Genomic DNA, 72,089 nt, shown 5'->3' on the forward strand with positions numbered 1-72,089 from the left:
TTGACAATGACAGCCATTGGACACACACAATGCTGTGATATAAATTCAAATACAACAAAATTAAATGATACAAAATTAATCACCCTCAGATAATTTCTCCGTCATCATTTTTGTTTCTGTTTGAATTTAGCTGAGCTGTTGATGTGTAAGTATACTCTGCTTCAATTTTAAGCTTGAGGTTTCTCCATTCCGGACTGGATAGACTCAATTTTCATATACTTTGGTGATCTTTTATCTTGTTGGCTGACACACATCCAGATAAGATAAATAAAACTCCAACCACATCAGGGAACTCATGAGATCTATGCAACTAATGCATTCACCTCAAAAATACATAATTGAATCCCGAAAATACTTAACCAGATTTAACTGATAACATACATCAGATTCTCACACTTAAGAGTAGAATCTAAGCACTTTATCAAGTTATTTCATACAATAAGCATATTCAATTCAACTATTATTAATAAATTGCAAATCAAAATATCTGTCAAATACATCAATTAAATGATTCCGTTTGACCCATTTTGACTGAAACCTTAAGCATCAAAACTTAACTTTCCGTGCAATTTCAAAGCAAGACCCAATTTGAGGTGTACTTAACACACTCAAATTCATGCCTTTTACTTTACACTTCTTCCTTGTCACAATACACATTTTTCTTTGTGTTCACCAAGAACACAATCAAGTCCCTCTGAAACCCAAAAAACCCTAATTATTGTCTCTCGTGCAATAGAACCCTTTTATTGAGCAAGAACCTTACGGAGCATAAAGTTACGAAATCAATCACAAGGACTTTTGGAACAAAGTCACTTTAACCAATCTTGTAATAGTCATGTTTAATACTGTCCCTGCGATATGCCTTACGGAGCATAAGACTTAGAAAATCAATCACAGTAAGTTTAGAATCAAAATTACTCTAATCAATCTTAGAATAGTTATGCTTAGTCCGGCATATGCAATATACCCTACTGAGCAAGAAATTTAAAAGTCAATCATAGTAGTCTTTAGGAGTAAAGGTACTCTAATCAACCTTAGAATAAACATGCTTAGTCAGATACATGAAATAGGTTCTAGAAGAAGCAATTACTACTGAAGAGATCTGATATAGCAAATAAGAAGCAATTTCTCTACAAATGAAGCAAGAAACTCTGTCAATAGTCTTCGTTCTCCTTTTTTGCATTAATCTCATGGTGAATTTGTTGCGTATCATGCATATCAAATGTATGAGAACTTGACATTTTTGATATGATCTCTTGAGACTTCAATTTAGTGGATTTTTCTGAAAAAAACTTTGATGGAGCAATAGGATCAAATTCTGATTTGGTGAGAATGGGATCTTTAGTGAACTTCTTCGATGACAGTTTTCTAGGACTAAATTTTCTGAATTCTTTATTTTGTTGCTCAAAGTCAGTGACATCAACTTCTAAAACTTTGTCAACCAGTTCTGGCTCTATACTTTCCAAGGAATACTCCTTTTCAGTGAACACTCTCTAACTTCCTTTAAGAGTAAAGTGAGTGATTGATCCCTTATCATACACGAATTTGGTTTGTTTTGACGACTCTGGCTTTTCATGTTGTCCATTGATGTTGTTTAAAGAGGTTTTCTTATCATCATCACTTACCTTAACAATAGGATCATAGATATGATTGATTGGGGGAGGTATCTCAGCATTGTAATTCCTTTTATTTGAGAGTTCTTCAAGATTATGACTTTCTCCATTCTTAATGCTTTCATAGGTATGGTTTGTCAAAACTCGAATATCTCTCATTTTATCAATTTTGGACTACAACTTGGTTATCTCTGATTGAGCTAAAAGTAGCTCCTCTTGAAGTGAAGTGTATTCATCACTTAGTTTATCATGTTTTTCCTCTCCCAGCTGCTTTCTAAGAGTGACCTCCCTTAATTCATTTCGAATGCATTCATTCTCCTTTTTGCCACGTCCAATCTTTTCTGATAAGTCTCGTTCTCTCCTGGATAAGATATTAACTTGTTGTCTTAAGAGAGAAGTTTCTTCTTGATCCTCATCCAATTTCTTTTGCAAATCAAGAAAAATCTATACGCTGCTCAGGTGCATGCAAGTCTATCATAAAGGTAATTAGATCCTTTGCACCCAAGTTTTCGGGTATCTTCACATGTTCAGCCTTTGAAATTTCTTTCTTTGAACCATCCTCAACAATCTTTACATTAGATACTTGAGTTGTTGATGAGGAACATTCAAAAGGAGTGAAAAGAGCATTTTCTTTAGTAGGATCTTCTGATTCTTGGGAAGATACTTCATCTGAATTGATTGAACTGCTTCCCGAACAACTTCAGCAACATAAGCATTATCTTCTTCATTGACCTTTAAACTCCAGTCATATGATCCGTCTTGTTGTTGGACCACTAAAGCTCTTGATAGCTTTTGATCAACTGAGCCTTCCAATCCATTAGGTTCATCATAAAATGACCTTTGTTTTGAGATATTAGAAGATGATTGTACTGCTCTACCTTGATTGAAGTTTTGACAAGTCACAATTGACTTATCATCCTTCTTCGGTCTCTGGCATTCCCTAGCAAAGTGTCCAAATCCTTCACAATTGTAACACTTTATCTTTGACTTATCAAAGGCAAGCTTGGAACCCACGACCTTCCGCCCTGTTCTTGATGAGAACCATTTTCCATTGCAGATCCATCTCTTCTAAGTCTAAAGGATCAATTTGCTCATAGTCTTCATCGATAAGACTAGGATCTTGAACCTTTCCTTGGATTAACTGTTCATATGATGTCACGAATGACGCAAGAATGGATAAGTGACTTTCCGCACGTTTGACACTTAAAGGCATGGTGGAACTATTACTGGAGGTAGGATATCCACGATTGCCTAAATTGTCGCTCTGACTCGAAACAAGACATATGTTCCCCTCAGAGTCAACTGAGATCCTTTGTAAGTCAACATCTTCACTCAGGAAAGCCTTTGTGCTTCCATCAGGGGAACTTGGACTTACATTGATCGAAGGCCTACCGTAATAAAGCTCGGGAATCTAAGCATTATTATATCCTGCTTCCCTCCTTTTTTGTTTAATTTCTTGTCCCCTAAACTTAGCAACTATTTAAGTTATAGACATACCATCGAAATCTGCTTTCTCCTGCAAAGTGGTAATATAATGATTCCACTTTTCTGGCAAAGAGCTCAAAAATTTCTCGACCTTCTCTTCCTCAGAGTACGTAACCTCGAATGCTTGCAACTCTGCTAGCAAATGATAATATCGTGTAATTAGTTGATCTAAGTTTTCATTTCTTAACCCATTAAATACATTATACTGATGCTTTAGAAGGTCTTTCCTATTCTTTTTAAGTGTTTCATCCCCTTCATAGTGATTTTTTAATGCTAACCAAAGTTCTTTTGATGTATTAAATCCGTTAAATAAATGCAATATATCTTGTGGCAATGACATTTTTAAACATGAAAGTACCTTTTTCTCTGCCTCATATAATTTTTTATCGGATTCAGTCATATCTTGATAAGCATATACTTTGGTAAAACCACTGTCCTCATATGTTGGGGCTTTATATCCTTCTGTCATACAAGTTCACATTCTAATATCGGTGAATTGCATAAAGGATTCAAATCGACCTTTCCAAGAAAAGTATTGGTCTATGATCATCAGTTTGGGTGGTGAATTACCCTTACCGGTCTCATGGTCCATAAGTATTAATTGGTTAAGATAGTTTGATGCCATTGTGTATGTGGTTCAACTTATAAACACGCAAGTGACACAAGAACACGCAAACTGGGAACACTCAAATGAAATGCGCAAGAGTGTAGGAACACGCAAAATCCAGGAACACGCAAAGTCCAGGAAACGCGCAAAATCTAAGAACACACAAATAGGAGAAACACGCAAAATTCAAGAAACACACAAAGTTCAAGAAACACACAAAATCTCAAGAACTCTCAAAGTTTCAAGAACAAGCAAAACACGGAAACACTCAAACGCCTTGGTAATATCGAAACACGCAAAAAAAGGTACTATGCAAGAACACGCATATAGTACACTTTTTCAAGAACACACAAAACACCACTTTCACACAATTTCTTAGATCCCGAGCCCGATATTGCTCAAGGATACACGTGATTATGAGAAAATGTTACTAGGATATTGATGGGTGTATGTTATTTTTAATTTATTCCTAGTCTTAAAATTTATGTTGTACAAGTAACTATCTAAACTAACACACACTTTAACGAGCAGCGAACCCGGTCAGTTGAGTATAGCCTAGTGGTAAATTACAGGATCGTTCGCAGGGATGCGTTGCGTTACCTAATCTAGTAGTACGTGTAATTCTAGTTTGTTTGGGGGTTTGTCACTAACTCCTAATAAACTAATTTTTAGCAATTAAATAAGAAAATATAACCAAATGCTTTGCAGCAAAAGGCTACTCTGAAAATAGTTTTGAAAGGACGAATATCAGTAATTAAATTAAAATACTTGTTTGACATCTTTGATCTCATGGTACGACTATCCTACTGGTTTGTTAGCCTGTTGGAAACTTAATCACGGTTCAGATTCTCGTTAGATTCACTTTACCTAAGTAGTAGTGTTGTCGCTAGACTCACACTACCCTTTAAAACAAATTCTCGCTAGATTCATTGTTTTAAGTATTATGACCTAAAGTTTGTGTTACTAATTCATCTTTTAATTATCCGGCTCTTAAGCCATGACCAGATATATTTCCTTCCGGTGACCACAGTGCTCGTTTCCAAGTCAAAGGATCGCGTCTGGTATTGTTAAGCTTCATGTTCAATTCACCCTAGTTACTATGGTTCTGGATCCCTCGGTTACAAGTGAATCACTTTTTACTTCTAGTTATAGACCGACTAGCTGTTTTCTGTCCTAGCATATTAGTCCTAGTACATGATCATAGACAATCATCAGAATTAAATTAATATGTTCAGATATAAAACCAATAGCAACATGAATTACTAATAAACATGGATCTACGATAAACAGTAAAACACACTCCAACAGAATCTAAACAAACACAGTAAAACAATAAGCGTCTACATGATCACATTGATCCAAACAAGTATTCAGCCTACTAGCCTAACATTATTAAAGGAATAACAAAGTCTGAGAATATAAAATACATAGTTCAAAGACAAAGAGTAAATAAAGATGAAAGATTTAGACCAAGAGTGAAGATCGGAAGGTGTTTAGATGCTCCAAAACCTTCTTGGAATCTGCAATTTCGATCTAGGGTTATTCCTGGGCGGCTAGGGCTGCTGAATTGGCTCTCTCTTAGGTTTTTGAGGGTTAGTTCGACTTAAATAGGTGTTTAAGTCGGTTATTGATCTGGGCCGACCAGCGACGCTGGTGATACTTCGAGCGGCCGCTGGTGAAGCTTCGAGCGGCGCTTGTGGTCTGGAGAGCGTTCGCTGGTGAGCACCAGCGGCGCTGGGTATGTGTCCAATGGCGCTGGTGGCTGCTGTCTTGCACTTGAGTCTTCGTTTGGCTCCCGAACCACTTCCTTGTGTCTTGTAACTTCATAGGCTTCCTTCTTGAGTCAGTTGATGTCATTTACCCTCTCTCGCATCTTCCGGGAACCTGCACAAACATATCATTCATTAAGTATCGATAGTTCCGGAATATTAACTCATTTAAGCATAGAAATGAAGCCTTTCTTTAGGGGTTTTTATCACAAAATGGACGCTCATCAGATATAGATTAATCAATATTTGGCAACAAGTTTGAACCTTTATTTCAAAAACATGCCCAAAGATTAATTTTCACCTTAATCACGCAAACAAAGGGATACCACAAAACCGTTGTCAATCTCTAACCAAGGTTATGAAAACCTGTGGCTCTGGATACCAGTTGAAAGTCCCTCGGTTCTTGTACTCTTATCTAACCTAGATTGACTTAAAGATATGTCGCGGTGCGGAAATTCCTCGAGATAACCCACGGTTTATCTATCAACCTTTAGATGATATATATATATCACTATATATATATATATCTTTTTGCGTGATAGTAAACACTCCGGGAACGGCTCTCCGGATTCACCTTACCAAACACGTGGTAATCTAAATCTATGAGTCATTTGGGGGGCCGGGTGTGTGTTTGTGGTTCGTGCACGAGACGAGTATTACCCACAAGATAGACCGTGCGTGTTCTTGGTTTTCTCTCTCTAGGATTTGCTCGTTTCTCTCTCTACACTCTTGTTGGAACACGCATGACACACCCACTATTTATAGGCAAGGACTAGGAACACGCAAATGGCCATTTGCGTGTTCTTAAACACGCAAGCCCATGTGGGTTTCTAAGCCCAAGGCCCACTAGGGTTTTGGCCTGTTTTGCGCGTTTCCCTGAACACACAAAACTGTTTGAGTGTTGTTGTGGTCAAGCATACTTTTGCTTGTTTCTTAGAAACTCTCAAATGACCATTTGAGTGTTCTTACTTTGAACAAGCAAATCTTCTTCTTGTTCCTAAGAACCTTCAAATAACACTTAGGATATATTGTGTAAATGTCTTTACTGCTGTCAAGATGCAGAACAGACATTATACTCTGAGTTAATGTCTTTACTGCTGTCAAGAGGTAGAAATTGCACGAATTTCTTCATCTTCACGAATTGAACATGAATTTGGCAGAAATTCCTCAATACAGATCGTAATTGAAGACTAAAAACGTCTTCCCTTCTCTGATACCACTGTTAAAACACGTCGGACCGTTTAAATCATGATCTAAACAACTACAAACGTGCGGAATCCGATTGTAATTGTCTTCGAGGATTCTAAATAAACATGAACATATAAACACGAATTGAATGATGAAAAGAGATAAGAACAGATGCAAAACTTGTGAATATCATTAATCATATGAATATTACACCAAATTAGTATACATCTGATTGGCACGGGGTATAGATCTCTACCCCGTGCGCGCTATGAACAAAATCTGTTGCAACTAAAATCGTTTAAACATAATTGTAACCTAATTCTAGTATATATAGGATATAGAAACGGACTGAGCTTCTATCTTGTTCATGGGCTTCAACTTCCTTCACAAGAACTAGATGCCTCGTGCTGATGTCATCACGAGGTGATGATGACATCATCACGACCTTGATGATGCCTTCTCTGATCATAATTAGCTCTTGGAATTGCATTGCAACGGACAATAATCTATGCACGAAACGTGCATCTACAAAACTTGTTAGGAAAATTAAGTTAAACTTCTAGCTCATCACCCCGCGCTTTAGTTTATGGTTTGAAGTTGTAGGGTTATCCGGGTTAGCCGTTAGGCTAACCCTACAACTTCAAACCCTAAACTAAAGCTTAATTTCTAATCAAAAATGATTTAAAAATCTATGCAAAATCACTTTTGATTTTATGCATACATTTTAGAAAAGTTGTATTCTAAAACCCTAAACTCTAAACCCTTGGGGGCTAAAAGCTAATCCGAGGGGGAAGTGTGATCACGGGGGCCTTTACATTGTATGCTTAAAATCATTTTTGATTTTAAATGGGTTTCTTGATATGTAACTCATTTTGTTTTGTCTCAATATGGTGGTGGTGGTGGTAACAGTCCAAGGAGGAGAAGAGAGGGAGAGAGTGTGTGTTTGTATGTGTGTGTTTGTGTGTGTTTCCATCAGGAGGAGAAAGGGGGTAAAGAAAGTTTTTTTTTATTAAGCAAATTTACATATATGCCCCTCTGTGTTTTTTTTTTTTTAATTAAGGCATAAGTTTCAATCATAGCCATTGATTGAGATAATCAAATGGCTAGGATTTGGTCCTTGGGTTTCATGAAAAATTAAGGATTCAAATAAAAATTTACCTAGATTAAAAAGTATTTTCATATCCAACAAATATATTTTAAATAAATAAGAGTAATTTGTTTTACATAATTATAAATTTAAATGATAAAAAGGAAAATAAGAAAATAGTTTTGCATAGTAGTTATCAAAATATATATGCGAAACTTTAGACATATAAGTAGTGCACGCATTTCAAATATATAAATAGTCGGTTGTATAATTGAATGGGCTCCATACAAAAATTCTTATTTTAGTGACCCACTGGACTTAATGTTTATGGATGAGGATGGTTTAAATCATTGGGATGGTTACCCCTTACATGCAACTATACATAGAGGATATCACTGGCTTAAGTTCACAAACAAAAATAGAAAAGATATCGATCTGCATCTATGGGAGAAGCTGATGAGATGAAGCTTTTGGAAAGAGTTCCTATCTCAAAACCTCCATTCGAGTTAAGTGATCTTAAGAAAGCTATACCACCACACTGTTTCAAATTATCACTTATACGCTCATTTGCCTCCCTCTTTCAAGACATATTCATTATAAGTAGCCTTTACTACATAGCATCAAACTACATTCCCCTTCTCCCTCACTCGGTTTCATACATTGTGTGGCCACTCTATTGGAGCTTCCAAGGAATTATCCTTGGTAGTATATGGACGATCGGCCACGAATGTGGTCATCGTGCTTTCAGTGGTTATCCATGGTTAGATGATATTGTTGGTTTCTTAGTTCATAGTTTTGTCCTCACTCCCTACTTTTCTTTCAAATATAGTCACCGTGCACACCATAGCCACACAAATTCCATGGAATATGACACGGTCCACGTTCCTTATAAACGTAGATCAGACACATTCAAGATTCTCGATAACCCAATTGGTGTGACTTTAATGATCATGTTTAAGATTCTTGTTGGTCTTCCATCATACTATCTCTTTAATCATTCGGGTAGGAAGTATGATCAAGGGTTGGGAAGTCACGTTTATCCAAAAAGTCCTATGTTCAAAAATAAGGAACGTGGCCAAATATATGTCTCGGACGTTGGTATTTTAATCGTGCTATACGCATATTACCACGTTGTGCAGACCAAAGGCATGATTTGGGCATTTTATGTGTATGGAGCTCCTTGGATTTTGCATTCTGGAACTGTATTTGCTATTACTTATCTAAACCACAATCATCCATCAATACCTCACTATGATTCGACTGAATGGGACTGGATTAGAGGTGCCTTATCAACCGTAGATAGAGATTTAGGATTTTTGAACATGTTAGTCCATGACGTGCCTCGAAATCACGTAGTGCATCATTTGTTTCCATCCATTCCACATTACCACAGCTATGAGGCCACCCAGGCTCTGAAGCCAATATTAGGTGACTATTACAAGTGTGATGCTACTTTTTTGTTTAAGGCCATATGGAGAGACATACACAAGTGCATTTTTGTTGAGTCTGATGATGTTGGAAAGAAATATGGTATTTACTGGTCCAAAAGCAAGACATGATATTTCTAAACATGTAGTAAATTTTACCCTTTTTTCCTGTGATATAATGATAATAATAATAATCAAATGTTTACGATTAATATATGAATAAAATAGATATGAAGTTAGTTTCTCATCTAGTTAAGTTTATCTAGTTAAGTTTAGATATAAATCTTTTACACTCAAATATTTTAATCAATTAAAAAATAAGCCCAAACCATTAATATATTAAAATATTTGAATGTGAGAGATTGCATGTACATCTAAGCCCATATGTGACACCCAATTTCACTTTCTTCGTTAAAGGGGAGGGAGCTATCTATATCCATCTTTTTCTGTCTTAACTTACCCAATTAAATTACTCCAGCTCATTTCAACTCTTTAATTTTTTGTTTCAATCCTTTTTAGTGACACAATCACTCCCAACCACTTTTTTCAAATTTTAATAATTAATCTTTAACATTATACACTTTGCATAATTAACTCATGTTTAATCTATATGCTTTATTAATAAAAAAAAACTTATTACATAATGCATAAAACAATTACATATTAAAAGTAAAAACAATACATAGTGATATTAAGCGTATATAATAAAAACACACGATGCATAACTTTAAAAAAATGGTATTTTAATATATTATTTTGGGTGTGTTTTTGAAAGATTAAATTGGTATATATATATATATATATTATTTTATAATAATTATCATTTTTTCTCTCATAAAAGTGTTAGATGGAAAATTATCATTTTATCCTTTATAAATTAATATACATCATTAATCCTTTATCTTCTAAATTATATCTACTATCACTTTACATCAATTACATTTACACAAATTACTTACAGAGTTGCACCCACCATGAACAACACCACCACGGCCACCGTCACCACCGCGTCAACACCAAACTGCCGCCGCATCACGCGGGTACAATGCTAGTATATATATAGGTTTTAGGTAAAATAGAACAAGTATTAAAGTAAAACAAATAAAACAACATATTTCTTTTCACTGAACATAACCCATGCATCATAAAATCATCGTGCATCAATTGCTTCGTGAATCTTCGTGCATCAATATGTGATTTAAGGGTCAAGATTTTGTCCTATTTGTTTTACTTTAATACTTATTTTACAATACCCAATATATATATATATATGAGGAAAAAAAAACATTCAGCAGCTTTAGACAAATGGTCTCTGTCACCTGAAAACTTACACTACGAGTCCCTGTAACGGTTACATGACCGTTTGAAATTGTGACACTTTTAGTTTGTCCCCTCCATCTCCCTCCCAACCCTCCACGAGCTCCACGCTCGCTCACCTCCATTTCTCCCCATCTCGTCGCAGTGGCGGCTGAACCATTTAGCAACGCGCAAGCTCCCTTCCAGCCTTTTCTCCATCTCGCCCCTCACTCCCTCCCTCCCCTTAGGGGGTTTGGGATTTCTTTTCCAAAATGGACGTATATGCCAACGTATTTGTAAAACAAGTTTTCGACTTTTAACATTCTTAAAACAAGTATGCCCGGCAATTCAACTGCCGGGTTCATTCCACTCCAACACGGCAATTTTAAGCCGGTTTAAGCCTACTTTTCTGTGACCAAGTCCATGCCAGATTTGTCACGTTGTGCCACGATTTATACCCGGAAATAATTGTTGGTTTCTGACAAAAGCTAAGGTACCCGGCATTTAAATTTTCGGTTGTTTTTAAACCTTAAAACATACTTCACTACGTGCCAAATATAATTAATTTTTTTTTGAATCATTGTATTAATTTTACGTGATTGCAATGGGGTAGTAATCCATGATGTAAATATAAATAGGTATGTATTGTTGTGTTTAAGGTAATAGCCTAATGACCACCATGTTAGAATGTGAGCACATAAACATACATATAATTACGAGTAAACGCAATGGAAGAATCAAAACAAATATGCAATCAAATTAATTAACAAAAAATAGAAATGAGATGTGTACCTTATGCAAAGCTCCAATAAGTTATAATAATAATGATATTATTATTAAGTATGGTTTAAAGCAAAAACTCTACGATCGCATACTAGACACCCCGTATAATGTATGCTAGTACCCCGATCACGAACCAAACAACCCTTTATAATAACCCTAAAACTTAGAACCGAAAATCCCTTTAAAAGAGGGATCGGCCGAACCAAAGAAAGAGGGAGGAAGAGGAGAGAAAACTTTGTGAAAGAATGAAAAAAACCCTTGAATTAAGCCCTCTATTTATAGGGATTAATTAGGGTTAAACAAGCTTGGAAAACAAGTTAAATTTAAGCCTTAGAAAGCCTTAATCCAAACCCCCCCCCCCCTTTAGATTTAGGGTCCAACACCAATTTTCAAATTTCACATTTTAATTCTCCTCTTTAATTAATTAAATACAATTAACCATTTAATTATGTTTAATTAATCATTTCGTGATAAAACTAATTAATATATTACTTTAATATATCAACTAATAATATAGAGTTACTGTGTCATTTCGTGTGACCCCGTAGGCTTAATTATTTCTGGACATGCGATTTATAATAAAATGATCACACTCCAACAGCTCCCACTTGAGCATGTTATTATAAAGGCAATAACATTAGTTAGCGTCTAGCAACACTCCAATGCTCCCAGAAATATTTAAGAATAGATTCTTAAATTGCCAATTTGAAATGATTTAGCCTTTAACATCCATTTGTTCAGATACCCTTATTAATTATGAATATGGATCTGTGTCATTTCATAATTTAACGATTATGTTTCTCATTTATACAATTAATTAAGATTACCAATTTAGTCAAGACAACTTCTTGAGTTCATTTGGGTGTGGCCACACAAACATCTTCAATTAATTAATGAGGGCGCCAAATGGTATCATACTTCAGTTGCAAATTGAAGGAACAAATCATGTATTGACTACAAGTGTCTGGCCATATTGTTTCTCAACATTTCTGAAAATAGCCCTTTATTACTGCCTTGTTCAGGATAGTATAAAGCTACATCTAAAAATGCAAACCACACATGCATAACTCACTTGTATCTCAAGTCAAAGGATAAATAAAGTAACCATTTCACGAATTTCATTTAATGACACCGATCCATAAAATGATAATTCGTTCTGTGGGGTAAGTCCAATATTCACTTTGAATATCATGTGAGTTTTGTACAAAATCCACCATCTTCAAAATATTCCATTAAATATTTTCACCAATTTCTAACAATTGTCTTACTTTAATCATATTCCCAAATAATTAATCGACACTAGACGTTTTAGAATATTTTAAATATTCATGGATCTAAACATGCAAATATAGGATATAATTATTATAAAATGAAATTACTTATACCGCGTATAAAAAATTCATTTATTAAAATAACAATTGTTTAACATCCCATTATCTAAATACCAACAACAGATTTACATGATATAACTAGCAATATCTAAGACCCATGCCCTCGGCATGCTTATTGAGCTTTCCTTTTCACAATGCATTTGTAAAAGGATCCGTTAAGCTATAATCTGTGTAAACTTTGAGTAATTTGATTTCATGCAGTTCGTTTTGCTTACGAACGTAGTGATATCTTCTTAGGGAATGTCTGACACCTTTTTGAACCCCAGGTTCATTGGCAATGATAATTGCTCCAGAATTATCACAGTACAGTTCCATAGGTGTGTTATTTGAGGATTATCATGTTAAAATCCAAAAAAAAACTTTCTAATCCAGACAACCTTCATGTCATCTTCTCTGAGACGACAATATACTCAGACTCTGTCATATACATTGCAACTGTGGTTTGCTTTTAGCTTAAAGCATTCCATCGTGTCTTCATTTAAAATGAAGATGTATCCCGACTGATATTCTTGAAACATCTTCATCAGTCATGAAATCCAACATCACAAATATCTATTACCATTGTATTTATGATCGGGATTTCAACCATACACCAAGAATAAATCATTAGTAGCCCGCATGTACTTAAGAATATTTTTCACAGCAGTTCACTGATCCACTCCAGGATTTTGCTGATATCGGCTAACAAAATTTTGAGCGAACACAACTTCAGGTCTAGTGCATCTTACTGCATACATGATAGATCCCACCGCCGAAGCATAAGGGATTCTTTTCATATGCTCCACCTCTTCAGGCGTAGAAGCACCATTCTTGCTAGATAAATTAAGTCCTTCTTGCATAGGCAAAATTCCGCGCTTAGAATTTTCCATCTTGAATCACTTCAAGATCTTATCTATATATGAACTTTGACTTAATCCAATCAACCGTTTACTTCTATCTCTATAGATTTTTATTCCAAGACTGAATGTCACTTTAACCCAAGTAACATTACTCCCACTAGCTTTGCGATATACACATGACACATAAGGATTTTAAGCAAAATCAAACCTCTTGATTTACTCATCAAACCTTTTATTCCAACTCTTTGATGCTTGCTTCAATCCATAAATGGACCTTTGAAGTTTGCACACTTTTTCGGGATGTTTTGGATCGTTAAAACCTTCCGGTTATCATATAGACTTCCTTGTCTATAAAACCATTCGAGAAAGCGGTTTTGACATCCATTTGCCATATCTCATAGTCATAGAACGCCGCTATGCCTAAGATAATCCTAATAGCTCTAATGTCCGCAATGGGAGAAAAGGTTTCCTCATAATCAACTCCAAAAAGTTGAGTATAACCTTTCGCCACAAGACGAGCTTTATAGGTGTGTATATTTCCATCCATGTCGGTCTTCTTCTTGAAGATCCATTTACACCCAACGGTTCTAATTTAGTGGAAGATCAACCAAGCTCCAGACTTGCTTATCTTTCATGGATTTCATTTCCACATTCGCAGTTTCAATCCATTTGTCAGATTCTGGATCTGATAATGCAGCATTGAACATAGGAGGTTCATTCAAATCTCCCACTACATGTTCTTCAGATTGAATCATAAAATTCAATCTTTCACGAGTACGTATTGTCCTTGAGGACCTACGAAGTGGAATCGCTTCATCTTCAACTTGATATTCATTTAGAGATTCATCTCTTTGAATATCCCCCCCCCCCAAGTTAAAGGTTGCTAGTATTTTCAGAAGTTGACACATCTTCTTGATTCTCAACAAGTTCAACAATCCTCCCACTGTCTTCTTGAGATATGAGTTTCTGTTCAAAAAACTCAGCAAATCGATGTACCTTGACAATGTTTTACATAGGAAAGTAGAAGTAGTAACCCATTGTTTCCTTTGGGTATCCTACAAAGATGCACTTAACATATATGGATTCAAGTTTGTCATGCGTATCTTGTTTCACGAGTGCCTCACATCCCCAGACCTTTAAGTAAGACAAGTTGGGAAGACTCCCATGCCACAATTCATGCGGTGTCTTGTCAACCTTCTTGGTTGGAACCATATTGAGAATGCATGCAACAATCTCTAGAGCATAATCCCAAAATGAAATGGCAGAGTCTTAAGATTCATCATTTATCTCACCATGTTGAACAAGGTTCGATTTCTCCTTTCACATATACCCTTATATAGGAGTAAACTCTTGGATATATCCACAAGCTTTTAGATGATCCTAAAACTTTTGCTTAAGTATTTCCCATCTTAATCTGAACGAAGAATCTTGATGGTTTTACTGAGTTGATTCTCTACTTCACTTTTAAATTCCTTGAATGTTTCGAAGACTTCATGTTTATGCTTAATCAAATAAACATAACCATAACGACTGAAATCATCCGTAAAAGTGACGAAGTAGCTCGTACCCTTCCTTGACACACGCCTAAATGGGCTACATACATACGTATGTATTAGTCCAAGTAGTTCTTTAGCCCTCTCCGGTTTTATGCGAAAAAGGTATTCTTGTCATCTTGCCGAAAACACAAGAAAAGCATTTGTCAAATGACTCATCATTTGATTTAATGATCTTTTGTCAAATGATTCATCATTTGGTTTTAAGATCCCTTCAATTTGAAGTATGCATTTCTTGCTAATGACAACGCATTTTATCAAATGATTCATCATTTGATTGTAAGATTTCTTCATACCGAGGATTTCCAATACGTTTCTTGCTGACGATAATGTCAAAAACATGCATTTATCAAATGATTGATCATTTGATTGTAAGACACCGTCCCTTTGAAGTCTTTAAATGCCATTCTTGACAAAATTAAACAAGATGAAAATGTCAAAGATTAGTTAGAGTCCAAGTTAAACTTGACTCTTTTACTATTGAATTATTATTTGTATAACAACACATATAATTCATTTTTGAAGATACCGGAAGCACTAGTCGAACCAGCTTGCTTCTTCTTCGCATTCAACTCAACTAGATACTTTAGCCGTATTCTCTTTTTACCAAAAGGGTCTTTTAAGGTTTTTGAGACTAACACAACTTGTTTTCTCTTACCAAAATTCTTGCCCTTTGCTTACGGTTGTTTTGCTTTCTGAACCTTTCCCCCTTTGATCATAAGAACTTGGGGTTTAGCAGATTTCTTTTGGAAGCTCTTTTTCATACTCAATTAACATGGCATGAAGTTTACCTATGGTTTTACTCATGCTATGCATATTATAATTGCGCACGAACTCCTAAAAAATCCCCTTTTTTTAGGTTCATGCCAATAGTAATAGGCAGATGATAAGCATAGTTCAACCTTTTCCAATAGATCATGTGTACCTCTTCAACTAGAGTACATGAGGACTAACCGACGTTCCTTGCTCGTGTCGCAAGTCATGAAGTTGATCAACTAGGTCAAACAACTCCACTCCGGGTTGCTTATGTACAAAGACTCGAGTTCGTTGAGCATATCACATGGAAATGAATGCTCAAATTGCTTTTGAAGGTTAACATTCATGCTTCCCAACATCAAACAAGCAACCTCATTGTGTCTTATCGTACCGAGCATTGTATGTACCCAACTCTTCAGTTGTAGCATTCGCTCCCGAAACAACGGTGTCTGCTCATCAATGACTTGAAGCCAGTCATTGAAGTTTGGCTTCAGAAAGTCTTTCCCTTTCTAGCATCGACCTGAAAGCCGATTGGTGTATGTTTTGAGAAGGATTTGTTGTTGCCATCTTCAAAACAGACAAAAGTTCAATTATCGGAATTTTCGATAATAATCCTTAAGAAATGTAATTTACCCTTGTTAAATTCATCTAACAAATTACTTTCACTAAGGCTAGGATCCAACTTGACATACAATCATTTCATCAGTTGATCTGCTAGAAATGACGGTATTCAAAAGGTAATCGAGAATCGATAATTGCATTCATGCAACTCCTAGAATTATGGGACTTACAACAACACTGTAAAGGGGTATTAAGTGTTTTGTAAACATGTTTTGTCCCATTTTATGCCATGGGTCAAGGATCTCACCTCTTAACTCGTTTTAAGTCACCCAATTAAAAACATGTAGATAGTCCACCGCTGTCTCACAACGAGTGGTAGTCTACCTTGAAGAGATACAATTCGCCTACGGTCTCACGTAGGAGCAAAAAGCACTTGCAAGTGTTCTTAGCAAACTGGGTGGGATTGACTTAACTTTAAATGGGTAATGCATTTGATGTGAATCAAAAGTTTATGATTTGAAGACTCATGCATAATCTTCAAAACATAATATTTATTAAAATCATTTGTATAGTCTTAACAACACAAGAGAGTTCGGTAGCTCCATTTGAACGCACAAAGAAGCGCTAGGGTAAAGGTTTGCGATGGACGCAATTAAAAACCCGCCCTTTTAGAAGGCTACCGCACTCCGGCTCATACCTCTCTTAGAGTTTGTTCAAATGGGTGAGCCGGTGTATCTCATGGTTGTAAGACTCCAATTTTATTAATGAAATCTCTATTTCGATAGTTCTTAGTCAAGTTTATTTAAAAACCAATTTTTGCATCACCTTTTATACAACTTATAAAAAGTACAAAAATTAATAAACTTGCTAATTCCGAACTACTTAATCATGTAACAAGTTAAGGTAGGCCACCTAAACATAGTCACTATGGTTCATGCATATGTTCAAACCCGGCTACCCCTTCCGAAGAAGGGGACCACATGCATCAAGTTACCTTGATTGCGTAAGCCATTAAACAATTTAATTAACAATTAAACAATTATCACATAAACACATAAACATGCTGACTGGAAATTTCCAGCAGCTTCACGACCAGTTTAAGCCTGTTTTTGCTCCGAATCAGCTTTCGACCAGAACTACAAAGTTGTAGCCCTATGAGTCTACAACCTACAGTCCGAATTTAGATTTCTAACTCATTACTGATTAAAAGATATGAATTTTTTAGTGAACTGTCGCAAACCAGAAAAATCACACGAAAAATTCACATAGTCACACAATTATTTAATAATTAACCCTAATTATTGGATTATCATGCTTTGCAAAATATATCTCTATTTATTCAGTAAATCACAATTAATTTTGCATGAATTCCTTGTCATTTTATTATTATTTAAAAACTATAAATAATTTAAGATACACGTAATCATGCAATTCATCACATAAATCATGTCAATTCACAATTAAAAATTTGCTTGAGGGTTTCAATCTCCATTTAATTAGGTTAAATTAATTAAACAAAAAAAATTTATTTATTTAAATAAAACCGAATTTTAATTAATTAAAATAAGAAAACAACTTTTAATTATTTAACATTTAATTAAAAAAAAACAACCACATAACCCCCTTCAAGTTTTGATCTTTGTAATTAATAGATCACATATGTGGCTCGTGATATCACTGTTAGAATATGAGCACATAAACATACATATAATCACGAGTAAGCACAACGGAAGAATCAAAACAAATATGCAATCAAATTAATTAACAAAGAATAGAATTGTGATGTGTACCTTATGCAAAACTCCAATAAATTATAATAATAATAATACTGATATTATTATTAAGTAGGGTTTAAAGCAAAACCCCTCTACGATCGCACACTAGACACCATGTATAATGTATGCTAGTACCCCGATCACGAACCAAACAACCCTTTGTTTAATAACCCTAAAACTTAGAACTTAAAATCCCTTTAGAAGAGGGGATCGGCCGAACCAAATAAAGAGGGAGGAAGAGGAGATAATACTTTGTGAAAGAATGAGAAAAACCCTTGAATTAAGCCCTCTATTTATAGTGATTAATTAGGGTTAAACTAGCTTGAAAAACAAGTTAGATTTAAGGCTTACAAAGCCTTAATCCAACCGCCCCCCACCTTTAGATTTAGGGTCCAACACCAATTTCCAAATTTCACATTTTAATTCTTCTCTTTAATTAATTAAATATAGTTAACCCTTTAATTATTTTTAATTAATCATTTCATGATCAAACTAATTAATATATTACTTTAATATATCAATTAATAATATAGAGTTACCGTGTCATTTCGTGTGACCCCGTAGGCTTAATTTTTTCTGAACATGCGATTTATAATAAAATAATCACACTCTAACACCCCAGCCGTCACTTTCCATGAATTATGGGTATGAGTCTTGTTATAGGCAAACTTGAGATAATCAGAGGATTATTAAGTGGTTGAGATTCACCTGAACACTAGCTTAACTGAAAAATTAGTGGATACCAAATGGTACATAAAATCAGGGGGTTTCTATCTAATTACATTTTTTATGTTTCGAATAAGTTTACTTGTTTTGAAAAAAGACATAAATAATTACTTAACAAATTAATAGATATAATAGGGAAAAAAAACATTGACAAACAATATAAAAACATTAAATAACAAGATTACACAAGAAAGAAACTAAAAGTGAAAGCAATATATATAGGAAACATAATGTGCTATTCTATAAACTCAGATTATCATATATACTAGAGTTAATTACTAAAATGATATCTAACGTTTCCGCCATATTACTGGTTTCATACCTTTCCTTTCGAAATTACGTTGATCATACCAAACGTATGCAAATCCCCAGTCGGACCATACCGGAGGCCAACGCCGTCAGGTGGCCGTTAAAACCTCCCCTACGTGACTTGCACGTGAGGGGTAAATATGTAATATCGCATTTCCTAATTACTGAAATGGTACCTAACGTTTGCACGATATTGCTGGTTTCATACCTATATGTTTCTTAATTACTTAAATGGTACATAATGTTTAGTTATTAATTTTTTTATATTTTTTTCATTTGTTTTATTTTTCTTTTATAAAAATTCTCCAAAACTTTTTATAATTTAATGAAAATAGTCAAAATGCACCTATAACCCACTAAAAAATAATACTAAATAGTTATTTCATAACAAAATATAAGTTTTAAAGTTCACGAATAACCAAAAATAGTAATAAAGTATCATAAAAATAATTTTAAAAAAAAATTTCTTTTTTAAAAATTTCGGAAATACCGCAACGGTAATACCAGAAATATCCAGGAATACCAGAAATATCAGCCGGTATTTACGGGTATTTAAAACATTGCTTTAAGCTTCGTGTCGCAGTAAATACTGACTTGTATTTCTGGTATTACCATTGTGGTATTTCCGGAAATTTTTTCAAAAAAAAAAAAATTCCCTCACAAATTTTTTAAAATTGTTTTATGATACTTTATTGCTATTTTTGGTTATTCGTGAACTTTAAAACTTATATTTTGTTATGAAATAGCTATTTGGTATAATTTTTGAGTGGATTATAAGTGTATTCTGACTATTTTCATTAAATTGTAACAAGTTTTGGAGAATTTTTATAAAAGAAAAATAAAACAAATTAAAAAAAATACAAAAAAATAAATAAATTAATAACTAAACATTAGGTACCATTTAAGTAATTAAGAAACATTAGGTATGAAACCAGCAATATCATGCAAACGTTAAGTATCATTTCAGTAATTAAGAAACACGATATTACAAATTTACCCCTCACGTGCAAGTCACGTGGGGGAGGTTTTAACGGTCAGCTGACGGTGTTAGCCTCCAGTATGGTCCGGGTGGAGATTTGCATACGTTGGGTATGATCAGCGTAATTTCAAAAGGAAATGTATGAAACCAGTAATATGGCGCAAACGTGAGGTACCATTTCAGTAATTAACTCTATATACTATGCGCAAAGAAGGTAGACAGGGTTAAAGTTGAAACCGACAACTTAAATGTCGGGTACTAATCATTTTTGTCAAAAGCCGGCAGTCAAATTGTCGGGTTTAAGTCGTGGCAAATCTGGCATCGAAAAGTAGGCTCAAACTGGCATTAGAATTGTCGGGTTGAAGTGAAAAGGATGAACCCGTCAGTCGAATTGTCGGGTATACTTGTTTTGCGAATATTAAAAGTCGAAAACTTGTTTTGCAAATCCATTGGCATATAAGTCCATTTTGGCCTGATCTTAACCTTCCTTTTAGATTTCATGTCAAACGGATCATGAATAGTTTAATCGACTTTCAACCCTAGTCTCCAATCTTCATCTGATTCATCTAATTAACCTAATTTACAATCAGGCGCCTTTGATCCAAAGATTAGATCAGACACATGTGAAATGGATCAAAAGGTAAAAAGATACTATGATTGAACTTTGTCAAAACATCAAGATCTTCATTATTTCAAGCAACCCGAATTTTGTACAGAAAACATGTAAGATTTAAATTTTTATCCCCATTTTTCTTTTAAATTATTCTTAAAATAGCCTATATGTTTATTTTTGGTTTCAACACATCTCCCATTCTGTTATAGTGAGGGATTCTGCACCTCAAGATAACTAGATCAAACTATTAAACATCCAATTCCAGGGAACGTTCACGGGCTTCGCCCTTAAAGAAATTCATAAAGGGTAGCTGGTGTGGGTGATAGGTCATAGCGTGATAGTTCATAGAAGGTGATAGGTTATAAAGGGTGATAGGTCATAAGGGGTGATCGGTAATGGGTGATATACCTAACGGGTTTCGCCCTTAGCCGCTATGGCTCCGCCATGGACTGATAGGCTCCGCCCCTGGCCACCATGGCTCCGCCATAGATTGATGGGTTCCGTCCATAACCTTCATTATTGTGTACAGATGGTCATTTAGTAATTTACATGTGAAAACAAAGATCCAACATATGTGTAAGTACACAAGTACAAGGAGAAAATAAATTAAAATTAAAAATTCGCCAAAACTATATCTAGTCGCATCTCTAATGAAAAGGGACGAAAGTTTAAGACTACCCATACTATTTTTTTCATTTAACGATTTACGGTTTGCGAGATAAAATATTTTGAATGATATGGATGAATTTTCATTTTTATTAAAGAGCATATGTTTTCTGCTAGGTGACATTTTTAGTTGTTTATTATATTATTAAGTTTATTTTTTTAAAAGTATTTATTGTATATATCATAAAAAAGATTTTATGATTTATAAATATTTATGCATCATTAGTCTTGTTTTAAGACATTTGACGTGTATCATATATTCATAACGTATAATTTTATTTTTGCATTAGTCGTAATTTAACAAATTTCTATATCATAAGTTATGAATAATAATATAACGGTCACTTATTGTATTTTTCTTTACGTTTTGAGTTAGTTCACACAACGTGTAAGTTTTGCACTTTTTGTCCTTGAACTTGGTACGTTTTGCACTTTTCGTCCTTAAAGTGAAAAAATAGCAAAAAATCTTAAACTTGGCACTTTTTTCACTTTCGTCCTCGCGATAACGGCGTTAGTTTTTCTCCGTTAAGTTTGCCTACATTCGTTAGTTTTTTTTTTATCACTTTTCGTCCTTCCCATTTTTTTCACTTTTTTTTTTTTTTTTTTTATCATTTTGATAATTTCAAAGTTGTCGAATAGTGTATAAACTGTATTTGAAAGTAAGATAAGAGAGATATTACAAAAAATTTTATATATTTATGCTTCTCCATGAATAGATAAAATGATACCTGTTACCAATGCAGCTTGGCCCACACGTAAAGTTGAGAGACGCGGGTTCAATCATTGGGGATGCCCAAAATCATGTGGGTATTAAGTGAAAGTATTTTACTGGCATCATTACCCTTACGTGGTGGGAGGAACGAGATCCAATGTGGTTCCGAAGATAGGGTGCCCTCCTTTACCCCCTTTTATACTTTATCAAAATATAAATATTGAACTTTAAATAACACAATATACTTAACAAAAGCATTATAGTATAACAGTGGGTTGGTTTGATGATTTATAAAATTCAATAATCAAATTAGATATGTTTAATTAGATATGATCGTAGTTAATATAATACGAAAAGTATGAATATTTATTGTTTAATAATGCCATTCTAAAAAATTTTAATAATTTTAATAATACTCATTCAATAGTTTCTTTTAAGATTCGTTATCTACTTTTATACGATTTATACATAGCTAGGCAGTTTTGACATTTTCAAAACAAAAAAAAAAAATAATTTTAAGTAAAAAAAAGAAAGGACGAAAAGTGAACAAAAAAACTAATGAATATTGGCAACCTTGACGAAGAAAAACTAACACTGTTATTTTTGCTAAGTTCAAGGACGAAAAATGTAATGTACCCTAATAAATATGACGTGAAATTATCTTCATTACCCAGTCAGATGTCCACGTCGCTTTTTTCAATGACGTGGCAAGCGGACGTGGCACTTAAAGCAGGTCTAACGTGAAAAACTCACGGTATTTCTATTTTATTGAGAAATTTTTAGAGGTGAAATTTTTTTGATTGAAAAAACTAATTAGGTTTAAAATTTTTTTCTTATAAACGATGCATTAAACTCGAAAAATATTTACCAAATCAATTATATTGCTCATATATTTAAATTGACTTGTTTCACACATGATACAATTATATATAATTTGATATTTAATTCTCTCAACATTATCGATGGTTAAACTTTTAGAATAAAGAAAAAATAAAATACAGCTTTAATAATTAGGGGTTCATTTGTCTCATTAGTATTATTAAGAACAAACATTACCTTGTTAAACATACAAAGGAATAAAACATATCAGAATTATGTCTTTTCATGAGATACGATCACCTTTTTAATGTTGAAAAACAAGAAAACATTAGTTTATAACACGTAACTTTGTCATATTCAAATTTATGAATAAATAAATATCACCAACTACTAATAATACATTTTTGAATCATCAACGGCTAAAATTTTATTAATAAACGGCAACCTAGCAAGGTGCTAGTCACCAAGAATACAATTACAAATACACAATCAATCTAGAAACATAACAAAAAACGACAATTTCTAGATATATCCCGTAACATTAACTTCGAAGTCTTCAAAATAAGTGAAAAAAACTCATGCCAGTTACCCAAAGTAGATATGAGAAAAACTCCTAACAACGAGGGCCGAGCCACCGATTTTCACCTCGTGTTGCTTTTGGGGAAGCCCCAACCATGTCACGAGAAGAAACCATCCAGCAAGCAGCTTCCAAATCTTGAACCACGAACCACAATTAAGACATACAGTAGCTCAACCATGATACAAACACCTTCCAACCAAGAAAACGCATCAACCATTTCTAAAAAAGACTCGATCCAATCTTTCCAATCCATATTATCCTTCTTGTCTCTATTATGAATCCACATGTGTGACAACCGTCATCTGAGCGTATTTTTCCGATGTACTTTTCCGACCGTCTTTAGGTCTTTCCGTTCATGTACGCGACTTTATAACTAGAATATGTATTCTTAGGGCGTGAAAGTCATTAGTTTGTAAGACATTATTAACGGAATGAGTGGACTTATGTTGTATTCGGGCTTTATGAGCATTTAGAATTTAGAAAATTGTACATGGACTCGAGAACAGGAAAAATACTAGTTGTCTTGTGTAAATGCCAAATTAAGTAACATACTTAAAATTTAAAAAATTAAAGATTTAATAAATAAATATAGACATGTTTATATCCGTTAGAAACCTATTGAAAAGTTACATTCACTTACGTTGACAAAATAAATTTATGAGTCATGAGTCTTCGTGAATGATCGAGTCAAATGGGTTTTTGGAAGGGTCAAAGATGGTCAAAGGTCGGTCAAGCTAGGGAATGAGGTAACAAAACCCTACTAACCCTAACCCTAACTCTCATTTCTCACACACACACTTCTCATTCGTCTCCCTCCCTTCTCCTTTCTCCTAGCCGCCCCATTCTTTCTCCTCCCCTCTCTTTGCGGCCGACCACCACACAACCACCACGAACCGCCATCAATCATCATCATCTTCTTCATTTTCTTATAGTTTTTGGTAAGATCTGTTTAGATCTAAAGTGTAAATGGTTGTTTATCATCAAAAATCTTGTTTTTCTTACATATTATATATATAATTCGGCCATGTATATGTATGTATGTGGATCCGAAAAGTTTTATAAATATATGTATAAATTGGTTTTTCATCTTCTTTCTCCTTTTAAATCCGAAATCTTTTATATTATATAGACATTTTCGTTTATATATGTATATATACATATAGATCCGAATTAAAACATATATATTTCGGTTATTATGAGTCTATGTTTATGTATATGTTCGAGATCCTTGAAATCCATGAAGCTTGAACCGAAATCTTTGTATATCCGAGTTGTTAAGCTCGAAATCGTTTGAAATTCGAGATGTTTGATCCAAGAAGTGTTAGATATGATAACCTTGAGCCGAAAACCTTTGAATTCGAAAAGTTTAGCACCGAGATCCTCTAAATCCGTGAACTTTGGGCCGAAATCTCTTTATATCCGAAATCTTTTGATGCGAAAGGCTTCATATTGTTGGAATTGTTCTTGTTCGTGTACATATAGATCCGAAATAAATTAAATCCGTGAATATCATGTAATTTTAGAGTTATTTTGTTGGTTTTTGATTAGATCTAGCTTAGATCCGGGTTGTAAAAGTGGTTTGAATTGGTAATTGTGTTTGTATCTAGTCTTGTTCTTGACATTTGGTTCGGTCAACGCCGGTCAAATGCGGTCAAAGGACAGATTTTATGTTTGACTATTTTGATCTTTTTGACAAAAGTTAGGGTTGTTGTATTTGGACATTTGGGTCAAAATTGATTTAGGATTTTTGAAAATTCAAAATTAAGTTTTTTTGGTCAAAATTCAGATTTGGGTCTTTGTTAATTAGAACCATGTTTATAATTGGATCCAAATTGACGTGAAATCGAAATAATATGAACATTATATATATAAAATTACAAACATTTGTTCTCTTTGCAGAGCTCCTTGCTCGAAAATTACAAGTATACAGAAGATAAACAAAGTGTGGAGAAATTGTTTTATTTGCAGAGTTATTAACTCGGCAAATAATTAAGTTCTTACCTCTTTGATTTCTTGGTTAAGTATTGGAACGACTTGTTCAGTTTGCAGAGATATCATCTCGACAAATAAGAGAAGTTGAATACGTTGGTTAAGTATTAGTGATCTGTGTTAGTGATTGTACTATTTGCCGAAGTAAAAGCTCGGTACTTAGTTAAAATTGACATTGATCAATATACTGGAAAGATACTTAGTCTGTATATCGAGATATTTGCTCGACATTCTTCACTAATCAAAATTTGTCAAGAACATCTTTATCTATTTGTCGAGATTTGAGCTCGGCATTCTTTAAAAGTCTAGTTTCAAAATCTTTTAATGTTTCTTTTATTTCTCAAATCTTTTACTGAGTCCCCCGATAGCTAAAGATCGCTCTCGAGATTGTCTATTGTTATGTCGTGAGTGCGGAATCCTCACGAGATAACTAGTTTGATTAGTTATCGTGTATATCGCTAATTATCAAGTAAATAGTCAACTGTATGATGCTATATTCGTTTCTATAATCTATAGAACGAACTTAGTCACCTGGTGTATGTGTATGTCGAATGTCATCCTCATTTTAGGGTATTCATTCGTATATATATGTTTCAGATCGAAACTGGGCTTGCTGGGCTTTGTTCTTACGAACTTAGCAGCCCAACCCATGTAACGAAGTTAATCTTCGTTTGTAACAAACGAGGTTTATCTTCGTTTGCCTCTAACGAAGATATTCCTTATCTTCGTTAGATGTAAGACTTGGTTATATTCCTAAATGTTTCATCAACAAGGAATCCTAACACATATTATGTTTGTACTTGTATAACACACAACAAACATCATACATAACACACATATATATAACACCAAAACATGTAATCGATCATTACCAAAACATAAAGTCCATAATCTATCAATTACATATATATAGATACGACATAAAGTAACATAATGTCTTAATCTAAAAGACAGATCAAATCTAAGTTGCTGTTGTCACATCAACGTGCATCAACAAACTCCCCCTTGACAGCAGCACCTTCGATTTCTTCAGTCTTCAAAATCTGGTCATCCATCAAATAACAATCTTCTGCTATTTGCATGGATATCTTCATGTAAGCAAAGTTGAAGAATCTTACGATAACGGCTTTCTTCATGCTTCCAAAATGGCAAGAATGAACATTCTGTATCGTATAACTTCCTTAGATCATTTCTTGAGAAGTTCACCAACTGCATCGGATCATATACTCTTCTCAACAAAATCTTCTTCTTCGAGTCTGCATACATCTTCGCTTCACCAGAGTTTCGATCAATTTCCCAATTATCCATCTTTTCCAAGACGTCTTGTGCCCATTTCTTGGCAGGGACTTTGATCATACACTTGACGTCATGTTGAACATACTCAACAGTTTTATCTGGCTTGACCACTCTTTTCTTCGGTCTTGGTTCAATCTTAAACTGCGGTTTGTCTGAATCTTTCATGTTGTAACACCCCGCTAAAGCGGAATACACGGGATGCACAGATAAGCACAAGCACGCACAGTACAACTTCAAACACAGCCAATAACATTAAAAGAGAGGAAATTTATAAGTTATTACAGAACATGGGATATACCCAGACTAGTCAAAATCAAGAAAGACAGATTAATTGTCTTTACAGAAACAAGTCTTGAACTGAATTGAGCAAAAGGAAGTCTTCACAGCTACTGATCTTGTACGCACGGACAATCGCCAAAGGAATGAGCTCAAAGGATGAAGACTCCTATGCTAAAGGATCTACTAGCCTAGCCTGAAAAGCATGTAAGTTCAAAGGGGTCAACTACGAAAGTAGTTGGTGAGATTCATATAAAGTACTTATTAGTTATACATAATAATAATATGTATAATAAGAACAAGTCATAAGATCAGTACGTTTATTAAAAGTACTCTGTAATTGTAAGAACAGTTTTAAGAACAAGTATGCACTTAATATGTATGTATATAATTACTGCTAACTCGATTGGCCAAAGATGAACAATAACGAACCAGTAAGCTCACATAATCAAGTAAGCTATATATATGATCTAGATCAGAATAAGTACAGATAATATGCATCCTCCTGAACTGTAGAGAATGAGGGTGGGCCTACCCTAACATCGCTGTCCATAATTACCTACGGTTCCTTCCCTGAACTGTGGGATATGAATTGATAGCAGTAAAGATAGAACTCATACATAGAACGATAAGTACATAATAGAGAACAGTATATCAATATAAGTATATTCAGGTCCTGCCCATTCAAGGCCTAAATACACATCAGAGAGTATGTATAACAGTATTCATGTATACGAGATCCTGCCCATTCAAGATCTAAGTACACTTTAGAAGATAATTCCGAATCATTTTATGAGTATTTCATACGATCATAAAATAGTACGTAGAACAGTTCGAGAACATATATATATATATAAGTACAAAAATAGTTTTCATGCTTTTCAGTCCCCAGTAAAGAACTTTGAACAAAATGTACGAAAAGGGCATAAGTGAACTCACAGTGATCTGGTACAGTACGGTTATTGAGCACAGCGAACAAGCACAGAGATAGATAGATTATATCTATCAAAATCCAAGCACCTTGACAGAAACCTAAGTACACGTTGTTGTACACATGATATGTACATATATTAGACTTAGTGATTAATTCATCACGAAAATGTTCTTGATGATCCGATGATTTGGTCCTTGAAGAACTTAAAACGTTTTGACTCAAAAGAGTTTTAAATGAACTTTAAGTACATGAACTGGACTCGAACTGATCGTCTTTGAACTCATACATAAGTACTTATCGTATTAATGAGTTGACCATGTCTTTAATGATGAACCTTTAGTCTTTAGAACTCAATTTAATTGATCATAGAACTCATACTTTGATAATCAAGATAGAACATGTTTTATTTGTACTTAGTTAGGGTTTGCGCTTTGTACGTCGTCTTAGATCGAACCATGATCTAGCTTAGATGTTAATGAACAGCCTTTAATGTGTTTAATCAAGTAATGGTGTTGTTACGAACTGATTAGATGATTAAGGATCACGTGTGGTGCGTTAAAGAACGAGTACAAGTTGGTAAATGATGAACACAAGATCGTCTAGGGTTTTTAGATGTCAAGATCGTTTCAAGGTGTTGATCAAAACAGATCGTTCCAAGGCTTCATCAGTTTAGGTCGTTTTGCTGCTTTATCATTTAGGTCGTTCTACTGCTTCGTCCTTTAGATCGTTCTACTGCTTTATCATTTAGGTCGTTTCACTTGCATAGCCTATTTAGATCGTTCTGGTTCAGCTCCATTTAGATCGTTTAGGGTATTCGGTTCTTCAGAACTCATAACATGACTAAAATGATTTCGTGAATATGTAACAGAGTTGTCCTTGGGTTTAAGTCGGGATGGCTATATAACAGAAGAGATCGTTTTGCCCTAGGCACCTTTGGATCGTTTTGTGTGAGCTTCAAAGGGATCGTTTCACAATTTAATCAAACAGATCGTTTTAGGAACTTGAGGGAAGTAAAACGATCTGATTAAGATCGTTTCAAAACCACATATACAGCAACTAGGTTCTGATCGATTAACACATCAGACTCAAGCCATGATTCGAATCAGAATTCCATTTGAGCTAAATCGATCACTGATCAGTTACCCCTATGTGAACCAAGACCGAACCACACTTCAATCACAACAAAAACGAGCAGCAGCAGTAGCAGGTCAAGAACGTAAATACGAGTCCAGACAACCAAGAAATCAAGTCTATATAGAGGTCTAAGTCGAGTTTGGAACGTGTTAGAACATTTTATTAGTACATATTATCATGATAACACTACTCTCTTATCACATTTTTAGATTTCAGAATCGAACTAACACGTGAACACTTGGTGTTTTCAAGAACAAGTTATGTTCATATTTGAAAAATGGGTTTGGCAATTTAATCACGTTATGACCCAAATTTGTTCACCAAAATGATGTTAAACACATTTAGACACAAACCTATTGCTTATAAACATGATTTCTTAACAAAAATCGGACCAAATTATCAAGAACAAGAACATAAAAAGTACACTTTTATTTCGATCAAATTCTCAAAAAGATGTTGTTATTACCTGTGATTTGATTCTAGAAACGTGTTTTGATCGTCACAAGGAACCCAAAAGTACAAGTGATTTTACTCAAACAACCCAAAAATCAAAATGATGATTTTTAGTGTGTGAAAATGGTGGTGGAGGTGTTCCTGACTATGTGTTTTTAGAGAGAGAGTGAGAAATGGAGGTGGTGAATGAATAGTGAATTTTTTCACACTACAACATTCTATTTATACCTTTTCCAAATGAATGCACTAGGTATTTCCAAGGGACTATTTGTGAACATTTTGCACTAGAACACTTATGGATACGAACATTTATGAACCGAACCTTCATATTTTATCGAATTAATTCATAATCCGTCACATAAATCAAGATTTAAGATCTAATTGATCTTCAAATAAGCACATATTTTGAATCTAAAGTACGTCAAGAACTTAAGTAGATTGGACTGTCTAGCCGTTCAGATGGCGAAAGTAGGATCTAAGAACTTAATTAGAATATTCGTAAGGCGGTTGTTACACATGTTCTTTCTCAACCAAAAATCATTACGAAGATACTTACCGACAACATCAGCTAAACCATCATCACTTGGATTGATAATCCAATTATTTCTAAGTTCATGTAAGTCTTCTTCACATAAACTCCTGAAATGTCTCTTACACCAAGCTAAGTACTGACAACCTTCTGGTCTTTTAAGAACAAACAGCTTCAGTTCATCATCATAAAACCAACTCCAGATGATTGTCTTGTACTTTGCAGCATCTTTGTCTGAGATATGAGTCCAATACAAATTTGGTTTCCAAGTTTCCCTATCGACTATCCATTCATTAATTCTTCTTTCGGGCACATGTCGATCAACCACATGTAATGGATCATCATCTCTGAGAGGAACTGGAAAATCATTTTGACTGAATGGTCTTGTCAAGTTAATCTCATAATCAGAAGGAATCAATGCATCACCATTCTTAGCATATACAACAAAGTGTAAAACTTTAGTTTGGCTACTGAATGGAACTTGAATCATTCTTTTCCGAACATCTGATCTCTTCAGATCTAACACCCTACTTTCTTCAATCGATGGATCTTCAGGAATTGAGTCCCAAACTTCATCAAACCCATAAGGCTTCTTGAATATGTTTAGGTTTGGTTCAGGAACAAATTCACCTTCCTCGAGTTCATCACCATCAAAGAATAAATCTGTATAATCTGGATCATCTATTAAGATTTACACAAAATGAACACCAAAATACAAAGAATAATCATGATAATTATAATAAAGATGAAATGTAATTGTATTGAAATAAGATAGATTACATTTACATGTCATAACTTATTACATACAATCGAATATACATTCTATCTAAATAATCTTTATCATAATCAAAATCAGAAACCTGAATCACGAGGAACACCAGAAGGACCAGCACCAACACCAGAATGACCAGCATGAGAAGTATCACCTCTTGTCTCCCCCTCAAGCTCTACACCCTTTCCTTTGTTTTCAACTGGCGAGAATCATTCCTTTCACCAGCATTATCAGCATCATCATCGTCATTCTGACGTCTTGGTTGAACCACTGACAATCTACAAATCTCTTCAGGAACTTCTCCCCCTTGATTCTTGACCCAGTTGATCAAAAATGTCAAGGCTGCTCGGGTATCGATGAGATCAGACTCCAAAGTACGAACCTGAGTTTCCAGAAGATCAACACGACGAACAAGCGAAGAATCTGAAGGAAGTCTGTAGGATAAGGAAGGAGCCACCAGAGGACGCAATACTTGTGCTTGAGAAACAGCAGGAACAACAGCAGCAGTTGGTCTTGGAGGATCAGGAATCGCTACTGAAGTAGCTTCAACAACACGTCTACGCTTAGTTCTGGTATAGTTAAGACCAGCACCCCCTGTCTGTTTCACCGGACTAACCGAACTGGCTCTGTTCACGGGATCATCCATATCGTCAAAAATTCCACGCAGTTCAGAATCATTCTGAGCAATAACATCAGGATCAATCTGAGCAGCACGGTCAGGATTATGGCTATCAGAAATAGCAGGAACAACATGACATGCCTTACTCCGACGCTCTCTATGTAAAGCAGCACCATCCTGAACAAAAGACTGATGTGAATGATCACTTTCGGAAGCAGCAGAGACATCATGAACCAACTTAGTTCGACGCTCATTAGCAGATTCATCTGTGTCTGTCTCGGTTGCAGTAGCAGAACTGTCTGAACTATCGGCTACACCTTCATCATTCCCATCATCAGAACTATCAGAATCATCACTTGAATCATCATCAGAATCATTAGCAGAAGCATTCTCAGAACTTTCTGAGTCATCAGAATCAGAATCTTCATCATTATCATCCACAAACATATCATTCTCAAGATGAGATCGATAGTTTGGATTAATCAAGTGACCAAAAAGTGGTGGATCATTAAGACCAGCCACATTACGTGTATTTGCTTCAAGATCAGCAAAAAGACGCGAAGGCCAAGCATTAAGAACGTAGCGAGGACCTTGGTCATACACTAAGTTAGGACAGAAATGTCTAACTATGGCCATAACAAACCGAGGATATAAGAGAAATCTCTTCCTCCCCCTGGCATTAATCTGATCAAGAAACTCCTGATAAAAGTATCTCGAGAAAGGATAAGGTCGATTATACACTAATGCAACCATCTGCGACGCAATCTGAGCAGACAGTTGATTAAAACCAGCCTTGCGATTGCTCAAACACACGAGCAATGCATACGCAAGATATCTCCATCTTCCCTGAAAACCCCATTCTCTAAAAACATCTAAGAAGAAGTTCAAACTCATACGTCAACTCTACTTCTTCCTCTGCTTCTACCTCTGGTTCTGCACCTAAATGCAAAACAGTACGAAGCGTTGCAGCGTTGAAGTCAAATGTAATCCCTCCAACAGTAGCACGTACAAAATTATGTCCTTCAACCATAACTTCATGAGCAGTTGACCAAAAGGAGTCTATATACTGCCTAACAAGTCTAGGCGAATCACAGAAAGCAAAAAATAATCTCGATCGAGCGATGTAATCGAACATCTCATGAAAATGTTCGCTGTTATGATGATCCGTATCAAGATTAAGTGCGAGATTATGTTTCTTCACAAACTGACGCGGAGCGAGAGCCATTTCTGCAAAACAAATCACAATATCAAAACAAATATAAAATAAGCACGGTAAATGAATTGCAGACTTGAAAGACCTAATCAATAATTTCGTAAAGTAAAACTGCACAAAATTATTCGTTAAGTTGAGTTCATAAATTATAAACTGTACGAAATTAATCACTAAATTCGTTAAGTATACAGGAACGAAGATGTAATCTAAGTTCGTAAGCTATAAAGGAACGAAGATAAATCCTAAATTCGTAAGAACTAAACCGAAGTTTTCACCTAACGAAGTCTAAATTCGTAAGGTCTAAACTGGGCATGCATGTTCGTAAGTTATAACTTATATTCTAAGTTCGTAACTTATAAACGAAATCTAAGTTCGTTTGGATAGAAACTAACTTCGTAAGCTTTGCTAAGAAACTAAGTTCGTTAAGCCTTGCTAAGTTCGTTCCTTATCAACTAAATTCTAAGTTCGTAAGGCATAAGTTGGTAAGGCATAATCGAAAGCTAACTTCGTTTCTACCAAAGCTAACTTCGTTCGAACTAAAATCTAAGTTCGTTTTCACAAATCTAAATTCGTTTGGGTAAACCAGTTTAATGATCACAAAAATATATATATATATATATAATCAAAACGAATCAAATCGAAGATATATATAAAACCTAGATCGTTTTTGTGGACGAAAATAAGATCAAAAACTTACTTAGATCACGATTTGCAAAACAAATCAAGGAAACGAAGTAGATAGAGAGAAAAGAAAAGATTTTGGGGTTTTTAGGGTTTTGGTCGTGGGAAAATAAGAGTAATTTTCGTTCGAAGAAAAACCCCTTTATATAGTGAAATAAAAATGGGTTATCTATGGGTCGGGCTAAAATCCATTCACGAAGTTATCCAAACGAAGATAGCCTTCGTTTGGACAAATTAATTTCTAACTATAAGAACGAAGATAACAGTTATCTTCGTAAGAACAAATCAAAGTTAGAAAATATTTCAGATTTCAACTAAGTTCATAAAAGTTTTTCAGATTTTCATCAAAGCGATCTTCCAAAACACGACCCTTCATCGCAATCTGTACATAGCAAAAACTCGTTAGAAAGCAACCTGTTCATGCCTTGTACTAAAAAGTGCTATCATCCAAATTCATCATCATAATGTAAGTATATAACCGAACATTATAATCTTGAATAAAAACCCATGGTTTAAACACTAACCATCAACAAACCTGAAAATAATCAATTTATATATGAACCTCATTACCAATGACGATTATGACACCGAGAACTTCCTTTGATCATGGATATGCGTGACGGCAAACCATCTTGAAACACTTAAGTCCCATACTAGATGCCGTCAAAACTAACAAACAATGAACAATCCAACAAAAATTCACTGAAGAACTTAGTAAAGTTTCCAAAAGTATGTCATAAATCACAGCATGAAATTCAAAGGAAACTAATATCAAATTTGATTATTTTCATTAAATACATGAATCATAAAGTAAATAACTACTCCAAAGGCAAGTTCATGTATTCATCCTTCACATGCTCAAATCTGCATCACAAATATTATCACTACACACCAAGGATCTTATCGTCATGATATCATCCGTATAAATAACAATGTATTAACAGAAATCAGCACTCCAACTTTATCTTCTTAACCTGAACACTGCACACTTACTACAAAACTCATTAACACATTAAGAACAAAACAGTATAATGCAGAAAATTCAAGCTACAAACACACTCAATTAGGGTTAACAAATATGAAATAACTAAAAATCTAACAAAAGATCAAGGGAGGTCATTTCTTGTCAAACCCTAAAATGTCACCAAGTTATTAATCAAATTCTTAACTTGTAAAAAATTAAAATTGTGAGATTTCAAATAACTTTGACATTTCACATAACACTTGAAAGATCATTTTCTAAACTTAAACAAATTAATGTCCATATTAGAAAATCTTCTTTGTAAACCTGATTAGATTAGGTTAGCATGTTACATAAGCCTGCGGGTGAGAAATAATTCTCTTATTATAAGTTCTGAATAGTGACCCAACAGCGATTATTGGTATGTTTGTCCTCTTAAACACTCGGTACTTCCAGTTTCCTTTGAATATGACACTTTCGTATTACTTGAGCCAAGGACAGTCACCTTGTAACCTAGTAAGTTACTCATGCCATACATTTAGTTTGCGAACTTATGTGACCCACAATCAGATATACTCCCATAATCGACACAAGCATTAAAATAACAAGTATTCAATATATATTTGGAAACTTCCTTGAACAAACTATGAAACATTTTTACATTTCATCACTGAAGCACTTTAGTATTTTGCGATTTACAGTTATTTTGTAACACTTTCGGTCGTACCATGGTCAAGGGCAGTCACCTTGCAACCTAAGTAGCCTAATATGTCACTTAATCACATTTACTTTCATTTGCATTAATGTTGTAACACTTTCGGTCGTACCATGGTCAAGGGCAGTCACCTTGTAACCTAAGTAGCCTAATATGTCACTTAATCACATTTAACTTAATTTACTTTCATGTGCAGGACTTGTAGAAGTTTCCAAATACAGACTGAATAAATTTTATAATAAAGCTAGATCTTTCACAGAATTTAAGGACCAGATCTTAACATTTTTGAAAAGCAAGCATTCTCAGCCATATATCTGAATATGTTTCCCACGAGAATATTGTATAATTTAAGTTCAGATTGAAGGAAACCTTGGTACTTTGTGCCTACCGATATATCCCAAATTGTAATCACTGAACTAATCAGTTATATTACGATTAAGCAGGCTTAAAAGCTAATGTATCGTCACTTCTAATCATTTAGCGCAGTAACCTTACTTTATTCATATTTTTTGGATTTTCGATTTTTCAATGTTTTTGTATTTTTCTGACACTAGATATATACAAACTTATACTAAGACAACTCTTTTTGTATTTTTATGACTCTATCTATGTACGACTTACACTACAAAGACACGAAAAATACATTTAAGTTCTTTGAGAGAAACTACTCGGCATTCTTCATACCATTGAGTTGATATAACAACTCAAGACGAGGTCCATCAAAAGCTTTAGTGTATAGATCAGCAGGATTATCATCAGTAATAACCTTTTCTAAATGAATAAGCTTTTTCTCAAAACAGTCATGTATGAAATGATACTTTATATCTATGTGCTTGGTGTCTTTAAAGTTTTTCGGATTCTTGGTAATATCTATGGCAGACTTATTATCAATACAAATAGGAGTATTGGAGATATTCATACCATAGTAGCGCAATTGTTGCTGTATCCAAAGCACCTGAGAACATCAATATCCAGCAACAATGTACTCTTCTTCACAGGAAGACTGTGCAACAGATGTCTGCTTTTTGCACTGCCACGATATAATTCTCCCCCCTAAAAGCTGACATCCACCTGACGTTGATTTCCTATCCGAATTGTCACCACCATAATCCGAATCAGTATAAGCTACGAAGTCAAAGGAACCATACATGGGATACCAAAGACCTAGACGAGGCTTGGCTTTCACATAACGAAGAATCCTTTTCGCAGCTTTCAAGTGTGACTCTTTCGGATTAGCCTGATATCTAGCACACATAGAAACAGCAAAAGTAATATCTGGACGTGAGGCTGTCAGATACATCAAGGATCCAATGATAGCCCGATATTGAGTGGCATCAACGTATGGATCATTAGGCTTATCAGGACACAACCCATGATTAGTCTTAATGGGAGTAACAACATCCTTAGCATCAGTCATTCGAAACCTAGTAAGAAGATCTTTGACATACTTGGTCTGATGTATAAAGAAGCCATCCTTCAGTTGATCCACCTGTAGTCCAAGGAAGAAGGTTAATTTCCCCATAGCACTCATCTCAAACTTAGCATTCATGCTCTGTTCAAATTCCTTGCACATATTGTCATCAGATGAACCAAAAATGATGTCATCAACGTAAACCTGTACAAGCAAGTAGTCCTTCCCTTTCCATTTAATAAACAATGTGCTGTCTATAGAACCTATGGTAAAACCATTTTCCTTCAAATGAGTTGACAATTTTTCATACCACGATCGAGGAGTCTGATGTAAACCATATAAATCCTTATCGAGACGATATACTCTATTAGGAAAGTCTGGATCCTCAAACCCGGCAGGTTGTTCTATATACACTTCTTCTTTAATTTCTCCATACAAAAAGGCACTCTTTACATCAAGCTGATACACCTTAATACCTTTATAACTAGCATATGCCAGAAATAATCAAATAGCTTCAAGTCTAGCTACAAGTACAAATGTCTCATCTTAATCAAAGCCTTCTTGTTGCTCAAATCCTCTAACCACCAATCGAGCCTTATTGCGAGTGACTACACCTCTGTCATCTCTTTTACAACGAAAAACCCAACGCGTTGTTAAAGGAGATTCACCCGGAGGTAAGTCAACTAACGTCCATACTTCAAGCTTTCGAAACTGAGCCAATTCTTCTTGCATCGCCTCAACCCATGACGGTTCCTTAAGAGCCATTCCAACATTTTTAGGCTCAACCTGAGAGATAAAGCAGTAATACAAGTACCAAGTAATTGCCCCAGTATCCTTAACTTCAGCAAACATACACGACAGTTTCTTAGATTGATTCCTCGTGCGAATAGAGGCAGAAGCATCACCAATGATTTGCTCGACTGGATGATCCTTGTTGACCCTAGTTTGAGGAACCTTATCGACTGAAGGATCATCTCCCAAGTTTGTCTGCACATGTTGCTCTGGAGTTTTATAATCTGGAGTTTTAGGCTCCTCCTGATTTTCACCTTCTGTGTCATCAGTATCATAGAAAGGAGAGTCAGGGAGAGGTATATGCAAGGGATCAGTAGGAACTATAGGAGCAGGCTCTAAGGTAGAATCTGCTACTTTTGTCCCACTAAATTCTCCAGATTCAGAAGTAGGCTCAACTATTGGTGAGGAAACAGAACAAGAACCAGAAACCGGTCCTCCATCAAGAGGATCATGGAGAGTAACTACATCCTCCACAGTCGGAACACCTGCAAAAGAAATAGGACCACGAAAAGAAGTGAAGACACCATCATAATCAAAATTATTAGCAGGACCAATGTGTACAGCAGGTTTATGACTGACAATTACGACATTTGTACCAAGATCTACTTTGCCAGTCTTCTGATTGTACACACGCCTAATCGGTGTACTTGGTACATAACCCAGAAAGAAACCCTCCTCAGATTTAGGTTCAAATTTCCCTTGAGGAAGAGTTTTAAGAAAAGTGCAAGGAACACCGAAAGGCTCAACATTCGGCAAATTGGGCTTTTTGTTGTGCAAAAGTTCATAACTGGTTTTCTTAAACCGTTTAACTGTCAAAACCCGATTCAGAATGTGACAAGCTGTATTCACTGCCTCTCCCCAGAAAGTAATAGGAAGCCCTGAATCAGCAAGCATCGTCCTGGCTGTCTCAATCAATGTCCTGTTCTTCCTTTCAGCCACGCCATTCTGTTGTGGCTCATATGGAGCACTGTAATGATGTTGAATACCTTTGGTCAAGCAAAATACAGTAATAGTATTATTCTTGAACTCAGTACCATTGTCACTCTTGATTCTCTTAACTTTGACTCCATGGACATTTTCAACTTGTTTAATAAAATCCATAAATCGTTCTGCGGTCTCATCCTTGGTCTTCAGAAAGAATACCCATGAGTACCTCGAGTAATCATCAGTGATCACCAAACAGTAAGACATCCCTCCAATGCTTCTTTTGTTCACAGGACCATAGAGATCCATATGAAGTAATTCGAATGGTTTGGATATAGTGTTGAGTACTTTTGATTTATGCGGATTCTTATGTTGCTTTCCTTTCAAACACGGTACACACTTATCTTCCATCCCAAACTTCTTAACTGGCACACCGTCAACTAACCCAAGACTAATAAGTTCATTCATCTTCCGAAAGTTGATATGTCCCATTCTACGATGCCATAGGAGAGATTCAGACTCATTTGCCTTGCTCAACAAACAAAGGGGCTCCTTTGGATTATCAACACCTAAGAGTAAGCCATAGATGTCTCTCTTCCTAGGAGCTTTGAGCATTATCCATTCTTCTGGAATAACGAAACCCGGCTTCAAGATGTATGCCTCCTTTTATGTGAAATGAACATTGTTGCCCTTATCACAGATCTGTGAGACACTCATTAGATTGTGAGTAAGTTGTTCCACATAGTTAACTCTTTCTAGAGTAAGTTGTCCATTGACGACATCTCCTTGACCGGTGATGTTGCCGCCCCTGGATCCAGCAAAACTAACATACGACCCATTTATACCAGTATAATTGGACAAGAGCTTCTTGTCACCTGTCATGTGCCTGGAGCATCCACTGTCAAGGTACCACAAATGAATTGGTTTCCTAGGAACTCCCTGCACATAAAATGAGAAAAATTAGTTTTCATTGGGTACCCAAACCTTCACAGGTTTGGGTCGTCCCTTCTCATCTTTGAGAATCAGTTCAGTCCAATATCCATTGCTAGAAGCCGTGGGTGGGACTTGATTCTCGACTTGTCTTCTCACTGGAGAAGACTTCTGACCTCTCGTCGGAGAAGTTCTTGGGGAATGAGGGCAAAAGAAGGTCTAACACTTGAGTGAATTCTGTCATAAATGAATTACGACTTGGAGGTGTTTGTGACCGACTCGAACTCCCACTGGGGGTTGTGAATCTTGGTTCCTTAGAGGATGAACCTTTTGGTGGAGATTCACGTCGGTGAGGTATAGTAAACGGGTTTGTAGAAGATTGAACTTTAGTCTCATGAACCTGTTTATCATTACCCAACCCCCTTTTTCCTTCCGAGGTGGAAACCTTTGAAGGAGAACCCGATCTCCGAGGTCGATTTGGACATACACTGTAAACATGACCTTTTTCATGACAAGCAAAGCAAGAGAGGACCTTAACCTTTTTCTTTGTATCTACCTTATTATTGGTACTTACAGATTCACTAGTGTCCACTGACTTACTTGTTTTTCTAGAATCCTCATGGTCTCGTTTGGTCGGTGATATCCTAGACTTACTTGGGGACTTCTTACGTGCAGGCATTAGTATATGCTTCAAAACCTTAGTTGCTTCTACATTAACAACTAATTCATCTTCAGATTTGCTATTCCTAGACTGCTTAGGTAAAGGAGTTTGACGCAACTGACTTAATTTCTTCATATCCTTAATATCAACATCCCAGACTTTATCAATCCTCTTAGGGTCAATAGATGCTAATGGAAATTCTAACTCAGTATAAACCCTACTACTCTTTCGAAGTGTAAAGTGAGTAATACTGTCTTTCTGACCGTAAGAAGTGGACGGATTAGGACAACACCTTTCAATTTCTCTTCCTTGGTAGGTTGAGAAGAAACTCCTTTAGACTCTGTTGTTTCCTCAGTCAAATTTGGATTAGGTGTTGAGTCTTTCGATTTACCATCATCAACACTAGGTTGAAGTAGGACTTCAGGAATATTGGGTTCTACAGGAGTATGGTTATTGTTGAAAGGAGGATGCATGCTATTATAAGAAACCTTAGAAGTGTCAGAACTCTTAGATGGAGAATCCTCAAACTTTTTCATATGCATTAAAAGCTCAGCATGTCTAGCAGAATCAACCTTAGCATTTAATTCCACTATTTCTATCCTAGCATCAGCAAGTTCTTTCTCAATTGTAGCACACTTTTTAGCTAACAATGCATAAGCTTCACCACCTACTCTTTCTACAGCCACAGCATGTTTAACTTTGTCTTTCATAGCACTAATGTCAGACTCTAAAGATCTAATCCTATCCTTTAAGAATTTTTCTCTATCAGTGACAGTTAGATCCTTTTTAATCAACTTATCTCTTTCCTCATGAGCAGCATTGACAACAGATTCTAATTGCTTAATTTGTTCATTCTTTTGTTTAATTTCATCAAACATTCGATTAACAATTTTGCAAACATGAATAATAGTATGTAGAGAGTAAGATACCTGTTGATCTGCTTCTTTGCAGTCTGCCATGTAAGCAACAAAGTCATCCACACTCATGCCTGCTGGAATTTCATACTCCTTCATCTGCTCTTCAATTGTCTTTTCAACCTTTGCTGTAGCAGAATCGTCTTTGATCTCAGCAGCTTTCACCTCTCCAGAATCTTTCATATCATCAACCTCAACCTCTTCATCAGACTTAGAATCAGTATCATATATCTCAGCAGAAGATTCCATGTTCGAGCTTTGAACATTTTCATACAAATGCTCATCATTGTGGTAAACTGTGGTGTCCAAGAAATCATCAACAGAATCCACTATCTGAGCCATATCATCAACTATTTCAGCCAAATAAGCATTATTGGTCTCATCCTGTGGAAGATTCCAAACATGAGAACCATCAGGTTGAGCAGCTACGATAGCCTTGTCATTGCCATTTCCAGTAGTATCATCAGTCAACAAGAAAGCTCTACTTGCATTCGGATTAAATGGACGATTACCACCTCTATCTTGACGTGTAGGGGTAATATTGACATCTCTCTTTGGTCGTTGACATTCTTTGGCAAAATGTCGAAAGCCATCGCAGTTATAACACTTAACCTTTGACTTGTCGAAGCCCTGAGTGCCCCCAATAAGCTGTCTACCTGTTCTTTGCATAAACCTTTGCACTCTCCTGGTGATCATCGCCAAATTCCATTTCAGATCCATTTCTTCAACATCATCTGGATCTATTTGGTCATAATCTTCATCAATAAGTGCTGGATCTGTGATCCTTCCTGCAACAAAAGCTTCATGTGCAGCACACATTGCGGCAAATACATTCATCCTTCCCTCAGCTGATTTCATATCCATGGGCATAGACTTGTAACTAGCAGAAGTAGATGAAATGTTACTAAACTTCATATTTCCAGGCTTTGCACTTTCATTAGCCTTTCTAGCCTTGAAACCAGCATCAGAAGCCATGAAACCAGCAGAATCAACTCCATCCATAACACAATCAGAACTCTCTTTCGTGCCAGAAGTACCAACCCCAGAAAAGAATGCATTAACGTCAGCTGTTGGATTTTTCATAGTGGCATGATAAAGAGATGGATGTTGTGTGAAGTTGTCTTGGAGATCCTTTGCCTTATCCTTCATTTCTCCGTTTCTTAAAGTGGATAAAACACCATCTATACGAAGAGTTGCATAATCTGCTCTTTCTTGCAATCCATGACGAAACTCTTTATAAGCTTTCGGCAAACCATCCAAGAATTTATCCACTATCTCAGTAGGAGTGTACTTAAGATCGAAATAAGCTAACTCAGCAAGAAGATGTTGAAATCTCAATATAAGATCCTCAACTTGTTCGTTCTTGGTAGCATTAAAGCAATCAAATTGTTTCTTAAGCATCTTAATTCTATTTTGCTTCAACAATGGATCACCTTCACAGTGAGCTTCAATAGCATCGAACAATTGTTTTGAAGTCTTGTACTCCTGTTTAGGAAACAGGTGCACTAATTCTTGAGGAATGCACATCCGAAGAGTAGAAAGAGCCTTAACTTCAATAGCATAAAAAGATTTTTCTTCTCCTTTTAACTCTCCTACCTTGTAATTAGTTGTAACACCGTTTACAGTAAGAGTTGGCCATTCATATCCTTCGGTGATCATTATCCACATGTTCAAATCTTCTCGTAGAATATAATCTTCAAATCAGCCTCTCCACGCCCAGAAGTCAGCCAATGAAACTAACTTCGGTGGAGAATTAGTACGTCCAACGAGATGATCATGATAGACAAGAGAATTCAGGTATTGTGCAACAGCAGTGTTGGTTGAAGAGGAAGCCATTGTTTAACGAAAATGGATGTGAGAAACGAAAACAGTTTTAAATTCATAAGAGGAGTTGAAACGAAGATAGTTGCTAAATTCGTTAGTTGAAACTTAATGAAAATAGATTTAAATTCGTTTGAAGGAATGGAACGAAGATATGTCTAACTTCGTTTGAAGGAATTGAACGAAGATAAGGCTAAATTCGTGAGGTGAAGGTGAATGAAGATAACTTTAAATTCGTTAGAAGGAACTGAACAAAAACAAAGCTAAATACGTTTGAAGAGATTGTAAACGAAGATGAGGTTAAGTTCGTTTGCTAAATTCGTTTGAGAAAACGAACTTAGCGACTGTTAAGGTTTCGGGAGGTTTTTGAGAGAAAATAATCAAACAAACGATCTCGAACCTTCGATAAGATATCGATTGGCTCTGATACCACTTGTGAGTCCCTCGATAGCTACAGATCGCTCTCGAGATCGTCTATTGTTATGTCGTGAGTGTGGAATCCTCACGAGATAACTAGTTTGATTAGTTATCGTGTATATCGCTAATTATCAAGTAAATAATCAGTCGTATGATGCTATATTCGTTTCTATAATCTATAGAACGAACTTAGTCACCTGGTGTATGTGTATGTCGAATGTCATCCTCATTTTAGGGTATTCATTCGTATATATATGTTTCAGATCGAAACTGGGCTTGCTGGGCTTTGTTCTTACGAACTTAGCAACCCGGCCCATGTAACGAAGTTAATCTTCGTTTGTACCAAACGAGGTTTATCTTCGTTTGCCTCTAACGAAGATATTCCTTATCTTCGTTAGATGTAAGACTTGGTTATATTCCTAAATGTTTCATCAACAAGGAATCCTAACACATATTATGTTTGTACTTGTATAACACACAACAAACATCATACATAACACATATATATAACACCAAAACATGTAATCGATCATTACCAAAACATAAAGTCCATAATCTATCAATTACATATATATAGATACGACATAAAGTAACATAATGTCTTAATCTAAAAGACAGATCAAATCTAAGTTGTTGTTGTCACATCAATGTGCATCAACATTTACCATGTCTTCAAGAGAGGCTTTGGCTCTAGGTTCGGATGGAAGACCTCCTGTGTTGTTTAGAGGATCTTATCCTCTATGGAAGAAAAGATTTTTGAATTGGATTGATCGACAAAAGAATGCAAAGAACATCAGAAAATCTTTGAAAGATGGCCCTGAGATTCCCAAAAATCCAGTGAATAATGAACCTCTACCGGAAGAAAGCTGGAATGCTGAACAGAAAAATCGTGTGGAGGCTGATCAAATGTCCGTTGCTTATCTTTATCAAGCTCTTCCAAATGATATATATTGCAATGTTGATTCATATGAAACTGGAAAGGATATTTGGGATGAGGTTGAAAAACAAATGGAACGTTCTGATGTTTCAAAGACCATAAGGTTGTCAACTGTTTTGAACATGTATGAGACATTCAAACAGCAAAAAGGAGAACCTCTCAATGATGTCTACATCAGATTTTGCAATATCATCAATGAATTGAGGAAGAATGATGTCAAAAGAACAAACATGGAGTTGAACATCAAGTTCATAACAAACCTTGAAGAGGAGTGGCAAGTTTATGGAACTCAGCTAAACCAACAAGCAGACTTTGGGAACTTGACAATTCACACCTTCTTTGAGAAATTGACATTGAACACTGATCAAGTTTTAAAGACTCAAAAGATGAAAGATGAAGGTGTTCATTCTGATCCACTGGCTCTAGTAGTTGAAGAAGTCTTCAAGAGTGTCAAGAAAATGTATAGTTGAAGTTGAAACTGATTCTGAGTTAAATGATGTAAGTGATCCTGAACTAGATGAAAAGGACCTTGAGATGTACAAAGAATTAGCTTATTTCACAAAGGCTTTTAAGAAGAAATTTTTCAAGAAGAAACCTACCAACAATCAACTTTGCTCTTCCTCAGCTTCCGCATATGCCAGGAATGCAAGTGTTCCTAAGTTTGAGACCTACAAGGAGTCAGTGGGGAAAAAGAAGTTTGATAATGAAAAAAAGTTTGAAAGGAAAGTCTTGGAAAAGAAGAATGTGGATAAAAAGTGCTATAATTGTGGGATTCCTAGTCATATTGCCACAGATTGCACCAAACCTCGTCAGAAAAATTCAAAGTACTACAAGTACAAGCTCATGTTGGCAAAACAAGAAGAAAGTGGGATTGCTCTTCTAGCTGAGGATGATAAATGGCTTCATCTCACTGATGAACTTGCAGCAAATGTGTGCTTCATGACGAAGATCAAGAAGTCAAAGGAGCTTGATGATGAAGCGGCAGATTCTACTGAAAAGGATGATGAGGTAATCACGATTCCCAAGAAACTTTTAGGATTTTACATGGATAAAGGTGAAGCAACTATTCAAGAAGGTAAAAAGAAAAACAAAGTGATTTCAAAAATAAACAACGGTTTGAAAGAAAAAGACCAAATTTTACTCAATTTTCAAGTTAAGTTTGATCTTCTTCAAAAAGAATTTGACAATTTGAAATTTGAAAAAGCTGCAGTTACTTTTACTCCAAATTCCAAGCTTTATCTTGAGAAACAAGAACTTGAAACCAAAGTTCTTGAATTAAACAAGATCATGAAACAATTGGAAGTCGAGAAAACAAATGAGATGCTTCGGGCAAATGCTTTGGTTGAGAACATAGAGTCATTAAATGTCAAATTGAATGAGTCTACCCCTGGTTTGAAAGAAACGGAAGATAAAATTTCTAACCTAAAATATGATTATTGTATAAAAGATTCTCTTTATCAACAACTTGAAAAGAAAAATGAGGACTCAAAACTAAAATAGATTTTTATCAAGAAAAGTTGTACAAGATTAATCGAACTTATCAACAAATCTATTTGAATAGGCCAAGAAATTCAAAAACTCAATTCAACTCAAGGTTAGGTTATGTCAATCCAGAACGTTTGCTCAAAGAACAAGAAGAGGTTCCTTCCCTGTATAAAGAATCTCATATGAAAAGTGGGACGACTGATCAATTTGTGAGACCATGTCATGGTGATGTTGAGGCAGATGATTTTCTAAAGAAGGGTGAAAATGTTTACTTCAATTATGAACTAATTGATGAGTCATTTGATTTTTTAACTCGTCCTGTGTGTCAAAGCAATAAAGATAATCATGAGATTGAAGTTCCTGAAATACTTGAGTGTTTTAAGGAAAAATCTTTGGATAACTCTACTTCATTTCCAAAACCTAAAAATGTCAGACCTTATATACCTCAAAGTGTTTTGGAAAAAGAAATTGATGATTTGAAAAAGTCTCTTGATGAAAAACATGCACTCATAGAAAATTTGAAGGCTCAAAATCATTGTGATAACAAAAGAGACCCATCAAAGACAAATTCCCCAATTTGTGATCAACCGGGGTGCTCTATATGTGAAATTGTGAATGAAACTAAGCAAACCAATTCTGAAAAAATTAAAACTTCAAATCAGTCTACTTGTTCAATTTGTGAAATTTTGAATGCATCTGTACAAACTGATCTTGAAGTTGTGCATGTTTCTGTCCAAACTGAATGTACTCAAGATGAGTATGATGATGTTTCTGTTAATCCAGATGCTATTTATTTTGATACATCAATCACTAAGCTTTCAGAAGATACTCAAACTCACTTAAATGAATTTTATGATGCAATCAAAAAGTTTGAAAAGGAAAAGGATCAACGAATAAAAGTGGTTGAGGAACTTAATAAAGTCAAAGTGGAACTAACTTTGACAAAATTGCAACTTCAATCATTTTTGGACAAAGAAAAAGCATCAAAATCATTTAAGCAAAGTTCATGTCAAACAAATGTAACTGAATTGAGTGTGAAATTGGAAACAGAATCTCAGCTGTTCAATGATTTTATGAATGGAAATCATAAATTTAATCCTGACTTTGAAAAAATCTTTGAGAAAAAGGAAAACAAACTTGAATTTGCTGAAACAAAGAATCCAAAATCAAACTCTTCATTACATAACCATCAAGGTAAGAAGACAAGACCAAAGTTCACAAAAGCTTCTCATGCATTCAAGACTTCTGGTGACTTCAAACCGACTAAAGTTAAAACTGAAATTAAGTCACCAAAAGAAGTAAAACTCCACAAGATTTCAAAAACGGTGCAAAATGAATTATTAGGTAACACACAATCGAAGACTCATACAATATCTAGTATTCGTAGGAAGTCTCAAACGACCTCTAAGTCCACTTTAAAGGTAGTTAGAGACACAACCTCAAGGATTACTAAATATAAAGATCAGTATGGTTGGTTGTCACCTAATAATATTAAGAAATGTCAAATGAGTAATGAAACCATCAAGAAGAATCCTGGCAAGAACATAAAGACAAATTTGTTTTCTAATTCAAAGAATGTTCATGTTTCAGGTGACGTGTGCTTAACTAGTAGCAGTAAATGGATTCCTAAAGATAGATTTTTACATGCTTCTAGAAAAATTAAGCTTGATGGCATTTCAACTCAAGTCAAAAAAGTTTAGATTGTTCGTAGATCAAAATCAATAGATAGTGCTAATACATCTAGAACTACTCCCGCTTGTATCAAAACTTGTGTTTAATCTGTGTTTTTGTTAAACTTGTAATTTGTTAAAACACGTCGGACCATTCAAATCGTGACCAATTCGACTATGAAAGTGCGGAATCCATTCATAATCGACTTTGAGGTTTCTGTATAATTAATGGACATATAAACACGAATTACATGAAGAATAAGAGATAAGAACAGATGTAAAACTCGTGAATATCGTTAATCATATGGATATTACACCAAATCAGTATACATCTGACTGGCACGGGGTATAGATCTCTACCCCGTGCACTATGGACGATTTCTATCTAGACTCAAACCCTCAAACGTAAATTGTAACCTACTTCTAGTATATATAGGCTGCTACATGGGCTGGGCTTCTATCTCGTTCGTAGGCCTTGAACTCCCTTACACGAACTACTAGCCTCGTGCTGACGTCATCACGAAGTGATGATGACGTCATCACGACCTTGAAGACATCTTTTCTTCTTCATAATCAGCCCATAGAATTGTATTGCAACGGACAACAAAAGCCTATCAGAAATTGCTTCTACAGACTCCTCCTTTTCCATTGCAATCAATTCTAGATGAACTATGATAATTAATAGCTATCGAAAAACCTAAATCCACTGGCTCCCCCTTAGCTGATGACATCGAGTCTTCTTGTTGAAACTCGATCTTCTAACATTGCATCCTGATCTTCAAACTGCAAAGTCCCTGTGCCTCTATGACAACCAATCAACCCAACACATCTCATTGTAGTTCTCCCCCTCAACTGTTAGCCACCTCCGAATTAAGCATTGCCACCTTCCACTTAGGATTGTCGCTCTCCTTGCCTAATCGGCATATAATAGAGAAGTTGAATTTCCAACAATCAGCATCAAATCAACCAGCTATCACAAAGATAAGAAACTCTACAACCTGCATCACAAAATGTAATACCATAGACCCTGTCTCAAATATAGCAGCATCAAACTCCATTTTGTATCTCCACAACTCTACTAATCACCTGAAGTCTTTCTTATCTGATCTCCCCTTCAGTTATATAAACCGCCAATCACATAAAGATCTTAATCTCGCAATGAAACTTATATATCGCCTGATCATTATCCTTACATCATGGAATATAGATAGGTTCAATCTTCAAATACTCAAACAACAAATAACCAGCTTCATCATTTCAATACTTCAACAAAGTTTTAACTATGTCTCGTATCTTCATTGCTCCAATACTTCGACAAAAGCTTCCATAACTGCTATATAGAAGATCATTTGTTAAACAGTGTCAATCAAAACTGAAAAAACTATGATCTTCAATACTCGAGTATTTTAAAAATGACACTATCAATTTGTTAAGCCGAACAGAATAACTCTTTGATCACTAATCTGAGCTGAGTAACACTTTGAGTAACACCCTTGCTGCTAATATAACTTGAGTAATTGCAGAATTATTCTGAGAAATTCGAAAGAATCGTTATATTCCCCCTGATTTCTGCATAAATTCTACAACCTGCAGAGTTTTGCTGAGAAAACCGAAGAAATCTCATCGAAGAACAACCTTGAAATTTTTATTCCCCCCTTTTCTTTGCAAATACTCTGAAAATCAGCCTATCATAGCTCACGACGTTTAAAGCTCTTCGCCAAACAGGGTATACCCGTTTTCCCTCCAAATTTTCATGGGAAAACCTATTTATGTGAAACATTGGTATTCACGTAAATTTTTATTAATAAGGCTGTGGGAAAATTTTGATAATTGCCGAAAATTTTCATCCAAAACGTGTCGAAAACGCACAAAAACGGACCGAAAATTTTTCAACCGCTACCAAACTTCAAATCTCCATGAATCATGCCATTGTAAGACCATGGGCAAAAATTATTTTTTCCGCCAAAAATTTTCATCCAAAACGTGAGAATTTTTTTTTTTTTTTTTTGGTTTTTCTACTACCCTGTTTTGTGTGCTTCTTTGAATATGGATGCACACAACTTGGAACCTCTTTACTCGATCTGTTTCTTGTTATCTTCAAACAAGGAAGTAGACATCTTCGTGTTAATGCAAGCACGTGGGACAAACCTCTACGTGATGGCATAAGCGTGAACTTGCTTCAGATCGACATATCATCTTCAACATGACGTCAGCGCGAAGTAAGGAATACTAAGGCATGACGTAAGCACGAACTTGATATGAATTATGTGATTATCTTCGTGTGATGTCAGCACGAGGGAAAGTCCTCTTCGTGATGACGTATACACGAACTTGATCATAAAAATGTGATTATCTTCGTGTGATGTCAGCACGAGGGAAAGTCTTCTTCGTGATGACGTATACACAAACTTGATCATAAAAATGTGATTATCTTCGTGGTGACGTCAGCACGAGGGAAAGTCCTCTTCGTGATGACGTATACACGAACTTAACCAGAATTCGTGATATCTTGTCCAAGAACTCGTGGTGACGTCCTCGTGAACTTGATCCATTTCGTGCTGATGTAAGCACGAAGTCAAAGGAAATATCATGCGAATACTAGCCACTTCGTCCTGACGTAAGTACGAGGCTAAATCCTCTTCGTGCTGACGTAAGCACGAAGTTACACGAATTTCTTCATCTTCACGAATTTGCACACGAATTCAATAGAAAATCCTCAATACAGATCACGATTGAAGACTAAAAACGTCTTCCCTGCTCTGATACCATGTTAAAACACGTCGGACCATTCAAATCGTGACCAATTCGACTATGAAAGTGCGGAATCCATTCATAATCGACTTTGAGGTTTCTGTATAATTAATGGACATATAAACACGAATTACATGAAGAATAAGAGATAAGAACAGATGTAAAACTCGTGAATATCATTAATCATATGGATATTACACCAAATCAGTATACATCTGACTGGCTTGGGGTATAGATCTCTACCCCGTGCACTATGGACGATTTCTGTCTAGACTCAAACCCTCAAACGTAAATTGTAACCTACTTCTAGTATATATAGGCTGCTACATGGGCTGGGCTTCTATCTCGTTCGTAGGCCTTGAACTCCCTTACACGAACTACTAGCCTCGTGTTGACGTCATCACGACCTTGAAGACATCTTTTCTTCTTCATAATCAGCCCATAGAATTGTATTGCAACGGACAACAAAAGCCTATCAGAAATTGCTTCTACATAATTCATATGTCACATTTGAACAATTATGTGTGTTTGTTTGTTATCTTTGAATAAATTCATGGTTGTGTGCTCTTGTTTTCTTTTAATTATGTATATGTGTATTTGCATGTTATCCCTCTCACCCGCAAGGACCCAATATATGTGGGTACCTTAACACTATAACTTGTCTTTGCAGGAATATCTGATCTGTGTTTGGTATGTTGACTCACCAATTTTGTTCTCGTCATATGACTGGAAATAAGTCATTACTCACCAATTTTGTTGAGAAGTTTATGGGAACGGTCAGATTTGGAAATGATCATATTGCCCCTATTCTTGGTTATGGGGATATTGTCAAGCATGGAATTACTATCAAGAGAGTTTCCTATGTTGAAGGATTAGGTCACACTCTTTTTAGTGTTGGACAATTCTGTGACAATGATCTTCAAGTGCTTTTCAAAAGATACGAATGCAAAGTTCAAACTGCAGAGGGGGTAGATATTCTCACTGGAACAAGGGATAATAATTTGTTTACCATTGATCTTAATAATGTTCCAACCCTGTCTTCTGACATTTGTCTTCACTCAAAAGCCTCTGCACAAAATTTTTGGTTATGACATCGTCGTTTGTCTCATCTTAACTTTCAAACTATCAATGCTTTAGTGGATAAACAACTTGTTGAAGGTCTTCCTGATTACAAGTACGAATGTATGATGGGTGAATTAAACTTTTTCCTTGGTCTTCAAGTCAAACAGTTGTCACATGGTACATTTATTTGTCAAAATAAATATATTCTTGACATGTTGAAAAAGTTTGATATGTTAAATTCTCAACCAATTGGAACACCCATGGAGACTCGAACAAAAATTCATGCTAATTTAAATGGTAAATCTTTTGATCAAAAGAAATATCGCAGTATGATAGGGTCACTCCTGTATTTGACTGCCAATCGCCCAGATATTATGTTTTCCACATGTGTGCAAGGTACCAGGCCAATCCCAAAGAAAGTCATTTTCAAGCCTTAAAGCGGATTTTCCGTTACCTTAAAGGCACAGTGAACCTTGGTCTATGGTATCCAAAGGATATCGGCTTTCAGTTAGTTGCATACTCGGATGCTGACCATGCAGGTTGTAAGTTGGATCGAAAGAGTACTTCAGGAAGTGTACAGTTTTTAGGGGATAGGTTGGTAAGTTGGTCTTCAAAGAAGCAGAATTGTGTATCTACATCTACTGCAGAAGTTGAATATGTTGCTGCAGCTAGCTGTTGTTCACAAGTTCTTTGGATGAAGACACAATTAACTGATTATGGATTTCAGTTTGACAGAATTCCTATCTACTGTGACTCCAAGAGTGCAATTGCAATATCCTGCAATCTAGTTCAACATACAAAAACCAAGCACATAGATGTTCGGTACCATTTTATTAAAGATCATGTTGAAAAAGGTAACATCGAACTCTATTTTGTTCCCACTGACTACCAGCTGGCAGATCTTTTCACTAAACCACTGGATGAACAAAGGTTCAATTTTTTGAAAACCAAGTTAGAAATGCTTGATTTACAAACTTAATTGCTTTCATACCATGTATTCTATGTTCATTTTCTGTTTCAAATATTGATGTGTTTTACCTATTATTACATGCAATGTTTGAGATGGAGAAAAAGGGTAGAATGCATGATTTTAGGAGGAGTTTGTAAATTTATTTTTCTCTTATATGCTTAATTCGAGGGAGGGGGGGGGGGGGTAATCAAATGCATGTAAATATTTGTGTTTTTGTTATTATTTGTTATGCTGTGTTTATATTTTACTACTTTTTGTGTGTTTGTTCTAAAATTGGAAAACCAGATACAAAATTAGAAAAGATAAAATGAAAAAAAAAAAAAATTTTTGTTTATGTTTTCATTTTATTTTATTTCTTTTTAATTATAATTCTGCTTTATTTTTTTTCTCTCATTAGTCCAGTTTTTTTATTATTATTAAGTCCTAGAAATGAGCCCGCAAGTTTTTTTAAAGCCCAAAAGGAGTGTGATCCGGGTTGACACGCTGGTCATACCCAGACCCGTGACCCGAAGCTGATATTTAAAAAGAAAAAAAAATATGGGTGGGCCTCATTTAATTCCTTTCAAATTCAAACCATTTTTTGTTTGTCTCACTCAAAAGCCGATCATCTCATTAAAAAGTTCATCTTTCTGTATCATTTGTTTGGGTTGTCTCTCAAGAGGGTTGTGATTTCAGAGTGTTTATAAGTCAGTTTCATCTCTTTTCATCATCAGATCATCGAGTTATTAAGGTAAAATTCTTTGTTTCTTGTTTGCATACCAACTATTTGATAAAATGTCTCCATGAACTGATCATGAATTTTCTGCTATATGTATTTGGTTTGTGATTTGATGTGTTTAGATGCATGATTAGGATTTATATTTGATGGTTATCTGTTCTAGATTCTTTAAATCTGCTTTCTTGAGATTTCTGGGTTTGATCATCAAAAAGGGTTGGGTATGTTTTCAAAGTATTAAAAGGATGCCGAGGTGTTTACTCGGCAAACAAGTGTTTTCACAAAAACTCATTCAAGTGTTTTCAACTATATGCAGAGCTCTAAGCTCGGCATACTTCCGTCTTAATGAAAATCATTATTTTTGTTGAAAATTTTGGCGAAGTCTTAAAAGTGATTATTTGCAGAGCTATTTACTCGGCAAATAATACATTTTAGAGAAAATTTTCTGTCAATGGCACACTTTACCTATTTGCAGAGCTCTAAGCTCGGTAAATCATATACCTTGATGGAAAAAAAAATCATTTCCAAAAGCTTTCTTAAACCATTTGTAGAGCAATGAGCTCGACAAACATTACTTTTCATGAAAAAGTTTCTAAGTCATGTTTTAAGTTTATACTATTTGCAGAGGTTTTTGCTCGGCAGTTAGTTAAAGTTTCTCGAAAATTGACTTAAAACTAATGTATTTTCCTTGAAATTATCCTTTATCAATTGGCATCATTCTTGTTGTTTTAATCAAAGGATTTTTCATATATTAGAAAATGAAGTCTAATCATTTTGTTCTGAATACCGAGATTTATGTTCGGCATATAATAGACTTCACTTACATTCTCACAGGAATGCTTTTCTTATAACTGCCGAGGTTTTTGCTCGGCAAATCATACAAATTGCCCAAAATTGGTTCCAAAATCATTTTCCATACTTGTAATGTTTCTGGGCAAATTGGTGATACTTATGCTATCTGCCGAGCTTACAGCCGAGCAGTAAGCTCGGCAAATGCATAAACTTGCAAATGTGTTAAAATTTCTAGTTTTATCAAATTTATTATGTCTAAATAAATGTGAGTATGTTCTAATTGTGTATTTTTCTTATAGTTTTTCATAAGTAGTAGGATAAGAAGCAAGGTATTGAACACCTTCGTGTACTACCTTTGTTGTTTTATTTTTAATACTTATGAGATCCTATAAATTGTCGTGTTTCTTATATATATTAGGGTGAGAAGCAACGTATTGAACGTCTTTGTGTACTACCTTTGTTGTCTCATATTTAATATATGTACGAAACATTGTTTTTGTGAAAATAATGTGTTTAAGTTGTTCTAGTGTGTTTATTTCTTTGTGTAGTGTTTAAAGTTTTTTTTGGTCAAATGTTGGTCAATTTGTTTTTCTTTTAGGTTTTTTTTTTCTTAAATTTATAAAAGATGACAATGTTTGAAGAAGGTGCCTCAATGAAGATGCAAGCTAATCAAGCTTTACATATACCATTTGCATCAAAATTTCCAATCATTACCGAGATCCTTAATAATCATCCATTGAATTTTGTTCTCACAACTGGTGCAATTGTTCCTGAGAAGTATGTGTTTGACTTATGGGAATCAATTGAGTACATAAAAGCTGATAAGAGAAAGAAATCAGAAGACTTCTTTCAATATACTTTGGAATCAGAAGGAAAATTCTATTTGTGCAAGTTCAACTTGGAACAATTTAGAGCTATATTGGGCTTCCTTGAGCATGAAGTATATGAAGAACTGCCTTCGGTTGAAGAAATGTTGACTGCAGTTCATGCATTGGGATATGAAGGAGAGTTGTCTTCATTAAGAGACTTCAAGAGGATGAATGTGGCTACGTTGTGGCACACAATGTATAATGTACTAAATACTTGCTTGATGCCATCTCAGAAAGGGATTGATGTAATGACAAGACATTCTCTGTCACTTTACTATGTTGTCACTCACAATGTACAATGTGATTATGCCAAGATAATCTGGGAGAAAATGGCTCAAGTAGTGAAAGCTAAAGATGTACAAGAAAGAAAGTACATCCCGTACATCAGATTCTTCACTTTAATAATTGAAGATGTTCTTGATTCCACTGATGTCATTCCCAATTTAGACAATAGCTTCAATTGTGTCATTGCAATGTATAAATCAAATCTGAGAGGCACTGGTAGTGATGTTGCTAAACCTTTCCCAATTCCTCCATTTCTGCTCAATCTAGTGCCGGCTAACAGTACCCATCTTAGGACATATAGAGTGTGGTTAGACACAGTTACGGGGTCTGAAAGCCGACACACTCCTACCCAAACTGTGCATAGGTTGCCAAGTGAGGATCCTAGGAGTTCTAAAAGAAAAAGAGGGGATAGTGGAGAAGGGACTGTTGTGCTACAGAGAAGGAAATCAAAAAGAGTATCTTTTGAAGGAGAACATGTTCATGAATCTCCCATCACACCTATTATTCCATCTTCTCAAACAACACCACCACCATCACAATCAACACCATCAATTCCATTAACACCTTCTACACCACTTCCATCTATTTCTTCTCCAATTCCACCACTTCTTTCTCCACCTCAATTATCAACAATTCTTGCAACAACATCAAATATTCCTGCTCCAATTCCAGGCAGAAGATTAAAAATGCGAGCTAGAAAGATCAAATCTAAATCTGGTTTGTTGAAGATCACAAAGAAGAAGCACAAAAAGTAACATTCTGCTTCATCTTCTAGCTTGCAGAGAGAGGAGTCGGGTACAGTTGATATTGATGAAACTTTTGGTACCTCGATGGATTTTGATGATGAACATATCACACAAACCATTGAAAGTGTGATATCTGATGTTAATATTGAGGATCAGGGCACTGGAGATGATGTTGTGCCGAAGGAACAAAGAGGGAATGAGGGAGGAGTTGAAAATCCCAGAGAGGTTGAGAGGTCCGGGCTAGGACAAGGGCAAAAAGAAAACGTTAGCCCTCCAATAGTTGAAACACATGAGTCTAGCTGGGATGACAACCCTAGGGTAAATGTCGAGAGCTCCCCACTCTTGCATGCACATAACTCCCCTAACCATTCTGACTCCTCACAACAGGAGTTAGTCTCAGAAATGCACGGGGAACAACCACGTTCACCACACTCTCCTCATTTGGAGGATGAGAGTGATGAAATAAGAGAGGACCAGCCCCACCTCTCGCCTTCAGTTCGTGCACTTGAGTCTACATCTCCTAGGGACACGGACATGCAAGCTCAGTTGGGTACTGATGCCAGAACAAGCGGAGAGGGACCCACTTTGTGTGACCCTTTAGGACAGCTTGGAATTCCTACCTTAGCTAACATTATGCCAGCTTTAGGCGCAGGCAACAGTCCTTAAACAGAGACTGAGAGACAGTATGAACACTAAGGTGACACTTCTGTTTCTCAGGATCAACTTGAGACTGTATTAACGGGCATTCTTAGTAACCCCGGTGTTGTTAGTGGTATTTCCCAACAACAAGTCCCAGACAGTGATTTATGACAGTCTAGGACACAACCCGATTCTGGTTGCAAAGCCACTGAATCTAAAACTGCTGGTGAGGGTCTAACCCGAGGAACTGCAGGAAATCCTGAAACAGCTTCGGTTGGTTTAGGTCACACTACAAGTGTGCCAACAACCTCCGGATTGGTTTCACTATCTCCTCAAACACCAACACCAATTCAAACAACACAAACACCCCAACAAACTTCATCAACTTCTCACCAATAAGAAAAAGACAACACTTGCAATCATCTATTACAAATCTTGAGGTCTGAAGGAGATATGATTAACATGATTGACAGGGGAGTGTTGAATGCTTTGGAGTTGAGGGATAGAGAACTTGAGCGTGCACGTCAAGTCAAAGCTTTGAAAGAGCAAGTACAAAGTCAGTAGGCTGAATATGATGCTAAACTTGCTGCTTTTGATCTGAGGTTGATTGCTCTAAAATCTTGTCGACCGGCCTCGGTTTCTACAAGACGGGATGATCCTGATTCTGATGATCACCCTGAGGGGGAGAACCAAAGAGATGGTCAAGCCAATGATGTTAATATTTTGACAAGAGTTGAAGGTATTAGTGATGATGTAGAAATGGGGGAAAGAAATGAAGGAGGAAATTTCTAACCTAAAATATGATTGTTGTATAAAAGATTCTCTTTATCAACAACTTGAAAAGAAAAATGAGGAACTCAAAACTGAAATAGATTTTTATCAAGAAAAGTTGTACAAGATTAATCGAACTTATCAACAAATCTATTTGAATAGGCCAAGAAATTCAAAAACTCAATTCAACTCAGGGTTAGGTTATGTCAATCCAGAACATTTGCTTAAAGCACAAGAAGAGGTTCCTTCCCTGTATAAAGAATCTCATATGAAAAGTGGGATGACTGGTCAATTTGTGAGACCAAGTCATGGTGATGTTGAGACAGATGATTTTCTAAAGAAGGGTGTAAATGTTTACTTCAATTATGAACTAATTGACGAGTCATTTGATTTTTTTAACTCGTCATGTGTGTCAAAGCAATAAAGATAATCATGAGATTGAAGTTCCTGATACTTGAGTGTTTTAAGGAAAAACCTTTGGATAACTCTACTTCATTTCCAAAACCTGAAAATGTCAGACCTTATATACCTCAAAGTGTTTTGGAAAAAGAAATTGATGATTTGAAAAAGTCTCTTGATGAAAAACATGCACTCAAAGAAAATTTGAAGGCTCAAAATCACTGTGATAACAAAAGAAACCCATCAAAGACAAATTCCCCAATTTGTGATCAACCGGGGTGCTCTATATGTGAAATTGTGAATGAAACTGAGCAAACCAATTCTGAAAAAAATTCCCCAATTGATTCTGATTTTCAGTACGAATACGAACCGTGAAAGTGTGGCCTAGCGATCCTTTAGACCTTCAGAATTTGAAGCTAGAGGTGTCAAAAAATTATCAAATGTAATGTTGATAATTGAGCTTAAGTATGTGTTTTAGTGTGTGTTAATGGAGGAAGTGTGTGTGTAAGTGTGTGTAGGTGCCGAGAGAGAAAGAGTGTGTGTTGAAAGATTGGATTGCTTGAATGTGTAAAGGTTACAATATTAAGCTATGGAGGGGGTTTATATACCTCTATACAATTTACATTAGACCCCTTCTATACTTATGAAAATTACAAACAAGTACAACATATGATTAAATACAAATCAACTACTAGAAATAATAATTCTAACAATCTCCCCCTTAGTAGTGATTTGTCAAAATGTATCCAGAATCAACAGTCTTTAAGCTCGAGTATTTGGTTTATTCTTGTTTGGATGCCAGAACCAGTTGTCACCTTCTGGTTTATCTTTGGGGACCACCATGTTTACTTCATAGTCTTTTGGAGGAAGATTATGTGGTCCCAAAACATTACTAGGTTCATACTTGATCCAACATCCTCATTTTTTTCTAACAACATACTTGAATTTCTTAACATTATTTGCTTCCCTTATCATTCTGATACTCTCTCTGAAACCCAGTCTCTTATCAATCTTGCTGATTACCCTATCAAGCAGTGCTTTCTTTTGATCTGATTCTTCATCTTCAGATAAGCATAACAGCACATTCTTGCAAAATTCCAAGGTTCCATCAGAGTAAGAAGCAAGGTCACACATTTTAACAAATATCTTCTTCTTTCTGCTGTTAAGAAAAATTACTCCAAGTGTTGGTTTCTCAAGAACATGACCAATATTAAGCTTTTCTATATCTTCTGTATAAAGACTTTGATCTCGGTACGGAACATTAATCTTCCTCTTAACCAACTCAAATCCGATCTGAAAATCTTCTAATGATGCATGTTGAACAACACTGGACATGTATCTCTTCACTGCATCAAAAGCAATAAGATCCTCACGATACCTTTGAATGGCATTGACATAGTGGTTGTAGAGAAAATTTATGTCATCAATAGGCAAAAGTTTGAAGTGAGCTTCATTGAATCTGTAGATCAAGCCATTTTCTCTCTTTACATGAAAACAAGGTATAGAGATGTGAGTTTTCCTTATCAAAATCACTCTGATAAGCACCACGATCCTGAACTTCCTCTGATATTCAAGAATATTTGGATTGTAGCTATCTGTAAGTTTAAGAAGAGATCTGTATTCTTCAACTTGCTTTGGATCCTTAAACTTATACATAGCAGCAAATTCTGGTCTTTCTACTTTGACAACCTTAGTAGCTCCGCAGAAGATCGGAAATGCTCTTTCTTCCAAAAATCTTGACTTGATTGCAGCTTGCTTTGGCTTAATGTCAAGTGCAACTATTCTTGTTTGATCTCTTAGGAAGTACCCCCTATTCACGAAGTTCCATTGTTCTTCAGTCAGTTCTGTAGGGAAGTAGTCAGGAAGTGGTTCTTCTTAAAAAATGATTGCTTCTCTTAACACTTGCTTGAAGGTAGACTTCTTGAAGTCTTGAGAAACGACTTCAGGAGTTTTTCTCAGCTCATCAAACCCTTCAAAATCATTGAAGGAATATTGATTTTAAGTTGACAGAGACAGATTTGTTGACTCTTCGACTTCATTTCTACCTGAAGGACCAGTTGTAAATTAATCAAGATCACCAAATTCTTCAAACAATGGTTCATCAGTAGGTCTTTGAATCTCTACAAATTCAGGAACACTCAACACAATGTTATCTCTAATCGCTTCTGCGTCTGCCTCTCCTTCAGCAAATTCAATTAACGCCTCATCCACAATATCTTCATCAAATATCTCTTCTTCTTCTTCTTCTTCTTCTTCTTCTTCTTCTCCTTCTATCTCTCCCATACCAAACACTTCTTCTAATCTTCTTCTTATTTCAGCCCTGCTTTCAACATTTTCAACTTCTTCAACATTTAGACCAAGCTCTGTCCACATTTCATCAGACTTAGCTCTACATTTAGCTAATCTATCCAGTTCTGCTTGATCTTCAATCACTTCTTGATTTCCACCTTCATTTCTTTCCCCCATTTCTACATCACCACTAATACCTTCAACTCTTGCCGAAGTATTAACATCATTGGCTTGACCATCTCCTTGGTTCTCCCCCTCGGGGTGATCATCAGAATCAGGATCATGCCGTCTTGTAGAAACCGAGGCCGGTCGGCAAGACTCTAGAGCAATCAACCTCAGCTCAAAAGACAACACTGGAAGTGTAATAATAATAATATTCCATACGACTTTTTGGACTTAACACATTTTTATAATAATATTCCATACGAAGACTTGACAAGATATAAACGATATAAAGTGACCTTATTAAACGAACTGTTTCATTTGGACAATTTAAAAAGACAACGAGACTATTATATATATTATGACATATGACGAGACATAATGGCATTTCCTAAGACACTAGTATAGGACATAGACGAGTGCAGTCAAATTCAAGTACTTACTGGGTGGCTTGTGGACAATGTAGGACTTTTGGACAGATAGTGAGCTTATTTTAGGTGTATCTAACTGTTCGTGATCTTGTTCGTTGATCTAGGATACTTATACTTGTGATGTTTTGAGATGAGTGTCATAGACCCTCTTTTACAAGTTTTGGGGTGGAAAGTATACTTAATTTTCAAACAGTTTTGTCGATTTCTAATTTATGTTCATTATTGAGCCTGTGCGTATAGAGTTGCTTGTGCCATTTGACGTGTTTGTTCTTGATTGTATGTGTGTGATTATGTGATTGATGCTTGTGCTTAATTGACGTGTTTTTTGTGTATATTGGAGACTTGACACTTGAGATTTTGGAGTAAGGCAGGTACCGTAAGGCCGGACTTTGAGACTTTGACGTGCTTATGATGTGCTAGTACTAAGGCAGGTTATTTAACCGTAAGGCAACATATCATTACTAAAGGCAGGTTGTTGAACCATAAGGCCACACTTTGAGTACTTTGGACTTTACGAGCTTGAGACTTGAGTAGCTTGACTTGTGGCATAACTCTGCTCGTTATATATTGAACAACTACTTCTTTTGTGTTTAAAGAATCGACATAAAACTCATTTTATTACTGTGCTTTTTGACTAAAACCTACCAACTCACCAACCTTTGTGTTAACACGTTTTAGTATACTTTTCAGGTACTCAGGCTAATCAGGGATAAAGATTTCTATGCTAGGACTGGACTTCGAAGATTTATGCTCCATTGTTTATTGTCAGACTTTAAGGCTACATTCCCTGGACTATCCCGTTTATAGACTTATTATATTAAGCTAAAGAGAAACATATTATTTTATTTGTTTTTTACTTTAATATTTGTTTTAATTTACCTAAAACCTATATAATATATATACACACTAAAAGTCGATAGTAAATTAGTTCTTGCAATGACCCAAAAGAAACTTCTTTACTCCATTTTTTTTTTGTCACTCTAACCAATTTTCATAAAAGAAAAAACATTAAAATGGTGAGATTACCATAATTTGCTGATTTTATATCATGTTCGATCTTTAACTCTTTTCTACCAATATATATATAACAAGGTCCTAAATTCTTTTATGGAGAAACAAGGACTATTAGATGAGTTCCAACTTTTGATTATAACCCTTAGATCTAAATAATAGTATCATTACCAAATTTAATATTAAGTAAACACAACATTAGTCCATCTAATTTAAATAATTTACACTTTTTTGTTTTCCATCACTAATTTACTCTTTCCACCATTAATATTCAATCACTAATATTAAAAAAACATAATATAAGTCTTTGTATTTTAAATAATTAAATATTGTATATTTAATAAAGTATATATATACGTAGGAAGCCACAGATCGATCGATCAGTGTAATATGTAAACATAATAAACTAATATATATATATAGATGGGGGGCAACCTCATACTTACTTTTTCCATATATATATATATATTCATGCATTTATGAGTTCATATTGTAACTGTACTATTAAGTTATCAAATTGTTTACAATTATATTATATACATTATAGTCTTTTAGATTATCTGATTATTATTTAACTAACATAGATAACTATTAATTTATTAATTAAAGAAAAAACATGTCATTCACTATATATATTAGATACTAGATTAAACTCGTACGTTGTACGAGATAATTGAGAATATAAATATAAAAACAATAATTGATAGTTACATTATTATTCATAGTTATGGTAATATAAAGAACTGTCAGATTACAACTGATAGAAACAATTAAATTATATTTTCTGAATATATTATATACGCCAAGTATATATAAAAGCAAGACTAATGAAACATAAATATTTATAAATCATAAAAATCTTTCTCATGATATATAATTATTAAATATAATATAATAAATACTTTTCAAAAAAATTAATAAACATAATATAATAAACAATATTATTTGATAAAAGATAACTATCAGTGAATTAATAATAAAAAAAAAGTAGTATCATGTATATAATCTTTGTACCTATATAGAAAATGGAAATTAAATATTATGATTAGGATTATAATTAATGATTATGATCAAAATTGATTATAAAGATCATACATGGCAACATAGATATAACATAAGGTAGATCGATGAGAACCCTTTGATCCCGTGTACCGAATTGGTACCTACAAAACCTCAATGTTGAGTTTTTTTGCATCGATGATTAACTATAATTATCAGTCTTATCCATGGCAAGAATTGAATACGCGTCCCTCAAGATAACAGACTTTCAATGATGTCATAGTAGCCAACCCACCTAAATGAGTTGGTTTGAAATTTAATCATTATAGTAAATAAAGTGTTTTGTTTATACTTACTTTTATATCGTCATTATACAAATATATAACAACCATATTATAAAAACCAACTACACTAAAGAGCAATTTTGAATATTACTATCTTTACCAGTATTAGATGTATTTAACATTACATTGTCATTATACAAAATTTATATATCTTACTAGCCATATTTGATGTAAATAAAACTTTAAATAACAATACAATTGTATTTTAACATGTTTTATCTATAATTAATAATTATGTTATTCTTAAAACTTATTATGTTTATCTCGCGTATTTATATTGTCTCGAGTAATATGTGAGAAAATATAATTTAACTTTTATATATACAAAAATACGATTTTCTTAAATAATTATTAACCAATTGAAATATTTTATTTCACTTAATCAACATTTGCTTATGTTGTTGATTCTATCAAATTGAAAAACTTATTACTTGACACTTTTTAATAAGTTATTTATTATTTCTTTTTCTTAATAAATTTAAATGTTGAAATTTAGGATCTCTTATAAGATTATATCATGAACTTTCAAATCTTGATTATTGTATTATAATTTGCTTTTACATAAGTGATGTTAATTAAAGTACATATTAAAAGTTTAAGATTTTAATTTCCTAAATATTTTAGTTTTTAAATTTCTTACATAAACCCAATATTTGTTTCAAATATTATTACTATATAAGTACATAATCCGAAACTCTTAATATATTAATGTAAAATTAATTTTAAAAATTCAAAAGGTTAACTATAAACACAAAAAGTAAACTTTCAAAAGGTGAGCAATTGGCAAGATCTTAAACCTTTGGGAAATCTATCAGGGTATAAATTACACTTTCAAAATTTGCAGGAGTGGATATTTAAAAGGGTTTTCGATATTACTGGGTTTCATTCCAAACATACGTAGTTCAAATGCTAACTACTTTTGTTTTGTTAAATTTTATTTATATGTGTATCGGTATATACATTAAACTACGTGAAAATTATAAAAAATGACTAATATAGTTACACTAATTAAAGAGAAGTCAAATCCATATATAGCTCTTATTTATATTCCGCTAAACAAATATATTTATATTGAATTTTAAACTATCACTTGATACAATAATTTGAAGTGTTACTAATTGTTTATACAAACATACATTAACTTTGATCGTAAATGCGATAGTTTTCAATGAAAATTTGCTTATATGCATATTAACTCATTACAGCAAGATACTAATTAATTTACATCTTTGACATCATGATACTAATTAATCTATTTTTAACATTTTTTTTTTTTTGTAGTTGTCAATGTATGATATTGTGAAACGATAACTTGTCACTAACTAAATACATTATTTCACGTATTATGCGAGACAATGATCTAGTTAATTAAAACAAGGACGTTAGATATCCTTAAATATTACTTTTCGTATTAGGTCCAATAGATACTTTTTATATACACTAAAAAAAAGGTAAGTTTTCGCCACGACAAAAGCCTTCCCCAAAAAACTTAGCATCGACATTTAAACTGTTGTTGTCGTGGTGGAATGTCATAGCTAAACCTTTTGGGGAAGACTTTTATCCCCAATGGAAGGTGTCCTAAACTTTTGGCAACCATATTGACCATGGTGAAAAGTGGGTCTCATGTCCGAAACAAAAAAAGGGAAAAGAAAATCAGAAATTTTTGGACACCACTTAATTAAGCGACCCAAAAGTTATGGCCAAATATTTTTCATTTTTCAAAAAAAATAGATTCGGAAAATATTTGTCTACGACTTTTGCCACCAAATTTCGTCTCAAAATACTTTTTGTTATTAAAATAATGAAATTCAAACAAAATATATCCATATTAATGTATTCGCTCGTATATTTAAATAAACTTGCTTTACACATGATACATTTATATATAAATTGATATTTAATTGTCTCAACATGATTCATGATTAGATATTTAAAATAAAAAAAATAAAAGATACCTATAATAATTTGGGTTCATTTGTCTTGTGAAATAATAATACCTTATAATAACACCTTATTAAACAAACAAAGGAATAAAACACATATGTCAGAGATAGAATCACCTTTTTAATATAGGAAAACAGAAAACATTAGTTTATAAAACATTATCTTGTCGTATTTAGTTTTAAATAAATAAACAACACAGACCACTATTATTCTCTCTTTATTATTAGTTAAGATTCGCTTAGTGCGGGACTCTTTCGTGGTGCGATTAACACATATTATACACATTTGAGATAAAATTCACTTGTCAAAAATATATATATATATACACGTTGTGTTTTGAATAGTTTTTTAATTTTTCACAAAAATTTTAGTTTTCACCTATATACTACAAAGTCATTAGTAAATTGATTCTGATCCAAAGGGAACTTTTTTACTCCACTCGTTCGATTCCCCTAATCAATCTTTGTAAAAAAAATACTAAAATGGTGAGATCGTCATAATAAGCTGCTTTTGTATCATGTTCAGTCTTTACCTTTTATATAAAAGAAATAACTGTTGGATATTCTAGAATTTAAATAATACATTTCGTATTACTTCCAATAAATACATGACATAACCATATCAATCCGATGCATGTCTCGTGCATCTTCCAATTATGTGTTTAATTTGTTACTCTTTAACTTACAACACGGAGGACGTTGTATGCAAGTTAAGTCGATGTGCTCACTTCTTTCAATCCGAATTGTTCAGAAATTGATAAAAGGGAAACATTTTAACCGTACGACTTGTTATGCTTCCTTCTTTTCAGGCCTGAGGCTTATGTATACCTTTTAGTTAGGACATAATTAAAGAGTTTCCTCCTAGAAAATCTAGAAAAATAAGTTTTATATAAGTATTTTAAACATTAAATAATAAACCGTCTAAGGCACAAAATAAGTTTTTATATCAGTATCTTAAACATTTTTCACACTTATAATGAAGTTTGAAGAAATTTGTTGATCTCATCATTTAAAAATGTGTAAAAAAAATGCACATTTAGAAGGATGAAATTTTTTTAAAATTCATAATTTTCTGACACCTATAAATGTATTAATAAGATATTCACATATAAAATTGTGAATAGATGTCAAGTATTTTAACACTTTAAAGTGTGTATCTATATTTTTACACACATAAAAATGTGATTTTTTTTTCTTATTTATATAATTGTGAAAAAACACATTTTTGTATATAATTATTTTTTAAGCATTTATAAATGTAGGTTAAAGAATACCCGTTTCAACTTTTATACCAACAACAAAATCAAAGTACATCAAAAGTAATGTGACGGGATACACATCAGTTTCCTATATGTGATAGGCCACACATAAAGGTTAAACCAGCTAATAAGCAAACCAAGGGATGTTTCACTAAACTTGCTATGTGGGACTCCCGGAAAGTTTATTCCAAGGTCTCGAGTCCGAGCCTTGGTAGGTTCTTCTCGACGGTATTTTCCAATAAAGGAGGTGGTATGGTGAGAAAGGCTATTTAAGATCCGCTTAGTACGGGACCCTTTCATTGTGCGATTAACACACATCATACGCGTCTGAAATAAAATTCACTTTAAAAAAAAAAAAAAAAAAAAGCAAACCAAAATGAATGACAAAGCTGCTACAATTTAAATATAAAAAGCAATGCAAATCAATCCCAAAGAGGATCTCCAATTCTTCATTAGCTAAGATGGACTACTTTGGTCACAAAGTATAATAATCAGCTTCCACATCTCGACCCATTTTTTGACTTGTTTGCGGTTTCACTACTAAAAAAAACACCTTTAATGACACCAAATTTGGTGTCATAAAAGACGTCAGATGAAACGCTTTTTAGTGTCATAAATCGACCTGTCATAAAGCTTTATGACACGCATTTTGCGCGTCATGAATTTATGACACACTTTAACGACATACTTTTATGACACTATTTTATAACACCAAAAATTGCATGTCATTGTTCAAACATTTTTTTAAAAAATTTATTTTTTTAAATTATTAATATATATTAATAATTTTATAAAAAAATAAGTGTAGCAAGTTTAAACCTAAGTGTATCCATAATAACAAGCTTCAGTTGTTCAGGGCTCTTTTCATTGTTTGAGAACATTCTATTGTTGCGCTCCTCGGCTCCTGCCAAATAAATTATGAGGTAGCAGAAGGATCAGTCTTTCCGTAACATTTCTCACCATGTTGGATCTTGAGATAGGTACCATGTGCGCAAGGATATCACTCCATTTTTCAGATACCATCGACAACCCAGCCATGGATTTTATAAGAGACCATACCTGACGAGCATAAACGCATTCAAAGAATAGGTGTTTGTGTGAATCCAGACCTGTTTTACAAATGGGTGTTACATATATTTGTTAGATATACAGATTTTTCTTATAGTTAACACATTCTGAAAAACGATTTTTCAGAATAGGTGTTTGTTAAATGTCGTAATTAAAAAAATTAAGTTGTCCAAAACCCCATTTGTCATCCTTAATTTTTTTTTAATGATGACATTTAGCAATCATAATTTGTTGTCCCATAAAATATCCTACTACCAAAACCTTTTTTTCTTGTAGTGTCATGTAATTTTCTTCAAATTTAAATTCATATATCATTAATTTATATCATAATTTTTGCAAATGGGTGTTACAGATATTTATTTGATGACCTTTATTACTACACACATAATTAAATATGGTATGTACATACAGCAATCAAATAAAAACAGTTTTAAAATGAGAAAACGGTAGGAACATTTAAAAGTTACATTTTGATTTATTAAAAGTTCATAAAATTAATATAGTGTATAAATAATTATCTTTGTTTAAGTGTTTAATAACACATTGATTTATCAAAATTGATAAAATCATATTTTTGTTTTGTGCATCCATTTTGAATGCATATTCATCAATATGGATGCATCCATATAGTTGTCGACTCGTAACTTTTGACTCGACTCGAAAACATGATATTTTTCACTCGTGACTCGAAGTGTGACTCGACCCGTAAGAGTCAGGATTTTTTATATAGTACATAATATTGTATAACTTTATATATGTGATGTTTTTTGAAACAGAGTATAAGTTGATTATCTCCATTCATTTGTAAAATGATTACATATTCGATAACTTTGAGCCATAAACATAAAATTTATCTCTAAATTCGAACTAAAAGTATCAAAAATACATATATACACACAAAATAATGTAACTATAAATATAATATCTAATATATAATCATATTATTTAACTACAACAATCATAAGTTTGCGACTCGTATTGACTCGGTCCCAGTTCACACAACGACTCGTAAGAGTCTGGACAAAAACGAGTCACCTAACGAGTCGACTCGTTTTTGGTGTAAATTGACTCGACTCGACTCGTAAAAGTCCACTCGTGACTCGTAAAAGTTTAACAACTATGGATGCATCAAATAAAAAACGTGATTTATCAACTTTGACGAATTAATATGTTGTTAAACACTTAAATAATGATAATTATCTATATATTATGTTAGTTTTATGACTATCAAAATGATATTTTTAAATGTTATTGCCATGTTCTTATTTTAAGGGTGTTCTCGCTGAAGTGTTACCCCATATTTAATATCATAAATAGGATACACAAATAGTACGACTTACTAATGACTCTACATTTCATAAAAACATGCAGCAAACCAAAGACATAGATCAATGCTGGTAAAACAAACTTTTATTTTTTGATCGTTTAGTGATATTTGATTGCCACGAAATGCTAATTGGTCACAAAAAAATATACAGTATCTACTAATTAATGACGGAACCAATAAATACCACTATCCATTGCACCTTCATCTGGTTCGGCATAGATGCATTTCGACTAATCCCTCCAGAAAGCCTTATTCACCCAACATCGGCTAGATGTCTTTGGTGGCCTCTACCAGATGATAATGTGGTATTGTTGTGAAAAAGTGATGTATCACATAAGCTCTAGTTCATTAGTCTCATGTTTAAACAAATGATTGAAAATAAATCCAAAATCTCGATCAACTGTGGCTAGCACACTTGTCATCCAGTCCGACGATTTCAAATCGTAGTGAGGAAGAGAAGGATGGGTATGATTAAGATATGTAATCATGATGACATGCATGTTGAAAACCATCCAATGCACTCCGTAGATACAAAATACCTATTTTGCATCTCCAATTTGGGACACAGTCCGTACACAAACGCAACCACAACTCCAATCGATAGCTAAATTTGATCGCGTTGGCGGTCGTTATTGATTGTACACCAAGACAAGGTTAGGTTAAGAAAGTGGGTGATGGGTCCTTTGAGGATGTCCGTTGGCGATTTCCCAAAGGTATGGTTATAGCCTCTTTACGCCAATCGGACGTGTGAGTAATGTCGGATGACTGACTAGTGTCGTGTCATCGACTATATTGTGGAGCTCTTTGGTTGTCGTGTATATGGTGTATGCTTTTCTCTTTAGAAGTTGATGTAGGTGAAATCGTGGTTCCCTTTGATCTTTTTCCTCGCCCCCTTTATAGGGAATGCCGGTCCAAGAAGTAGTCCAGATTTATTTTAGGGTTTCCCCTCTATTTGTGGACCAAAATGACTTCCATATATGTATTGATGGGATTAAATACTTAATTTGTAGGAGCTCGATTTTATCATTTAATTCTGTTTGAAGCCTTTGTTCTGGACGACCTTCGTGTTGCGAGATGGTACTGCTGGAAGGGTACACCATTAAGCCCCCAAGTCCAAGGGGGTAATTTTTGCCAGGTAATTATTTCCTTGGACTAATATTAACTACGCACTTATTCTTAGAGGGTGTTTGCGTAATTTTAATAGTTCCAATATTCTGCATGTCAGCGCGCGTATCTCAAGGTGTGAAATCGACGGTTGGAGTTTTTTTCTTTCTTATATAAAAGCGCGTCGCCTATCCCTTTTCTTGCATTAATTTTCTGTTTATGCCTTTTCATTGGTATGTGGGTTTCTTCTCTTTCTTCACTTTGTTTGACTGCGGCCGCCAATTACTGTTCTCCCATTGTTATTATCTTCTTTTATTTTCTTGTCTTATATTTTGTTCAAATCTGCCGTGCAATGTAGTCGAAGAGGAAAGTTGCTGACGTTGGTTCTTTTGGTGCTGATGTGTCCCCCATTTCTTTCTCTGGCACCACCGCTCGTATGTTTATGGGGGAGGAGCTTTTGTCAAAAAATCTCAGTGATCGAAAAAATCTTTTAATTAGCGGTTTATGTCGGGAGTATGAATATTCCCGGGATATGCTGAAGGAATCACAGCTTGTAGTTGGAAGCTTGTTTGATAGGATAGCAGATCTGGAGAAGCGTTTATCGGAGCAGGATGTGGTGGTGAGGGCTCTGCGTAATGGCATGGCGAAGCGACATGATGATTTGTTGCAGAAAGATTTTGAGAACGGCATCTGCTGGAAAAGGTGGATGGTTTAGTGAACAGGGTAATTCCGTTTATTAGTGAGACCCTTGTGACAGGTCCTCAAGCGGTGAAGCTGATTGACTCTGTTGTGAATACGTCGAAGAAAAAAAGTGTTTTGTTTGCTACCCACTCTGAATATGCTCCTGAATATGTGAAGGCAAAGGAGTCATTTGACCAGGCTAATCAGAAGTTAGCTACTTATCAAAGCAATTTTATTTATGATGTTACTCATTTGTCTGATCCGGAGGTTCATGGTTTCTTTTCTGTGAAACCTCGGTTCGACTGAATTCGTTATGGATGTGTTTTTAAGACTTATGTCTGTGCTAGTATTTTATGCTCTTTTCCGCATATTTTGTATGCATTTTGTGTTTAGCTTATTACAAGTAATGGGGTGCGTTCCTTTGGGTGACTGTACCAGGTATCCCTGTAACTTGTTCCCTTTTGGCCGCTAGGTAGTATTGAGGTTGCGACCCTCCAATGTCTTTCGCGGGACTTTGAAAGACGATGAGCCCTTTTAAAAAAAAACAATTAAAATGCCACATCCCTCGTGGGGCTTTTTGCTTTATTAGATGCCTCGGGCATTATTGTTTTTACAGAGATTGCAGAAAGGGAAATTTACAAGTAGAATCTCCGTAGGTTTGTACTGTTCCAAGTCCTATCAACCGGAGCTCCTTCGGGGGTTTCCAGCTTGTAGGCGCCGTTTCCATAGGTTGCAAGTACCCGGTACGGGCCTTCCCATGTTAGCCCTAGCTTCCCTGTGTACTCCTTCTCACTTACGCTATTCAATCTTAGCACATAATCACCTACTTTGAAGGTTGTTGAGTTGACTCTTTTGTTGTAGTATTTCTCTATTTTCATTTTCTATGTTGTTTCTCTGATGGCTGCAATTTCTCTTCGTTCCTCAAGTAGTTCCAGGTCGACCTGTAGTTCTTCAGAATTTCCTTCCGTGTTTAGCATCCCGTGGGTCGATACTTGGAATTTTGTGGGTGCTATGGCTTCGGTGCCGAAGGCCAGGCTAAAGGGGGTTTCACCATTACTTCGTTTCGGAGTTGTTCTGTTCGCCCAGAGAACTAATGGTAGCTCGTCGACCCACCCCTTATGGCTTCGTCCAGCCTTTTTTTTCTATTCCTTTGATGATTTCCCTTTTGGTCACTTCTACTTGCCCGTTCCCTTGGGGGTGGTATACGGACGCGAAGGATTGCTTTATTTGCAGCTTTTTGCAAAACTCAGGGAAGGTTCCTTTGGCAAATTGCAGTCCATTATCGGATACTATCGTCCGTGGTATCCCAAATCTACATATTATGTGTTCCCACACAAATTTTTTCATTTGGTCTCCATTGGTGGAGGCGAGTGGCTTGGCTTCTAACCATTTAGTGAAATAGGCGATGACTACTACCAGGAACTTCTTTTTGTTTATGGCTTCAGGTAGAGGCCCCGCTAGATCGATTCCCCACTCCATGAAAGGTCATGCCGAAATTACTGAAATCATGTCATTTTTAGGCTGTCTAGGCACATTGGCCCGTAACTGACATGCTTCGCAGTTCTTTAGTAGCGTAGCAGAATCTTGGTGCATTGTTGGCCAAAAGTATCCTAGCCACATGGCCTTTGTAGCGACAGCTCTAGCTCCTGAGTGGGATCCGCAGATTCCCTCATGTATCTAGCTCCCGAATGATCATTCCTCCTTGTTTAGGTCCTGCGCAACGTAGCCATGGCGTCACGAAGCCTTTCTTATACAGCTTTTTGTCCATGATCTTGTATTGCGGGGCTTTGATCCTGACTTTTCGTGCCTCGTTTTTGTCCATTGGGAGTATCCCGCTTATTAAGAACTCATAAATGAGGGTCATCCAATTCTTTTCTTCTTCCTCCACCAAGTCTGATATCAGCTTTTCTTCGATCGATCTTTCTTTTAGGACTTCTACCAGCACCTTTTTCCCTAGGTGGTCGAAAGTCAGGGAGGCTAGCTTGCTTAATGCATCCGCTCTTTTGTTTTAACTTCTCCTGATGTGTTCTATTTCAAAGTGGCTGAAACATTCTCGTAATTCCTGTACCTTCCGTAGATATTGTTGGGTGGTTTCTTGCTTTGCCTCATATTCTCCCTTTACCTATCGTGCGACAAGCTGCGAGTCAACATATACTTGTATACTACGGATCTTCATGTCCCTTGCCATTCGAAGTCCTGCTAGTAGTGCCTCATATTCGGCCTCGTTGTTCGTCACTATGAACTCGAACTTTAGTGCATAAGTAAACTCCTTCTCTTCCGGACTGACTAACATGAGGCCGACCCCGCAGCCATCGGAACTGGCGGCCCCATCAGTGTATAACTTCCACACGTCACGCTTGATGTTTCCTATTACTTCCAGGGACGCAGAATGTGTCACTGAGTC

The 72,089-nt window shown here is 35.0% G+C and overlaps 3 protein-coding genes across 3 annotated transcripts; 2 read left to right on the top strand and 1 right to left on the bottom strand.

Annotated features, from left to right (window-relative positions):
* Nucleotides 1-8,192: 8,192 nt before the first annotated feature.
* On the top strand, nucleotides 8,193-9,327 carry LOC122608674 (delta(9) fatty acid conjugase-like enzyme). The gene has a single exon (XM_043781767.1). The coding sequence runs from the start codon at nucleotides 8,193-8,195 to the stop codon at nucleotides 9,306-9,308; it is 1,116 nt and encodes a 371-aa protein (XP_043637702.1). The 3' UTR covers nucleotides 9,309-9,327.
* Nucleotides 9,328-23,539: 14,212 nt separating this feature from the next.
* LOC122609176 (dentin sialophosphoprotein-like) lies at nucleotides 23,540-32,216 on the bottom strand. Its single transcript, XM_043782234.1, has 3 exons — nucleotides 32,180-32,216; nucleotides 31,300-31,958; nucleotides 23,540-23,668 (listed from the first exon to the last, which is right to left on the bottom strand). Exons 1-3 carry the CDS (start codon nucleotides 32,214-32,216, stop codon nucleotides 23,540-23,542), a joined length of 825 nt encoding a protein of 274 aa, XP_043638169.1.
* Nucleotides 32,217-51,266: 19,050 nt separating this feature from the next.
* On the top strand, nucleotides 51,267-52,912 carry LOC122609177 (secreted RxLR effector protein 161-like). Its single transcript, XM_043782235.1, has 3 exons — nucleotides 51,267-51,703; nucleotides 52,733-52,787; nucleotides 52,883-52,912. Exons 1-3 carry the CDS (start codon nucleotides 51,267-51,269, stop codon nucleotides 52,910-52,912), a joined length of 522 nt encoding a protein of 173 aa, XP_043638170.1.
* The last annotated feature ends 19,177 nt before the right edge of the window (nucleotides 52,913-72,089 follow it).

Source organism: Erigeron canadensis, chromosome 7 (assembly GCF_010389155.1).
Source record: "Erigeron canadensis isolate Cc75 chromosome 7, C_canadensis_v1, whole genome shotgun sequence".
NCBI lineage: Eukaryota > Viridiplantae > Streptophyta > Magnoliopsida > Asterales > Asteraceae > Erigeron > Erigeron canadensis.

Bases quoted from the DNA above. Each gene is read 5' to 3' on its own strand.
- LOC122608674 (XM_043781767.1), top strand. From the start codon at position 8,193: ATGGGAGAAGCTGATGAGATGAAGCTTTTGGAAAGAGTTCCTATCTCA.
- LOC122609176 (XM_043782234.1), bottom strand. From the start codon at position 32,216: ATGCCAGGGGGAGGAAGAGATTTCTCTTATATCCTCG. The intron at 31,959-32,179 runs GTTTGTTATGGC...ATAATGATGAAG, and splicing joins AGATTTCTCTTATATCCTCG to ATTCTGATTCTGATGACTCA. The intron at 23,669-31,299 runs GTTCGTACTTTG...TCGTGGTTCAAG, and splicing joins TTGATCTTCTGGAAACTCAG to ATTTGGAAGCTGCTTGCTGG.
- LOC122609177 (XM_043782235.1), top strand. From the start codon at position 51,267: ATGTGTGCAAGGTACCAGGCCAATCCCAAAGAAAGTCATTTTCAAGCC. The intron at 51,704-52,732 runs GTACCATTTTAT...TATCTGTTCTAG, and splicing joins ACCAAGCACATAGATGTTCG to ATTCTTTAAATCTGCTTTCT. The intron at 52,788-52,882 runs GTATGTTTTCAA...AACTATATGCAG, and splicing joins TGATCATCAAAAAGGGTTGG to AGCTCTAAGCTCGGCATACT.